Source organism: Lygodium microphyllum, chromosome 10 (genome assembly GCF_053477565.2).
Source record: "Lygodium microphyllum isolate KBCC chromosome 10, Lygodium_microphyllum_v1.1.10, whole genome shotgun sequence".
Taxonomy (NCBI): Eukaryota; Viridiplantae; Streptophyta; class Polypodiopsida; order Schizaeales; family Lygodiaceae; genus Lygodium; species Lygodium microphyllum.
The window spans coordinates 95,095,170-95,167,258 of record NC_141144.1 but is presented as its reverse complement, the minus strand read 5'-3'; the positions used below and the strand labels follow the sequence as shown (position 1 = coordinate 95,167,258).

General features: G+C 41.7%; 1 protein-coding gene across 6 annotated transcripts; it reads right to left on the bottom strand.

Annotated features, from left to right (window-relative positions):
• Positions 1–51,089: 51,089 nt before the first annotated feature.
• Positions 51,090–62,399, bottom strand: LOC148030304 (EAP30/Vps36 family protein). 6 transcript variants are annotated; one of them, XR_015692162.1, is made up of 9 exons: positions 61,457–62,399; positions 61,053–61,256; positions 53,770–53,863; positions 53,640–53,697; positions 53,445–53,514; positions 53,185–53,320; positions 52,525–53,075; positions 51,903–51,965; positions 51,098–51,787 (listed from the first exon to the last, which is right to left on the bottom strand). XR_015692162.1 is itself a non-coding variant. In XM_087686598.1 (7 exons), the coding sequence occupies exons 1-7, from the start codon at positions 62,087–62,089 to the stop codon at positions 53,002–53,004; spliced, it is 1,269 nt and encodes a 422-aa protein (XP_087542724.1). In that variant the 5' UTR covers positions 62,090–62,399; the 3' UTR covers positions 51,090–53,001. The 6 variants fall into 6 exon arrangements, 1 of the variants encoding a protein (XP_087542724.1); XR_015692163.1 differs by having other exon boundaries at positions 51,098–51,791; positions 51,909–51,965; XR_015692160.1 differs by having other exon boundaries at positions 51,091–51,787; positions 51,903–53,075.
• Between the last annotated feature and the right edge of the window lie 9,690 nt (positions 62,400–72,089).

Below are 72,089 nucleotides of genomic sequence, written 5' to 3'. Positions count from 1 at the left end.
TGTATTGGGCAGATGACATAGTCCAAGTGCTTGAGCACGGGCTGCCTAACTGACCAATAGAAAAAGCCCGACTTAGGCGATTAATCCTTAAGATCCAGCCCTATCAACTGATTGCAGGCCAACTCTATAGGCTGGGACAAGACGTATTGTTGCGCAGATGCGTATGCGAATATGAGATGCACGATGTGCTCTCAGAAGCGCACGACGGCATTGCTGGAGGGCACTTTAGCGGAGACACGATAGCGCGAAAAGTGTTGCAGTCCCAACTGTGGTGGCCCATGCTTTTCCGCAACGCAGCATGATTCGTCAAGCACTGTGACGAGTGCCAGTGGATGAAGGTCCCAATTCGCAAAGATCAAATGGAATTAACCCCAGTTATTGCGACAACCCTTCGAAAAATGGGGAATTGATTTCAAATTGGGCCCATCAGCCCTGCAGCATAGTATTCGCAGGCTAAGTACATCATTATGGCCACGGATTACCTCACTAAATGGGCAGAAGCGCGAGCCACACGAAAAAACGACGCTAGAACAACAGCTAAGTTCTTATGGGAGCAAGTGATTTCATGATTTGGTTGCTCCATCGAATTGGTCAATGACCAAGGCACGCATTTCATCAATGAAGTGATCGCGGCCACATCTCCTGTCTACCTTCCTCATCATCCATCGCAAATCCTCGCCATACTACCCTTAGGCAAATGGCCAGGCCGAATCAACGAATAAGATTCTTGTCAATGTCCTAACCAAGGTTGTCTCTGCTTCATGCAGCGACTGGGACAACAAGTTGATGGCAGCTCTGTGGGCTTACCAAACTGCTTATAAAATAGATGTTGGTCAATCCCCTTTTAGACTGACATATGGAACGGAAGCGATTCTACCATTAGAGTTCTTCGTTCCTAGCTTGAGAATAGCGCTTCAAGAGAGATGGGAAGGGAAGGAGGCATGGACACAACGACTAGTTGAGCTCTAACGCCTCTCAGAGACTCGTCTTCTTGCCACCCATGCACTGATTTGTAAGAAAGCCTGATGCAAGAGCTGGTTTGACCAGCACGTCAAGCAGCGCAAGTTCGAGCAGGGTGACCTAGTGCTCCTCTACTCAGTTAAGGGGCATAAGAAAAAAATGAAATTTAGAGGTCTTGGACCCTTCAAAGTTTGTGCTATCAGCCAAACTAGCAATGTTGAACTTGAGACCCTAAACGGTGAAGGGATAGGCTTCTTCAATGGCAGTCACGTCAAGAAGTACTACCCCCCTACGCATCCTTTGGATGAGCCACCGATGTTAGAATTGCTTGTCAAAGTACGAGTAGCCGCAATCATTGAAATCGACGACAAGGATGAGGAGGCCGTAGAACTTGCATACCTCCGAATCACGGTCATGGCAAAACAAACATGTGCTTTCAATGCCTTGATCGACGAGGGAGCAGACTTTAATGTCTTAACCCACGATCATTGGACTCAACTTGGCAAACCACAACTCCAACCCACCACTGCCAAATTAAGCCCATATGGGACCCATTCCTACGCACTACTCGGCAAGTGCAAAGCAGCCGTTTCTATCGAGACTGAGACTATTCCAATGATTTTTTACGTGTTGCCAAATGCTAAAAATGCAGGCACAGAGTCATTGCTGCTAGGATGCACCTTCAAAAATCAGACCCACTACAATGTTGACTATGCGTCGTAGCGCATCCACCTCGCAATAGGCAACGCTCGCATTGTGATAACTTTCAGCAAGGGCTGCGCAACCTCATCACGGACCACCAAGCCACTGATAGAAACACCTATAGGCAAGTCTAAGGAGGGGGTAGTGCGCAGCCGCCACTCCTCGAGCTTCATAGACCGCAACCCATAGCAGCCAAAGCTAAGGCCTCACAGCCTCGCCTTCAATGGATGCCTAAACAACCACAACAGCCACCTAGGACTCAGATGGGTCCCCAAGGCCCTCTTACGCGCACAAGGCTACTATGAGGGCAATGCTTGGCTATGGATACCTAAGGCCCATGCGGCTAGAGGCACCACTCGTATGCCAGCCTCAAGCTTGATCATCCCAAAAACCTAGAACCTCAAAACCACACATTGAAGAGCCGCAACCCGCAACCATCAAGCTCATCCGCGGCAAACCCAAGAGAGTCGCCCACGCCTATCAACCCAAGCAACACCCGCCGTCATAGGAGCCATCACCCGTCAGCGTTAATTCGACTTTCTGGATCCATTCTGGAAGCAGCAGGCCATCACTTGAGACTGCTGCTAACACAACCTTCGTCCCAGTGACCCAACCACAAGCTCAAGGACACTCATCACCGCAACTTTCTGTCGCCAAAGGCTCAAGTCCTACCAAACCCCAACCACCCGTAGGCCTTAGGCCCTCCTACGAGAGGAAATCCTTTCTCTCACTAGCAGCTGATTTAGCTGAGGAAACATGGGATAATGTGGTGGATTGCATTAAGCGATTGGACACCACTTTTGTGTCGCTAGCTCTGAGCTATGATCGCCTTGACTTAGGTGTACTGGATGAATCCTTTGCAGCCGAAGTTCAAACGATGCCTTGTTCTTGGGAAACGTTTGAATTCGCATTTGCAAAAGTTACTACCTCCACTGCTAAGTTGCTCAACAATGAGATCTCAAAAGAGCAAGCAATCAAACATCGCCTCATCACGTCGTATGATCAACGAACCACTTTTGCCATCACTGACCAAGAAGTGGCAGAGCTGTCAAAACTTGCTGAGACGAAATCCCAGTTCTTAAGGCATTGGTACGCTCTTAGGCTGCAATGGGAAGTTGAAGGATGCCGAGTAATGACCAACACTGAGGAGCGACGCGCTATCAAAATAGCAGAGTACGACCCCACATACGTCGCACCAATATCATATCGAGTGTTAACCATGCTGCGGGGCCATCCTATAGAAGAACACATCAAGGGACACCCCTACCTCGACTGCTTGTTGACCGAAGAGGAGTTACACATTGCTAGCCGAGTCAACTTGGGAGACTTCCTAAAATTGACGTTCTCACATACATCAACCAAGTGGGGATTAAACCCTCCGACTTGGACCGTGAAGCCCATTTGGAATACAACCCCGATTTCTATACTTGGCTCCTTCACAAGCAGCCCCTATACATCCATGCCGAAAGCCCTTCACCTTCTAACCCTCAATCCTAGGAAGGATTCTTCTCAAACTGGAAGGGGAGGGGGTCAGGTGAACCAGATCAGAAGTAGCAAATCAAATCAAAGTCAGTAAAGTACATAGACATACATTGTGAAAAACAGATGGGGTAGAAAAAGGGCATGAAAACGTTGAATTAAAAGGCGAAAAGTAAAGTCTGAAAAAGGGAATCTACATTAGACCTTAATGAATTCATTCAAAAGCATAGAGTTTTTTCTTTTTCAGTAATTATTATGTCGCAAGCACTAATGAAAATTATGGTTTATGATAGGAACAAAAAATGTCATAGCAGGACCGAGCCCACCGACTCCCCTTCACAGAGGAGGAGAGAATGCAGTACAGCATCAACTTGGAGAGCCGCGCCTACAATCAATTGAAATTTTGAACTATTCACAATTTGGAAGAATTAGTGGCCAAGGAAGAGGTAGCCAGGAGCGTTGTAGAAAGCTGCAACCTCAAGAAGTACATGGAAAGTTTCGCACAAGAACCCGATCACACGAGCTGTGTGGAATTTCTTAGGTCCTACAACCCCGACAACGAATGTGGCACTGTCACAGTGGGAAGAGGACATAATGCTAAGCAAGTATTGGTTCCCCCGGCCTTGGTGGAGAAGGCACTGGGACTGGGACCAAAGGTGGAAAAGAAGCAGAAGAGGGACGTCTACGCCATGCTAGGGATGAGAAAGGAGGACGTGTTAACAAATGATGGGATCAGTATTCAGGACATCCCCAATGTAGAGACCAGAATACAGGAGAAGCTCATACATGCGCTCTTTTCCAGCCAGCGCTACAATGCATTGATGCACCGGATCAACATACCAATACTAGAAAATGTAGTGGCCCGTACCCTGCACGAAGTCGACTGGAACGACTATGTGCGCAAGACTATCGATCAGGTAGCTCGAGTGCTAGCCTTAGGAAGCATGCGAGTAGGAGGAGAATCCCTGATATCGAAGGCCGCAGAAAGAAAGAGGGCCTCCTCCAAAGTCTCGTTCATCGCATAGCGGGGCATCTTAACGGCGCTTATCCAGGAGGCCGTGAAGGAAGCAGAAGAGGGGGAGAGGAAAACACCCGACAGATCACCTCCTCATCAACACCAGGAGAGGTCCAGTGATAGGACAGAGACCGAGGAAGAAGGGGAAGAACAGAAGAGCAAAAAGCAGGTCAAGGAGACTAAGAAAAAAACAGCGCAAAAGAAAAAGAAACATGATGAGGGCCGTAGAAAGGAGAGGGAAGACATGGAGAAAGCGAAACGACAATCCCTCAGGGAGGCAGAGGAGAGAGAAAGAAAGAGGAAGCATGAAGAAGAAGAAACAATGGAGCAAGTCATGCAGGCTAAAAAGGCGTCCAAGCAAGAGACTGAAAGGAGAAGAAAAGAAGAGCAAGAGGAAAAAGAAAAACTAGAGAAAGAATACAAAAAGGCCAAAGAGGAAAGGAAAAGAAGAGTTGCAGAGAAGGAAGAGGAGTTAAGAAGAAAAGAGGAGGAGGGCCTGGCCGAAGCTACATGCTGGTTCATCGAGCAGCAGTGCAGGGCGGATGACCCAGAAGCCTGGAATCAGCCAAGGGAAGAGAGGCCTAGCTCCAGCATGGAGGCACCAGAACCCGCACCCCCTGCAATTCCAGAAGGAAAAGGCAAAGCACCCCTGCATCCTATCCCCACCCTCATGGCACCCCTTATTGAACCCACTATGCTCGCCCCTAGCATCCCCACCAGCTTGGAAGTGTCCAACCTGGTGGCCTGGATGCAATACTTCATCAGCAAGGAAATGGCTCAAGGAAAAAGCACGGAAACCATGACCACGGGACCAAAAAGGCTAGCTGCAGATGCATAATCGAGGCAAGACCAAAAGCGTCCACGTATGGAGGCCTCAACCACCCCCACCGATACAACAATGATGCCACCAGTCAGTTACGATGAATACATCGTTGAGCTGCTCTCCCAACTGGAGAGAGCGAAGGAGGAAAAAAGAATGACAGTGGCTAAGTTGGTGACAGAAAAAGAGTCAGTGGCGGCTTTCCAACTGGAGAAAACCCGCATCATCGCCATGCAGCAACGCTAAATATTCGAACTCAAGCAAGAGTTGAAAGCCAAAGAGGACAGGGAAGAAAACTACAAGCAGTGGCTGGAGGACGAGAATCAAGAACTCGTGCAGATGCAGCGGGAGTACAAGCTCCTCCTGATGCAATATAAGGAACTGGACACAAAGACCGCCACCATTGAGTAGATGATGGAGGAGCTGAGCGCCAAAGAAGAGAAGAGAAGCCAAGAGAGGGAGCAACAACGAAAGGAGATCAAGTCTATGACCAATCAGCTATGCCTCGGTAAGAAAGAACAAGACAACATGAGGAAAGAGCTCAGGGCCCAGGAGCAGAAGCTCGCAACCCTAGCTCAAAAGCAGGGAAAGAGTATGGAAGGAATGAGCAAAAGAGCCGAGGAATGGGCTACGCAGAATGAGGCACAGGTGAAGGCACTGGCGCGGAGCCTCGCCTTGGTGGAGAAGGAAAAATTTTTGACAGAAAGCAAAGCAGGCGCCGCCCAAATAGCGTTCACTGCCCAGCAACAGGACTTCCTCAATACACTACTGGATACAACTCAACCAGAGGGAAAGGAGCTGTTGGAGGTGGTGAAGAAGAAATTAAGCATCGGATGCAGAGCCCTGCATGCAGGGTTGCAGATGCCACCCCAACCTGTGGAGGTTAGGCTAGGCTTAGAGGAGCAGCGAAAGTATCTACTACTGGCTGACCTAACCCCCCAGAAGGCAGATGCCCTCCGCTTTGAAGAAAGAGCGCCACAAGAAAACCAGCAGGGGGAGGAAGTCGAACTTGAAGTCGACATGAACAGATTTAGAGAAGATGTGATCCCGCAACCCCCCTCGCCACACGATCAGGATCAGCAACAACTCGACCCGCCCCTGGACAAACATGCCATCTTCAAGGAGCGACGAAAAAAGCTGGTGGAAGAAGCCAGAAAAAGGCTACAGGCCAAGCCAGTCGTGCGGCCATTTGCACCCCTCCCACCATGCCCCGAAGACCTCCCAATGCAATTCCACGCAGAACTAGTGGTTTGGGAACGGCAGGAAATCGAAAAGGACCTTTTCTCTTTCAGTTTCCTTATGCCTAACAGCCTGAGAAGGGTCCTGCTGATCAAAGTTATGGAGGAGGTGATCGCGATTGGCAGCCGATTAGGCCAAAGATGGCTGGATGAAAGGGCAAAGACCCCCACTTTGTGGGGCACGGAGGAGGCCGAATTTTGGCAAGACAAAGTATACAAAGTGCCACACACAGTAAGGGGCTACGACTGCCAACCCCTCTGGAGAAGGCGAATATGTAATACCAACATGCTTGCCTGGATGGCATTTTGTAACACCCTACCCTACGAGCGGAACGACCCCACGTTCATGGCGTATCCCCATAGGGTAGGCGTGGATTTTGTTGCCACCCTCCATGGGAGGCATGACTTCCCCATCATCTACAATTCCAATGCCACCTCCTTTGAGGACGCTCTACTTTTTGATGTAGAAAGCCTACTTGCCTCCATGACGCGCTTCCTCGCTGAGTTCTCCTCTTGTCCAGATCCCGCTTTCATAACCACCTGTAATTACCTTAGGCTCCTTAAGCTCCTACTTAAGCAAGATCCGACACCGCAAGAAAACGGCTTGCCTCCCCTCTTTTTTGATCCTAATGCTATTGATAGCTGCGCTATGACTTGCTTAATGATGAGGGCCTTCATTTTGCCTAGCTCTCCTAGAGTATATGAGTGATAGCCAATTCACTAGGTGCAATCACCCCTTCCTATCCACCACATCTCTCCACGTTTGCATGAACCTGAAAGGGTACATGCAGAGCCACTAATTTTTACGCAAATCCATCTGCCCGCCCTCCCCCCTCATTCTGATGATGAAAATTAAACTTGGCTGTTCTGCTCCTGATGTAATATTATCCCTAAATGTATCCAAAAAAAGAAGAAGAAGAAGAAGAAAAGAAAAGAAAAAAGAAAAGAAAAGAAATGAAACGAAGCAAAGAAACGCACGATCATTGCACCTAGGGGTCCTTAAGTTAGGCGTGTCCGGTGGCTTCGGTCGGCCACCTTTTTTATCCCCCATGTCACGCTTAGGGCACCTCAAGGGCAGGACACACCTAGGGAGGTAACACTCACCTATGGTTAAACCTGTCACCCTCAGCCACTGGCACCACACCCCCTTGGCACAAATGGGGTCCTCAAGTGTGGGACATCACCCGGGCTCACCAGACCCACCTCCCATTCCACTAGCACGAGCACCCTGCACCAACATGCTGAGGACAACACTCCCCTTAGGTAGAGCACCACACCTTCTTCTTCAGAGGCCCTCACCCACCCATGCAATCCAGTGAGCTACTCCGACGAACATCATTCTTGAGCTTCCACAAGCACCTGAGTCTACATGTGGCCCTCACCCTTACGCCCACACCAAAGTGCCATGGAACTGGCACCCGTCTAGGAGGGGGTAATCTTAACACCAAGTCAAGATGGTGAAAAATGGAGGAAAAAGCAAAAGGAAGATGGAAAAAGAGCAAAGACATGCAGGCGGCCTCTAAAGATGAACCGTGGCAAAAAGCGCAACCTTAAAAGAAAAGGCGCCTCAAAAAACTCAGAAAATTCTTGTAAAAGAGTGCCAGGCTCCCTCCTATGCCAATTGTAAAATATTAGATGGGTGTAGGCTAGAGGCACAAGGCTAAAAGAGGAAAATGGAAGAAGGACCTTGCCACAATGGCCGATCATGTAAAAAAGGGATGGGTGCCCATGGGATTTTAGGGTTTGTATACATAAAGCTCAAAAACTGAATAAGAGATCATTCTTTAGTGTGTGGCAAAAGGAGTCTTCTTCTTCTTCTCTCCTTCTCACCTTCTTGCTTGTGTGTGCTCTTGAGAGAGGGAGTGTGAGAGTGTGAGGGAGTCAGTGTGTGTGAGAGTGAGGGATCAAGAGGGTGAAGCTCTTCACCATCTCCTCTTCTCTTCTTCTCTTCCCTTCTCTCTTCTCGCGTGCGCGGCTATGGAGGATGGAGCTTGGAGGTGGAGGAGGCTTGAGGATGCTTGAGCTAGCATCTAGGATCGTGGAGCTATCGGTGTGTGGGAGAGAGGAGGCAACTCGTATTGGCACTAAGGTAAGCTCACTACACTCGTAGGATCGACGACGCGTTGGCTAGGTGAGAGATAGCCATTAAAGCTTGCTTGGAACGCTTGAAACAGTAAGTGGTCCATGGGTCTTGGAGGTTGAGTGAAAGCTCCCACATGGTGTGAGGTCTACTCCAAACACATCTCGTTCGTTGGATATCCTAAAAAGATATACATCTGGCAGGTTATCAATCATGCCCTATTCAACTATGTTGTTTCCCCTTTCATACTACTATAGGGAAGTCAAATTCCAAAAGGAGAAGTAACCATGAAGCAATGCATCCTATTGGCATAGGGTTTGTTCACAAGATAAAGCAATGCTTGATGATCCACAAAGAATGTAAAGGGTGTCGCTAGAAGATAATGTCTAAACTTCTTTACAACAAATACCATGGCTAACCCTTCCCTCTCTATTGTGGAGTAGTTTATTTTAGTATTATGAGTTGTTCGCTAGAAAAACTCAAGGTTATGCTCACCAGGTTGGCACAACACTGCTCCCATGGCAAACTTTGAGGCATCAACATGCACATGGAAGTTAATCGACCAATCTGGGGCTCTTAAGATAGGAGCTGAAGTTAGAGCATGTTTAAGCCTTTCATAGGCTTTCTCACATTCTTCGGTCCACTCGAATACTATCAGTAGCTTGTACAAAGGTCTTGCAATGAACGAATAGTTTCAGCACGAACTGCTAGTAGTACCCTGTGTGGCCTAAGAAGCATTGAACTCCGTTGAAGTTGATCGGAGGGGGAAGGTATACAATCACCCTGACTTTTGAGGAGTCTGTGTGGTGGCTATTCCATTCCTTGACACAACATGTTCTAAAATACAACCATGCTTTACCCAAAACTGGCACTTTTAGGGGTTCAGTGAGAGATTGTATTGCCGACTTTGTTCAAAGACTATTCATGGCTTTTCCAAGTACTCTTCCCAGTTGGTGTGGATGCATATGTCATCAACAAACACTTTCAATCATTTTCTAAGCATGCCGTTAAAGATGGCACACATGAGGCACTAGAAGGTAGCAAGGGCATTGGTCAGTCCAAATGGCATGACCATGTAGGCAAACACCCCCCATTCTGTGGCGAATGCCATCTTGTGCATGTCTTTTGGATAGACTTGCACTTGGTCATAGCCTAAGAAGGTATCCAAAAAACTCTAGGCTTCATTTCTTGCCACTCTTGCTCAGTGTATGTAATGGATAGTTGTCTCTCTTTGTGGATGTGTTGACCTTCTTTTAGTTTACACACACTTGAATCTTCCCATTCTTTTTCATAACTATCACTATGGGTGATACCCATATTGTGTGCTCTATCTCGTAAATGAATACTATATTCAATAGCTTATCAATCTCTTCCTTCATTGCATGTGTATACCTAGGATTCATCATGTATGGTCATTGCTTAACTGGTATTGTATCAGGGATCATAGGACTCTTATGAGTCATGATACTCAAATCTATTCCTTTCAGCTCATCTAAGGACCATGCAAACATGCCAAAGAATTTCCTTAAGAGATTTATGATATCATTCTCCTCCTTCTTAGTTAGGTTGTCCGCTATGTATACAAGTTGAGGCTTGTCCTCTTCCCTTACCAAGTTGACTTCCTTAACTTTGGCTAGTCCTTCAATGGGTTCACTTGCTTGCTACATTTGCTTGGCTCCTACTAACACCACTATATTCGATCACCCTTCTTGAACTCTATGAAGCATTTGGGAATGTGCTATGGTTTCTTCTATCATTCCAACATTTGAAGACCTTGATTGTTTCCTTCTCTTTTCCTTTAGCCTCCTACACCTCAGGTGGACTAGGAGGTTCCCCTTGGTGCATTTGGTTCCAAGTGATTGAGGCGTTTCAGAGTCACTATCAGAACTCACCTCTAACTCGAAGTCGTACTCACCATCCTCACTGTAAGAGGTTGACTCCCCTAATGGTCGCAACTCTAAGGTTGACTCCACTCCAAATAATGGTGTGGTGCAAGGTTGAACTAATCCTGCTTGCTCATAATCTACTACCTCTAGGCATCCTAGCTAAGCTCGATTGCCATCTACCTTGGCAAATCCTTTGTTCACTTTAAACGTATTGACCTCATGGGTTTTATTTTTCTGCTCTGATTTGCTCAATCACTCTTCCATTTGTGTCATATTCTATGGTCTCCACTTCCTCTTTTCTTTCCTCATTGATGGAACCACAGTCTTTGTACTCATCCTCCTCAAAATCCTCATACTCAAACTATGTGTCATTTTCAGGATTCCTATTCTCAAGTTTTTTATCACTTATCATGAGAGTCCAATTATATGATAGGTTTAAGTCATGCAGCTTAGTTCATTGCCACTCCTTGCTTTTCCATGAGATCCTTGAGGGGCTTTAAGTTTGTGGTTGGGTTGCTAGCTAGCTCACTAGATAGGCAATCGAGAATTTTATGGAGTTCCAATTTGGTAGTTGGGACACAAAAGGTGATTGGTGTTGGTCAGTTGATGGAACTCCTAGCCATCATGCACAGGGGCATTGTGGGTAGGTTAGAAGTTATGGCATTGTTGGGTTTGCTAGCTGAGTCTAAAGATTTCCTATATTTATCCTCATTCTCTGAGAATGGTGGATCAATGGTTACCAATACATGCATCTAGTCACGCTCATCCTCATGGGAAGGAATGCACGTCGTTCTAGGTTCATAATTGCTTCTAGCCCTTAAGTCACCCTTTAGCATGGTAGAGATGGCATCTAGGTCCACTGATGAGGTTTTCCATGTGTTCAGGGACTGCTTTTGATATATTACCTAAGAATATCAGGCCATTATCCTAGTTCTTTATTACTCTAGCATTCCTGATTCAAGGTCTGCCTAGTAGGATATCATAATCCACTCCCCTTCATGACTATGAACTTCACGGAGAATCACATTCTTGCTATCTTTAAAGGCCAATCCTTCAAGACTCCAAAAGGTCTAATCTTCATTCCATTTGTTAGAGTGATATTGAACCGTGCAATTTCTATAGGAGGTGGGTTTTCCCAAGCTTGCAGGACTACATGGCTAAGTACACTAACTCCTACTCTAGTGTCTACTATCCCCTTCCTGTAGTATCTCCTAGGGAAACGATAGATAAGATTGCATACATATTAGTGCCTTCCCAAAAGGCATTCACTTGTGGGGACTTACATATTGGATTCAGCATTAGGCTTGGTATGTGTGCCATGGCATCGTGATCAAGCAAGTCTTGTAGTTCATGTTTATTAATTTATTCTACCCATCGCTTCAGTTCTTACCATAGTGTGGGGTTTTGCCTAAAGCAATTCTCCCAATGACAATGTCATAGGAGTTGATATTAGTGTGGTTAGTGAATTTCCAACCATCCTTCCCTTCTCTACTTCATTGGTTTTCTACCAATTCCCTTGGGTAGCATGCCCATTCATGCCATCCATGTCATGCCCATGGGGCTGTGTATGTGGTGGTGTTGCTTCTCCTTCCCTCAAGTATGTGGGAGAGACTAGTGGGCTCATGGTTGAGAGTTCATTGATCTCATCCTCAATGATAGGTTCAACATCTCGAAGGTGAGCTATGCTTATTTAATCCATTCGTTGACCTTATCCACAACCTTTAGTTGTTGTTTGGGGTCAGGGTACTTTCCCACCTTAGCGCTTCCCTTCTCTCTCATCTTAGGAGCATATGTTTTTGCTTCTGCATTACTGACTTGCTTTCCTTTTGTTAACATGGTCTCACTCTTTGTTTTGAGTATTATTTTCATCTCCAACCTCCTTTTCCTCCTTGGTAGGCTCTTCTTCCCTATAGAGGCTGTATCTAAGTTGCTAGGTCCGGGTAATGAGATGCTGGCCTGCTTTGTTTGGGCTTGTGTCATAACATTTATGGGGATATGAGTGGCATCATTGATAGATAAATCAACACAAAAGAGTTTGAGTGGCATAGATGGTATAAGCTCCAAGCTAGTGGAAGGTTTTTGCCTAGGGCAATTGACGAATAAGTGTGTGACTCTCCTCATTCAGGACACTTCAAGTTGGTCTTCTCCTTATTTGCTTGCTCCTTTTTAGGGTAGCGGAATGAAATATGTCCTAGATGACCACATGTCCAACATGCTATGGGCTCATGAATCTAACCTCCTCTTAGGCCTCTATCTCTTCCTCCACTTAAATCCATGATCAGCACAGGCCTAAAATCCATCAATATGGGATTGCCCTTCTCATCATAAGAGACCTAAGGATTTACATATGATATAGGTTTGGACATGATGCGTTGCACTGCTGGTTGCCAAGAAGGCTTCCATATCCACAACCCTATACTCAACCCTACTATTGAGTGAATAGGTAGCCCAACTTTGGAAGAGGAGCTTCATTAGCACTACCAGCATCCAATGACTTGAAGCCATGCTGCCCCTAGGATGGACATCAACCCCATGGGAATTCCAAGGCCACGTGGACCCATGATGACCCATCAATCGAGCGATGCTACGATACACTTTGTAAAGGAGCCAATGGAGGACAAAATGCATGTGAATCCCTATGTCTCCTATAATGAGGAGGGTAATCCTATACTAATGGACTTTAGACCATTGCCGGTTATGACTTTAGGTAGGGGAAGAGGTAGAGGCTTAAGAGGGGGTTTGACCAAGGGCCTCTAGCATGTTGGACTCATGGACATCCCGAGCACATTTTGTCTCTTTCCCTGAAATCGAGCAAGCGAAGAAGGAGAAGGTCAACTTGAGATGTCTAGAGTGTGGAATTACACATTTGTATGCATATTGCCCTAGATGAAAACCCTCCACTAGTGTGGTAATTGTGCCATTAGTACCATTTGCACTCTTTAGCGTCAAGGCAGCCAATAAAGCAACACCAATCCCACTCAACATCATGATTCGAGCCCAAACGAAGCAAGCTAGTATCTCATTACCTAGACTTAGCAACTTAGATGCAACATCTTAGGGAAAAAAGAGCCGAAGAAGGAGAAGGAAGAGGGAGAATGCCAAGATAACACTTAAAACTGATAGTGCCACCACATTGAATGAAGGAAAACTAGTTACGGATGTAGAGGCAAAGACATCTGCTCCTATGACTATGGCAAAGGGAAGTTCCAAGGTTGGAGAATACCCCAATCTAAAACACCAATTAGAATTTGTAGACAAAGTCAAAGAGTGGGTGAGAAAAGCTCAAGTGCACTTCTAGGACGTAGAGCCAATCATGGAGGATGAGATTAATGAGCTCTCTAGCGTGACTCTACCAGTCTCCCCTACGCACTTAAGATCAAGAGGCACATCAATACCCCATGTAGCACCACCAAGTAGAATCTATATGCTATGGATAGACCGATTCCCCAAGAGCATTGGTAGAAAAGCCTTGAGTTAGAGGAAAAGGAAAAGGTGGGCAATTCACTCACAACTCAACTTTTGTAATCTTTCCATTAGGAGAATTGCTTAGGCAAAAACCCATGCTATGGCAAGTGTTGAAGCAGTGGGTAGAAAGACCTGATGGTGGACAATACGGAGCGACTGACATGCCAGACCATGATGCAGAAATGCATATACCAAGCTTAACCTTGAACCAATTATCTAGATCCCTACAAGTGAATGCCTTTTTAAAGAGCACAAAAATGCATGTAGTCTTACATGTTGTTGCATTAGGTGATGCCACACGAAAGGAATTATGGACAAAGGAGTAGGAGGTAGTGTGCTTAGCCATGTAGTTCTACAAGCTTGGGAAAACCCACCAGTGGAAATTTCACGGGTTAATATTACACTAGTGAACAGAATGAAAGTCAGACCATTCAGAGTGCTAAAAGATCGGCCTCTAAAGATAGCAAGATTTCAATTCTCGGTTAACTTCATAGTCATGAAGGGTGTGAACTACAATATTATGTTAGACAAGCCATGGGTGAGAAATGCTTGAGTGATAGAGGATTGGTGTAATGGCCTGATATTCATGGGCAACAAAACAGAAGCTATTCAAGTAGAGATGGACACTTGGAAACCTCACCAGTTGACCTTGATACTATCTCTACAATGCTAAAGGGTGACTCACAAGAAAAGTGCAAATGTAGACCCTTAACTAAGTGTATTCCTTGCCCTAAGGATGAGCATGATTGGATGCATGTATTAACAACCATCAACTTGCCATTCTCAGATGATGAGGATGACTAGCTATAGAAGCAACTAGTAAACCCAACAAAGTCATGGCTTTTGAGTTACCCAAGAACAATGCTAGATCATCGGTATACCTCTCTACATGATGTCCAAGAGTTCAACCAGTCGACCAACGCATATCACCTATCATGTAACAACTAATAAACTTAAACTCCATGGAACTCTTGAGTACCTAATGAGAAAGCTAGTTGGTAACCCATTTGCAAACTTTAAATTTTTTAAGGATCTCATGGAGAATCTGAAGTGGGAATGGACTAAGGTGTATGACCTAAATCTATTGTACAATTGGGCCCTCATCATGGATAAGAAAAGTCCTACGAACGAGAGCCATGGGAACGATGAATAGTCTGAGTATGAGAATTCAGATGATGAGTATGAAGACTACTGCTCTAATGGTGAGGAAAGTGAGGAATAAGTCAAAACCATTAAATACAACACAGAGGGATGAATGATTAGGAAAATAAGAGTAGACTCTAAACCCCGAGAGGAGGTGAGTGTTTTTAGAGTGGAAAGAGGGGCCATCAAGGTAAATTTGTGATCATACCTGGTTAGATCACATGGATCTAGTGGACTATGAGCAAGCTGGACCAGTGCAATTAGGCGCTATACCACTGCTTAGAGTGGAATTAGTCTCTGAGGAGCTACGACCACTAGGGGAAACTCCTTCCAGTGAAGGCTGTGAGTTCAACTCTAAGTCGAAGGTCAACTCTGAACATGATCCAGAAATCACATGACCACCTAAGACCAAACACACCAAAGAGGACCTCTAGATCCATTTGAGATGCAAGAGGCTCAAAGAAGAAAGAAGGAAAGATTCCAACTAGGAGCCAAATGAGTAGGATAGGTTAGTGAACCCATTGAAAGACCTGCTAAAGTTAAGGAAGTCGACTAGGAAAGGGAAGGGGAAGCCTCAACCCATGTGTACATAGCCGACAACTTAATTGAGCAAGAGGAGCACTGTCTCATTAAACTCTTACGAGAGTATATGGATGTATTCGCTTGGTCCTTAGAAGAGCTCGGTCTGATTATTATGACTCACAACATTCCTATGATTCCCAATGCAACACCAGTCAAACAAAGACCATACACAATGAATTCAAAGCATGCTTAAGGTGTAAAGGAGGAAATAGACAAGCTATTGAATGCTAGATTCATTTATGAGATTAAGCATAGGGACTGGGTATCACCCATAGTAATTGTCCTAAAGAAGAATGGAAAGATTTGAGTGTGCATGAATTACAAAAAGGTCAATGTAGCAACAAAGAGAGAGTGGCAGGGAAGGAAGCCTATAGTTTCCTGGATGGCTTCTCCATCTACAACCAAGTGCAAGTGTATCCAGATGACAAGCATAAAACAACGTTCATAATAGAATGGGGTGTGTTTGTCTACACAGTTATGCCATTTGGACTGACTAATGCGCATGCTACCTTTTAGCATCTCATGTTTGCTATTTTCAAGGACATGCTTAGAAAGTGGTTGGAAGTATTTGTTGTTTATCTGTGTGTTCATTCTAGTTGGGAGGAGCACCTAGACAAACTTTGCCTAGTCTTTGAATGGTGTAGGTAACCTAGTCTGTCTCACTAAACCCCTTAAAATGCCAGTTCTAAATAAAGCATGGATGTAACCTAGGGCACGTGGTCTAAAAAATGGCATTGCTACTGAATTTTCCAAAGTTAGAGTGATTGTTGATTAGCCACTACCAACCAACTACAAGGGAGTTTATTGCTTCCTTAGCCCACAAGGGGTACTATTGATGGTTTGTGTTGAATTAGGCACTCATTACACAAGCACTTTACAAGCTATTGATTGTATTTGAGTGGACTAAGGAGTGCCAATGTGCTTACAAAGAATTGAAAAAGGCTATGACAACTGCACCTATTCTATGAGCACCAGATTGGTCCATTACCTTCGATGTGCACATTGATATATAAAAGTTTGCCATGGGAGAAATTTTGTGCAAACCTAGAGAGCATAACTTGGATTACCTAATGAGCTTTGCAAGCAGACAACTCACTAATGCGAAAATGAACTATTCCACAATAAAAAGGGAAGAGCTAGCTACGGTGTTTCCTATTAAGAAATTTCGACATTACCTTCTAGCTACACCCTTTAATTTCTTTGTTGATCATCAAGCATTGCTTCATTTTGTGAGCAAACCTACATGACATGATGCATTACTTGATGGTTTCTTCTACTATTCGATTTCTTTGTGATGGTATGCAAGGGCAAACTACATTACATGGTAGACCATATATCTCGCATAACCACAGAAGTGGCGGACAAGGCATTGTAGATGACCTACTCAATACACATCTCTTTAGAATGTCCAATGAAATGAGATTTTTTTAAAGTAGATCTTACACCTTATTGGGTAGACGACATAGTCCACATCCTAGAACATGGATTACCTAAACATCCAATTAAGAAGGTTAGGCTAAAACCTCTCATTCTAAGGATTCAACCCTATCAATTGATTAATGGGGCCAACTCTACTGATTAGGACAGGATAGACTATTGACGAGATGCATCTGTGAGCTGAGATGCATGGTGTGCTTGTGGAAGCTCATGGTGGAATTGTTGGAGGATACTTCAATGGAGACATTACAACATGTAATTTGCTCTAGTCTCAATTGTGGTGGCCTACACTATTCCACGATGCAACTAGGTTTATGAAGCATTGTGATGAGTGCCAATGAGCCAAGGTTCCTATTTGTAAGGATAATATGGAGTTGACCCCAGTGATAGCACGCCAACCATTTGAAAAATGGGGGATTGATTTCATTGGTCTAAGTAGCCATGTAGCACAATACTCATAAGCGGGTACATAGTTGTAACCATATACTTTCTCACCAAGTGGGCTGAAGCTTGACCAACTCAAAAAAATGACGCTAGGACCATTGCCAAATTTCTTCAAGAGGAATTGATCTCACTGTTCAAATTCCCCATAGAATCAGTCAATGATCAAGGCACACACTTCATCCAATGAAGTGATTGCCCACTTGTTCTCCATCTTCTTGATAATCCATCAAAAATCCTCATCATATTGCCCTCAAGCCAATGGTCAAAAGCTAAAGCCACAAAGAAAATCCTAGTGGTTGTCCTAACCAAGGTGGTCTCTGCATCCCACATCGACTAGGATAATATGCTAATGGCAACATCATGGGCTTTACAGGGTAGCCTATAAAATGGCCATAGGATAGACACCATTCAAGTTGACCTATGGAATCGAAGTAGTCTTACTAATAGATTTCTTAGTTCCAAGCTTGAGAAAAGAAATCCAAGAGAGATGGGATGGCAAGGAAGCATGCACAACTCACTCGATAGAACTAGAACAACTATCTAAAACTAGGCTCATTGCAACCCATGCCCTAATATGTGAGAAGGCACAATGCAAGAATTGGTTTGACAAGCATGTCAAATGATGCAACTTTGGACGAGGAGACTTAGTGTTGTACTTTATGAAAGGTCACAAAAAAATACGAAGTTTAGGGATTAGGACCTTTCAAAGTCCATGACATTAGTTGAACTAGAAATATGGAGCTTGAAACCCTAGAAGGAGAGGGTATAGGCTTTTTTAATGGTAGTGGCACCAAGAAGTACTACCCTCCATCACACCCACTACATGAGCCTCCAATGATAACACCACCCATGAATGTGAGAGTGGTAACTATCACAAGCATAGAGGATGAGGACGAAAAAATAGTAGCACCAATCTACTTGTGCATAATGGTAAATGCCCAAAAGGTAAATTTTACCTTTGATGTATTAATCGATGAGGGAGCTGATAACAACATTCTCACATATGATCATTGGACCGGTCCCAAGTGCAACCCAACTAATGCCAAGCTTAGCCCATTTGGGGGCCAATCCTATCCATTACCAAGCAAGTGTAAAGTAATGGTTTCTATCAAGAGTGAGAGCCTCTCGATCATCTTTTATGTACTCCCTAAGAAAAAAGGTGCTATGGCAAGGAATCACTTTTGGGTTGCTTTCAAGAAATGGACTCACTACGATGTTGACTATGACTCTTAGCACATCCACCTTGCCATATTCAATGTTATGAAGATAGTCACGGCTTTCAGCAAGGGTATTATGGCTTTGCCAAAGCCCACAGTGCCTCAGATAGTTAAACCCAGTGCCATCCCTAAGGAGGGGGGTAATGAACCCACACAAACATCTTATGGGAAATACTTGCAATACTAAGAATACCTAACCAAAGTTGCAATTCATATAACCAAGTGGGTTCCCTAACGTAAATCACAACCTACCAAGGGCACATTCGTAAGATTTCATGTCTCTCATGTCCCATACACTAGACATCAAAGAAAAAGCTAGTGATACACGAATAGGTAAAGGACCAAACACCACAATGGGTGCCAAAATCCCTATTGTGTGCCCCAAGACTTTTATGATGGCAACACCTTGGTGTGGTTGCCTAAATCCACAAATGACACACTTTCCCATCAACTGCAACCTTCCAATCAACATACATGTACCTATGAGCCAACAGGAGGTAAAAACTAGAGCAAGTAAAAAGATGCTCAAACCATGAATACTCAATGGGTCTATCGCCCAAAAGTTAGATCCAATATATTGATAGATCTTGCCCTAATACCTCCAGTGCACCACTCACTACACAGAGAACCACACATCTCTTAAACCACAAGCTCGACTATAGGTGACAAATAACAAACACTCCAATGACCACCTCATAGCGAAGGCAACTATAGCTAAGCAGTCCAATTGAGTCAAACCCCAACCACCCATAGGCCTTAAATATTCTTATCAACACTAATCAATTCTCAAATCGGCATCCAATATGGCCATGAACATGGGGAGATGACTTAATGACTTTATTAGACAATTGGACTCAACTTTAACACTATTTGCTAGAAGCTATGAACGCCTTGACCTAGGCATGCTTGACAAACAAATAGCAAATAATGTATGCTCTTTGCCTTGTTCTTGGGAGGAATCTGAATTCATATTCACAAAAACTCCCACGATTGCAGAAGAGTTGATTGCCACTAAAAATTCTCAAGAAAAGACCTTAAACCAATGAATAATCATGTCCTTCAAGAAAATTAGAGTTCCAATGTTACCTGATGAACTTAATGAGCTAAAAAAGCTAGCTGAATCCAAATCCAAATTTCTACGGAAATGGTACTCTCTTCATATACAATGGGAACAATAGGGTTGTCAAATCATGACCAATGCAAAGTAAACGTGCACCATCAAGACTTTTGAATATGACCCCACTTATGTGGCCCCAACTTCGTTTAGAGTACTAGCCATGACACAAAATAGACCATTAGAAGACAATGTCATGTTGAATCCATACTTAGATAGGATCCTAAGATAGAAGAAGAACCTTGTGTTGCTAGTAGAATGCACTCAAGTGATCTCTTGACTGATGTTTTGGCCTATATCACACATGTGGGCATTCGTCCATAAGAAATGGACCGCCATGCTGCGTTGGAATATAACACAAACTTCTACGATTGGCTCTTAAAACATTATCGCACACCAAGAGTGTACCAAATGCCCTTACCCTCCATTCTACAATCCTAAGAAGGATTCTCATCGTTCCAAGAGGGAAGGCAGTAAGGTGAAAGGTGAATATGAACCAAAATGTGATTGAACTCCAAAGAGAAAGATGAATTGAATTTTCATTTAGTGAACAATTCTTCACAAAGTTCTTGCATGGAATATATGGATTGAGTGATATGCAAAATTTTCATTCCTTGGCTTATATGTTTCACTATTTGATAATGTTTCCTTCAAACTACTTCATTTTTTAAGCATAAATTATCCTTCAAAGAGAACTCATTGTGAGCTGTTGTGTTATGATAAGAATCCAAATGGTAGGGCTACCATTTTTCAAGGAAGAATAGAACAAATATCACCTAACCACAGAGATATAGGTGTTCAATCAGTTACAATATCGAAGCATACATAACTTGGAAGAACTTGTGGCAAAACTAAGGACATGGCCAAGCATTGTCAACCAATTTAATCTAGCCAAGTACCTCTAGAAGACCAGTCATCAAATAGATCACAATAGGTGCACAGAATTTCTCAGATCCTTCGATGCCAAGAAGAACACTAGTTTAGTGAACGATCAAACAAGGAGATCTAACCAGGAGTGTGGATGTTGTACTTAGCCTGGAGTTGGTTGAGAAACCCCTAAGGTTGGTGGACAAGCCAAAAAAGATGCCAAAGAGAGATGTGTATGGCATGTTGGGGATGAATAAGCAACAAGTGTATACAAATGATGAAATTAACATAGCAAACATCCCCAAGCCTACTGTTAGATTGCAAGCCAAGATGGTGCATGCTCTATTTTCGAGTCAGAGATACAATGCACTCAAGAACATAATAGGGGTACCACTACTTGAGAGCATTGCAGCAAGGCATTGGACAAAGTAAACCTGAACTCCTATGTCCGAACAACAATTTAGGCATTAGCTAAGGTATTGGTGTCAACTCTAAGAGCCACGAGTGGAGAATTCTCAATGAGACGAGGGTTGAGTCAGAAAGGAAAAAACACGTGTCTAAGACATCAGACATAGGTTGCTATTTGTCATTGGAGAGCAAGATTTAATCATTGCCAAGTAGGAAAGAGCAGGAGAAGACCAACAAGCCACTAGCACAATTGGTGGGTAGCAGCAGGGAGCTCATTGTTGCTTGCAACACTCAATAATGGTGCCTAAAATGCTTGGGATCAACCAAGCAAGGTGCATACAAGGTCATAGATCCATCGATTGGCAAACAAGATGGTAGTATGGATTAGTGAAAAGCTAGACTTGTGGCAAAGGGTTATGCTTAGTAGGAGGGCATTGATTTTGATGAGACCTTTTCTCCACTTGCCATACAACAACTTTTCATAGCATCTTTCCATTACTAGCTCATGATGGTTGGAATGTACATATGTTGGACATCAAAAATACATTTTTGAATGGTGATTTACATGAGGAAGTGTATATTTTTTTGTGTTGTGGCTTTGTGGTGCAAAAGGGGCAAGGAAACAAAGTGTGTAGATTGAAATGGACATTGTATGGTCTAAAACAAGCACCTTGGGCTTGGTATGAGAAAATATATGCATACTTGATTGCACTTGGTTTTTAGAATAGTCCAATTGAGACTTATAGTGCTTTTTTAAAGGTTGAGTTGAATTCAACTTTTGACATGCTAAATTTGGGACTATTGCATCATCATTTGAATATTTAGTTCAAGTTGTGCAATGTAAGTATTTCTTTCTATCAAATGAAGTATGTTGAGACATTATTGCAGAGATTTGGTTTTGAAGACTTCAAGCTTGTTGCTACTTCTATGGAGACAAGTTTAAAGTCGAGTCTTCATGATGCTGGAAATAGTTTTGATATCTTCCTCTATCAATAGGCTATTGGGTGCTTGATTTATGTATGCATTATGAGGCCTAACATTTAGTTTGCAATCTCGAAGATAAGTAGGTTTATGCATAACCCAAGCACTAAGCATTGGTAGGAAGTGAAGTAGGTCTTTCGGTACACTTGAGTGGTACTAGACACCTTAGGATATTTTATCCCAAGGGGAGATCATTGCCATCAGATTTACATACCAATTTGGATTCTAACTAGGTCATTGTTATGATAGTTTTCTATCCACAAGTGGTTTTTGCTTCATGCTTAGTAGCTCATGCATATCATGGTTGAGTAAGAAGTATCCCATTATGACCATTTCTAGTTGTGAAGCTAAGAACATTGCAGCTTTCATAGTTGTGTTTGAGTGTGTTTGGGTCAAATGCCTTTTGGTTGATTTAGATGTTGGATAGTCATCTTCCACCACCATCTTCCTTGACAGTCAAGGCACATTGATAGTTGCAAGAAATCCAATGTTTCATACATGTACTAAGCACATTGAGGTGCACTATCATTATGTCAAGGGGACTGTCTACAAGAGAGATCAACTTAACCTATGTGCCAATATGGGACAACCTTGTAGATCTTTACACAAAGGTTTTGCCTCATGAGAAGTTTGAAGCTTTCTACAAAGCTTTGAGATTTTTCCCCTTTGTTGATTAATCTAATCTACTAGGCTTCGCATATCCCTATACATGAGTGCCTTATTCACCGCATCACTCCCAAGTGGGATTTATTACCATACTTTAGTAGTCATGTATGTGAACACACTTAGGATTGCCATGGCACCTTTTTTCCCTCAATAGGAAATTCTTTCCCCCCCTTATATATCTATTCACTTAAGGGCATATGTTGTCACACATTTTTGTGAAAGTTTGATGCACCTTAAATAAGCTAGAAAATTTCTTCTATAGTGTGCTGCAGAGCCTTAGTGAGCATGATGTTGAATTTCAAAATATGGTGGGGGGACTACATGGACAATACTCATTGTTGGATATTATGACAGATCCCCACAAGGACATACTTGGATATCTCAAAGAATATTGGGCACACAAATGTACATTGTGCTTGAGGATGGGATACGAAATAGTGTAGATGACAGATGTGAATTTTAAAGAAAATAGTATCCTTTAAAAATTAAGAATGAAAATCTTAACATGCTGAATAATGTAAATGATAAAGAAAAGCTTTCAAAAAGCTTAAAACACGTAAGCAAGAGTGAAAAGCATTGTATGGCTTTTTAGAGAAAGCTTTTTTGAAAAGCCTTAAGAATGCAAATTGCGTTTATTTGGAGGGGGTTTTGTATTTCATGTGATTAAGGAGGTGGCTACCATGCAAATCTCATGTTGCAGCTATATCTATTGGGAGGAGTTCCAATCAATTACCCTTTGGTTACTCTTTTGTAGCACATGTCTGAAGAGGCTCATTGTCCATGATTATTTGAGGCTACGATTGAGGCAACATTTCATGTTCATCACACTTGGTGGCTTGATACTCAACATGTACATGGGTCATGTTATTATTGTTGTTGTTGAGTTTGATGAGGAGGACAGTTTGTCGGCTTTAGCATATAGCTACATTATATTCAAGTTTCCCTAGTCATGATCATTTGAGGTGGACAAAGGTTGTGGTGCAAGTTCTAGCTAGTGGCATGGAAGGCTTTCATATGTTCAAGGTATGTCGTCATGAAGACATAGGGCTACAATCAATGTGTAGGAAAGGAGAATATGTTCCAAAAGAAAATTATGGTACTATTGTGGAAGTTGGGATAGTCAATTATGTTTCTTGCTACGTTGGGGGGGGGGGGGGGGGGGGGATGATATAATTTGGAGCTATATGAAAGGGTTTGCTGACATGTCTAGATTTGCGTGTTTTGCACATTGAGAGCTTGGTATTCTAAGTGTGTTGCCATCTTTGCAAGAACAAATAAACGTGCTTGTAAACAAGCAGAGAACTAAATATTGGATCTAGAACCAATAGTTATCGCAAGAGGAGTTGAAGGCATGCATACTACATTAAGAAGAGGAAATGAATTTTTTCATGATCGAGGAGACTAGTATGATATTTGCTATGGTATTTTTGCTGTGACAAACACAACAGTTTTATCTATGGTGTTGAAGGTTAATGAAACTTATAGACATAGGTAGCTGCATGGAAAAGGGCCAAACAAGATGATAATGAGCCAAAAGTTTTTTTTTTGCATCTTTGAGAGAGATAGCATTAGTATTTAATACTTCATGATCATAGGATTTTCTTCTTGAGATTTGAAATTTGTAAGGAAGCCATATGTTTTTGAGGGACCACTTTTGAGAATGACTCTTTTGAAGATTTATCATATGTGGAGGATTTTGTTGGTCTATGATATTGTTGTTTGGGTGGCTAGGTAATGGTTAAGTGATGGATTCTATTGGTTAATTTATCTTTTAGATGGTTCAAGGGCTAGAGGGCAAGCACTAAGGCACTTACCTATGGTGGTGTTGTGTTTCTCTCATGTCTTCAAGTTATGTGAGAGGATTATCCTTGATCATTACTCGTGAAACAATTTAGCCTTGTAAATCTTCTTCTTCCACACCTCTCAATACACTTTGAGTTGTGCTCTCTCAAGCTCCTCTTCTCCTAGCTATGTATGTGCATTCTTGTAACCTCAAATCCAATAGATTTCTACAAAACTAAAGGAGGTAAACCTCACAAAACAAGGAGAGATAGTAAGACCAACATACACTGTATATGAACTTACAAAGAAAGGTGGGAATACGCTCATCATCTTGCTCAAGTGGTTTTAAATAGGTTTTATTGGAACTATTGCAATCTCAAGGAAAATTTAGGTGAGATGTTCACATATAACCCCAACATACACCTTGATGCCAAGCTACTCAAACAAGGAGAGATAGTAAGACCAACATACACTGTATATGAACTTACAAAGAAAGGTGGGAATAAGCTCATCATCTTGCTCAAGTGGTTTTAAATAGGTTTGTTGGAACTATTGCAATCTCAAGGAAAATTTAGCTGAGATGTTCACATATAACCCCAACACACACCTTGATGCCAAGCTACTCAAACAATGAGTCATGACCTTGTTTAAAAGATACAAGATATGCGCATCATATTTGAGAATAACTAAACAAGCTCCTCAAGGTAGGATTCATCTATGAAATTAAGCATACAAAGTGGGTATCACCCACTATCATGGCATTTGAAAAGGATAATAAAATTTGAATATTTGTAAATTACAAGAAGGTAAATCTAGCTTCTAAGAGATACCATTATCCACTACCTACTACTAATGAGCATATGATTGAGTTCATGGTAGGCAAGGATGCATATAGCTTCCTTAATAGCTTCTCAGGTTATATCAAGTACAACTCTATTAGGACAACCAATGCAAAATAGCCTTTGCCTTAGAATGCGATATATTTGAATATATAGAAATTTCTTTTAGCTTGATTAATGCATTAGCAACATCCCAGCACTCAATGTGCACGACCTTTAAAAATGTTTTAAAAATGGCTCAAAGTACTCATGAAAGACTCTATGTCAACCTTAGTTAGAGTGAGAACTTAAAAAAATTAAGATTAATCTTTGAATGATGTAGGTAGTATAACTCTCTCTCTCAACCCCTTGAAGTGCTAGCTCTCAGTAAAACATGGACTCATCATGGGCCATGTTGTATCCAATATGGAATTGGACAAAGATTTAGGTAATAGTGGGCATATCATTGCCAACTAATCTAAAAGGAATCCAATGCTTCCTAACAAATACTGGGTATAATAGGCACTTTGTGTTGAATTACACCTTGATAGCTTGGCCCCTCTATAAACTCGTTATTTGGGAGTGGACCATGGAACAACAAGGTACATATGCACTAAACCAGGTTCTCACAACTGCACCTGCCCACTATGAGCCCTAGATTGGACAATCATGTTCTATGTATATATGGATGTGTCCAAAGTTGCTTATGGATCACTAATGTGCCAACATAGTGAACACAACATGGACTTTCTAGTAAGCTTTACCAATAGACAACTCACTAATACAAAATTGATTTATTTGATTGTTAAATGAGAGGGATTGGGAATCATATATGCATTTAATAAATTTTGTCACAAATTTTTTGGCCAACCTATTCTCTTTCTTTGTGGAGCATCAAGCATTGTGGAATCTAGTCAACAAACCACATTTCATAGGCTACATTGCTCAAATGGCTCCCACTTCTTCTAATGGAATTTGACTTCACTATGATAGTGTGTAAAAGGACAAAACACTACATTGCCAACCACATGTCTAGAGTGACAAGTGGTGAAAAGAAGATAGAAATTATAATATTTTTTATGCCCACTTGTTTAGGATCCAATAAGAGGCTTAGTGGGTCACATATCTAGAGTGATAAGTGGTAAAAAGTAGATAGAAACTATAATCTTTTCGATGGCCACTTGTTTAGGATCCAATAAGAGGCTTGCCTCTTTCAAGCTCATTGAATATCTTATTGGGTCAAAAATTGTGTGATAATATTTGAAAAAGGTTTACTTCAAAGCCTAATAGAAAAGGCAAGACTCACCCACCTTTTGATTAAGGCCAACCATACAAACTAATCATTGGACAACTATATGAGTTAGAATAGGATCATCTATTGAGATGATGGATGTGTGAAAATGAAATAGAGAATGTGTGATTCTTTTAAGACTCAACCCTACCAAATGATCATAAGACAATTGTATCAGTTAAGATAGCGTGGTCTATTAATGCATGTGTGAGAATGAGATAGAGGGTGTGTTGTAAGAAGCACATGGATGGATGGTAGGAGGCCATTTTGATGCTAGCACCATAGCTAGAAAAGTGTTACACTCACAAATATGGTGGTCTACAAAGTTTAAGATGTGACACATTTTGTTAAACACTAAGAAGCTAATCTAAGATAAGAAGATGGAACTCGCTCTAATGATTGCCCATCAAAGCTACAAGAAATGAAGTATATGGGACTTGTTAGCCCTATGACTCCATATTGAAAACATGATATATTATTGTTGCTATGGATAATATAACAAACTGGGCAAAGGCTAGGGCCACTCCAAAGAACGATGCTAGAATGTCAATTAATTCTTATGGAGACAAGTCAAATCAAGATTTGGTTGCCCCATCAAAATTATGAGGGGCAAAAGAAAGTTTGTTAATGAAGTCATTGAGTACCTGCTCTTAACATCCCTACTCATTCACAAGAAGCCAACCCCATGCTACCCTCAACCAATGACCAAGTAGAATCAACAAAATGGCACAAACATCTCCTTCACTAGTGGCAACACCCTTATTTTAGCCCCTCATATGGTGGTCCACAACTTTCATATCTATGAGGTGTATCACATTCATCACCTCACATGGTTCTCTTTAGTGGCTCTAAAAATCAACCAAATTCTAGTCTCAATGGGTTGCTACTTATTCTTACCCTCAATAGTACAAAGAGGTTTATCACCTCCACTACATATGAGATAGCATGGTTAGTTAACGACCTTGTCTCATCCTCTAAACCATCATGTCTCTCAAAGAAGAGGTCTACAACCTTGGAGCAAGCTTATTTAGCATATCTTGTGACCGTATACCTATTGCAACAAAAGACATCTTGGAGATACTCTATTGGCATTGATGTCTCATTCGAAAGGTTCCTTACTCTAATGGAGATGCCAAGGTTTCCACAACCCATCTCAACATCGAGTAGCATGATGCGCTTGATCACCTTGGTAGGTTACTTCCATGATTATGTAATAGGCCATAGGAACGCTCCCCTAAAATATTAAAAGAAAATGATTTTTTTTTCATTAAGCTCAAAATTTTTTACTCCCCCCTCTCTCCCCGCCGACAGCAGTCGGGGGAGGGGGAGAGAGAGTGGGAGTGGTGGATGATGGGGGGGAGGCATGCAACCTCCAGGTGGAGGCTGGCCATGGCACCTATCTCCTCGGGGTTCTCCCCTCCCCTGGAGGAAGACAGGAGGCTACGCCATCCATACTTCGCCATCTTTATTTCCCTAGCTATTGCGCAAGCCACCAACCCGAGCCACCTTTCCCCCCTAGCCGTTAGTCGGCCCTATCTTCTTCCCCCCCCCCCCCCGCCCCCCTCACTGGCAACACCGCATATATTCTCCCCTGGGCCTCCCGGCTAGAGCGTTCCTCCTCCCCCACCGTTCTGTTGAGACGGGCCCCTCGGGCCTTCGACTATCATCAAACCCCGTTACCAGACATTGCGGGACCCTCTCGGCCCTCCTAACAAACCCCTCCTTTCCTAGTTGTCACTCCCGAGGCCCTCCAGACTAGCTGCCTCCCTCCCTGGTTCCCACCCTGACCGGCCATGAGGAGAAAGGAAGAAGGAGAGGATAAGAAGGAAGGAGGGGGAAGAGAAGGGAAGAAGAGGGGGAAGAAGGAGAAGGAGGGAATAGAAAGAAGGAGGGAGGGAAGAGAAGGGAAGAAGAGGAGAAGAAGGAGAAGGAGGGAAGAGAAAGAAGGAGGGAGAGAGAGAAGAGGAGGAGGAGGGAGAGAGAAGTGGAAGGAGAAGAAGAAGGAGCGGTAGAAAAAAGGGAAGTAGTGGGAGAAAAGAAAGAAGGAGGGAGAGAGAGAAGAGGAGGAAGAGAGGGAGAGAAAGAGAAGGAGAGAAGAGAAAGAAGTAAGAGAGAGAAGAGGAGGAAGAGGGAGAGAGAAGGAGGAGAGAAGAAGAATGAGTGGTAGAGAAAAGGGAAGTAGTGGGAGAGAAGGAGTGAGGAGATAGAAAAAGGAGTGAGAAAGAGAAGAGAAGAAGGGGAGAGAAGTAGCAGGAGAAGAAGAGAAGGAGAGAGGTAGAAGAAGAAGAAGAAGAGTTAGAGGGAGAGAGGAGTGAGGTAGTAGAAGAAAAGAAGAAGAGAAAGAGAGGGAAGGAGGAGAAAAGAGGTGGGAGAGGGAGAAGGAGAGAGAGAGAGTAGAGAAATAAGAGAGAAGGAAAAAGAAGAGAAGGAGAGAGAGAGAGTAGAGAAATAGGAGGGAGAGAAAAGGAGAGAGAGAGAGTAGAGGAATAAGAGAAAAGGAGAAGAAGAGAAGGAGAGGGAGAGAGAGCAGGAGAGTAAGAGAAAAGAACAAGAAGAGAGAGAAAGAGAGTAACCGCCACAAGTCACCCAAACCACTCTCTCGGCAACGAACCCCATCCAGCGGTTTTTTTTTCTTCCAAACCTGTCAACCCGAAACCCATCAAGGTCCGGACTGCCCAATCTCCACGAGGTGAATGGCTCCCAAGAAGAAAGTCGCGGGAAGCGTAGGTGCTCAAGCCACCGGTAATGCGGGAGGGGTGAGCGGAACGACCAACGCAGCACACACAAATCAAGCCCAAGTTCTAAGCCTTAAAATTAATTAAGTAATATTACTCGTGGAAGACATGAAATGGTTTGTGCATGGAACAAGAACGAGTCTTAGGGTTTTGTTTACTCTAAGAACTACGTTGCATGCGCGAACGGAAGAGTTTGGAATTCACATAAAATGACAAGGTTTTCACATAAACAAAACCTTGTCATTTTATGTGAGTTCCAAACCTTATCATTTTATCACCTTACTTCACATAAAATGATAGGGTTATCACCTTACTTCACATAAAATGATAGCTTTTTAACCAGTTCAGTGCACAAATAGTCATTTAGAATTCACGTTTCGCAATCATGGTTAAAAGAAACACCTGAAATGTTAATTCATGTTCATGAGATGCACTTGCATCGCTAGACAAAACCCTAGACTTTCACAGATGCAAGTCACATGTGTTCCGGTGCATTAGAAATAAGTATTCATTGCCAGGAATAAAGAGAGATGAAAGTCATTTAGGAGGTACAACTATACTAAACGCAGAATGTGTACGATGGTTAAGGTTGATTGGGAAATCCTGCATAGAACCGCACTAAGAAAATTGGAAGGATCGCATGCATCTAGATTGCATCTTGAAAGTCTAAATGAAAAATCATATGTTGCCATGTGTGTTAACTAAGCTTGGTTGGAGTTAGAGATTAAAAGACCCTTGGTTGGGTTGCAAAGAAGGCATGCACGTTGTCTTGACTGACCAGCTAATGCTTGAGTTATGGACTAAGATACCCTAAGGTAAAACCCAAGGGAAAAGGGCAAGTATAAGTCAACTTACCAAGACCATTTGCTTGCGTATCTTGTTCGAAATTATTGGGACTCGCCAAGTCATGGAAAGACCCAAGATCGGGTGCTGGGAGCATCTGGGGCAAAAAAGAGTCACACCTTAGCAGTCGGTCGCATAAGCGACCTCCGAAATGTTCGTGCTTATACTTAGGTGCATTATTTAATCTCTTTGCTCAAGGAACTAATTCAATGAAAACACTTAATGCTTCAGGTTGAAAGCATGCAGGGAGAGGCAGGAATAGTTACCTCTGACTGTCTACCTGGCCCTATCTAAGGGGGTTGTTAGCTACGCCAGGTATATGGACCTAACCCACCGCGAGAGGTCTCTCCATGGGTACTACTTGGAGCAGGAGGACGCTTAGGTGCCAACGGAGGCTCTGGATGTAAATCCCTTGCCTCCGGATCCCGTACAAGAGGCCGATGTGACTTGAGATGGGATTTCGAGGCCCATGTACTAGTCTACGGGCGAAACTTGGAGTAACAATCCTGTAGATTGCTGGGATGGCCTTCGGGCATGATGTTGGATGTAATTCAAAATTATGATAAATAAAGAACAGATGCTTGAGAAAAAGGAACTTGCTTGACATTGTTTTTGAGTTAGTGCCTAAGTTACATGAAGGAACCCGTGATTGTTTAATTAAGGAAGCTGATTTTGCATGTCAAAACGTAATGTGTTAGGTAATTAGATAACTAAAGCAAACTGAGGAAAGTGCAATGGACGTGACTTAGGTTCGTCCTAAGAAAGGGTGGTTCCGGTTAGTTGGGAACTTTTCTCAAATGATAAGATAATAAGACAATGAAGACCTACTATTAGTAGATGTAGAATTTCCAGTTTATTCTGTTTTAGGGAAAAGGAATGGGACTATGTCGTTCAGCAGAGAGGTTGAGCTTCGCATCCCATTCTCCATGAACCAAGTGCAGCATGAATCCGCATTGACTCTGTTGTTCCTACACAAAGTGGTACAACTAGAGCTCGACGCTAGCTCCTTCCTAGAGACTTTGTTGTGATAGGAAAGGAACCATAACCTCAGGTCGATCCCAAGTGGGAACGGATGGACACTTCTGCTCTCGGGGCAGACTCCGGAAGACCTAGATCGCAAACCCTGTGTCATTCCCTGCGAGTGCCACGCGGAGCCTTCTAGACCCTCCTCCTGATTGGCTGCTAAGACATGTCCCGCAAGCAGACAAACGGGCACATTACAGTTGGTATCAGAGCGAACCAACGGAATCTAAGATTTACAAAGGAACTTAATGGAGGAAAGTAAAGGGAATAAGGGGACAGCTAGGCGAAGGTGAGTGGAATAGAGCAGTGTTTTCTGTTGAAAACATTTCCTTACTCACTTATGGATGATGGGTTGAAGAGTCATGAAGCATGGAACAAATTCTTGGTGTTCCAGGTTATGTTTATGACTGCAATGCGTGTTTTGGATTATTGACAAAGGCTAGGCATGATGAATATTCTGGACCGCATTTATAATCCTTCACCCCTGTATGCGGAACGGAGATGGACGGGAGAATCAGAAATATACTACATAGCAGCCCACCGACTTGTGTACCTTCAGACCAACTTGAAGAGAATCAAGTGGATGGAGAATTTAAAGATCGTGAAGCTATTCATCTTTGTCGAAGCTCACACAAACGCTACCCTGCATGTTGGCGGATGGCAAGTCAAGCAGAACAAGTATGTGTATGAAGAAGTGACTCAGGTGATCTCTGCCGACAAAGTCAAACTGCTAGGGCATTATGAGAAGAACGGGTATCAAAGGAAGGGATACCCCAAGCTTCCTATGACTTATTGTTTCCTGAAAATCCATGACGCCACTCCATATTATTACTCAGTCCTTGTAAGCTGATTGTAACACAATCCTATTTTCCATAAACTGATGTACCAATCAACTTGTTCTACTTTCCCAAAATAAATGTACTCAAAGGGGTATGCCCTCATGAATGAACAAGATTTTTACTACTGTCTATCCTGACTGTAAATGTTGGCAAAGGAGTTAAGTGATTAGGTCACTTGGCTAAAAGCTGTGCTGGTCATGTTAACGTAATATAAGAAACGTTGGATAAGTTTTTAACATAAAGAATCTTATTGTCCAGGCGCAACCCCAAGTGCAGGTTCCAAGTCCGGCCCCTGCACTAAGTACAGCTGTGACTCAAGAGAAGAAGTTCCTTCTCAAACAAATCAAGCCACCTGAATTCAATGGCAAGGGAAGCACTGTTCAAACTGATGCCGAGATCTGGATCGAGTCCATGGAGGACTATTTTAAGGCAGTAAGAACTGCACCTGCTAACCAAGCTATGCTCGCCAAACTTAAGCTTACAGGCGAAGCAAGACTTTGGTGAAAACAGTGGTGTAGAGACCAAGGGATCTCGGAAGGAACGGTCACTTGGGAGAAGTTTAAGGAAGCTGTGCAAGGGAAGTATCTGCCATCTGCCTACCACACACAAAAGATGAACGAATTCTATGAATTGAAGCAGCTTGGACTATCCCTTGATGCATATTATTCAAAGTTTGTCTCTCTCTTAAAGTACGCACCACAAATGGATATGACACAACAGATGTCAAAGTTTTGTGCTGGGTTAAATCCACCCATAAACACCCGCTTGGAATCAATGCATCCAACGGACCTACAAGATGCACTCATTCAAGCTGCACCAATAATATAGGAGGTGCAGAACAAGCCAAGGAACAATAGGACTTGTCCTTACAGGGATCAAAACAAGGGAATGTATAGGGCTCAGTCTAAGAGAGCGCAAGGTCAAAATCAGGGACAAAGGAAGAAATCTAGGACCAATCTGTCAACAACTTTGTTCCTACACGAGGTAACGACCGCAATCTACGTTGCTTACATTGCAAAGAGCCCGGTCACTTCAAGAGGCAGTGTCTCAAGCTTAGCAGAGGACATCGCCAAGGGCCATTCCAAGGAGCCGCCCATGGCCAAGGAACCACCGTCATGGCCAGAGGGAGAACCTCCAATGTTGCCAACAAGGAGCTGGGTGATGAAGAAGATCCATCCATGGATGCTGACATTGAGAGGGAAACGGTTCGCGCCGCTCTTCATAAGAAGGGTCCGAATCGCCAATTCTCGGTGATCCAATCTCCATCAGATTATGAAGGTAAAAGCTTCAAAACCCTAATCGATTGTGACAGTACACATTCCTTCATTTCACTGGTCTGTGCAAAAAGGCTAGGGATAGCCACAATAGACACACCTACTTTACTTGTGGAATTGGCAAATGGTCGTGAGGTCTCTTGTACTAGGCAAATTGCTAAGGTGAAATTCCTATTGGGTGGGAAGTTGACTTCGATGAGATTCAGGGTAATGACCCTAGGCGTCCACGAATGTTTGCTCGAAATGGATTGGCTGATACCTAATGATGCCCACATCCACTGTGGAAAGGGCCAAGTCTCCTTTCGAAATTTTGAAGGGAACTAGTTACAACTCAAGGAGAGGCTGGCAAGCCAAAAATACAGCTAGCAAAAGCAACATGGATTATAAAAGGAGTTAGAAAGGGCCTACCTATCTATCTGATTAAACTGAATAAGCTAGATCAAAATTAGGAATCTGGGGAAAAACCATCATGGTTAAAGGAGTACGCAAACTTATTTCCTGAGGAGCTGACAGAACTTCCTCCTCAAAGGGAAGTCGACCATGAAATCAAGCTGGTGCCAGGAGTTGCACCAGTCGCAAAGAAACCATATAGGATGTCCATCCCAGAATCAATTGAACTGAAAGAGCAACTCAAGAAATTGTTAGACCAAGGCTACATCCGTCCTAGCAATTCACTATAGGGAGCTCCAGTACTATTCCAAAGGAAGAAATATGGAACGCTTCGGCTATGCATTGACTACAGAGGGTTGAATCAATCAACCATTAAAAACAAATACCCCATTCCAAGAATAGATGAACTACTTGACCGTCTTCAAGGTCCGAAGATCTTCTCTAAGATAGATCTCAGATCTGGATATTATCAGATAAGGATCAAGGAAGAAGATATCCCGAAGACTACATTCAATACAAGGTATGGACACTTTGAATTCCTAGTGATGTCATTCGGGTTGACAAATGCTCCTTCTACCTTCAATAGGTTAATGCAGGATATCTTTAGGCCCTATCTTGATGACTTCGTACTCGTCTTCTTTGACGATACCCTAGTTTAAATAGGAAAAAGATCATGAACCCCAGCTTCGCATTGTTCTTGAAACAATGAGAGCACACAAGCTTTATGCCAAGAAGAAGAAGTGTGCATTTTTCAAGCGATAGATTGAATATGTGGGATTCATTGTATCAGCGTAAGGAATTTCAATAGATCCGGCCAAGGTCAGAGATGTTCTAAAATGGCCAAACACCAACTTCTGTTAAAGAAATACGTAGCTTTCTTGGATTGACAGGATGGTACAGGGTCTTTATCAAAAACTATGCTTTGATTGCAGTGCCTCTGACTGATCTACTAAAGAAGCAAGTAGCAATTGTATGGTCACTTGCTGAACAGACTGGCTTTGACAAGCTAAAGCAAAGCTTAGTATCAGCACCCATCCTAAAACTTCCTGATCTTAGTAAGGAGTTTGAAGTGGTAACTCATGCTAGTGCACTTGCCTTAGGATGTGTGCTTATGCAAGAAGGTCATCCTGTAGCATATTCTTCAAGGAAATTGAAGAGCCATGAAAGGAATTATGCTACCCACGATCTGGAGTTGTTGGTTGTCATTCATGCTCTCAAACTTTGGAGACATTACTTACTAGGTAACAAATTTTCCTTAGTGACGGACCACAAGAGTCTTAAATGGATCTTCACCCAGAATGAGCTTAATATGAGGCAATGTCGATGGATCGAAGTGCTGGAAGAATATGACTTTGAAATCAAGTACAGGTCTGGAAAAGAGAATGTAGTTGTCGATGCACTCAGTCGCAAGGCATTCCTAAATTCTCTTATTTTGCAGGATCCATCAACAGCAAGATCTCTAGCCACAAAGGTATCAATGCCAAACAACCCAATCCTTGAGCTAGCTAGAGAAGAGGCATGCCATAACCCAATCTACTAGAAATTGCTAAGGGAGATCCCCATCAAGGATCAAGACCCGAAACTTAAGACAAAGTATCAAGAATTCTCTATCAGTAGTGGACTTGTCTACTTTAGGACAAGATTATGTATCCCTGCAAGCCAATCTCTCAAGCAGAAGATACTTTGGGAAGCCCATGACTCCCCTTTCTCAGGACATCCTGGCTATGCCAAGAGCCTTAATGTGGTCAGGAAGAGCTATTATTGGGTTAGGCTCAAAGGTGATGTTCTCAAATATGTCATGGAATGTTTGTCTTGTCAACGCATTAAGGCGGAACATGTCAAAATGCTTGGGAAATTGCAACCACTTGACATTTCCCAAATGAAATGGGAATTCATTAGTATGGACTTTGTTGTTGGCCTACCCCAAGTTCAGGGAGGATACAACTCTATTATGGTTGTAGTAAATATGCTCACCAAGGTTGCACATCTCATCCCTGTCAAGACAAACTATAAAGCCTCAGACATCGCTAGAATATTCATTAAGGAAATATTCAAACTGCATGGGTTACCCAGAGGAATCATTAGTGATCGTGACTCTCTCTTCACATCACACTTCTGGAGGGCTATCTTCGAGGCCATTGGGACTCGACTCCATTTCAGTACAGCTTACCATCCCCAAACTGATGGTCAAACGGAACGAGTCAACCAAGTCATTGAAGATATCCTTAGGGCATACTGCTGTCGCGAACCCAAAAGGTGGATTCAATATTTGCCACTCATTGAATTTGCCTACAATGCTTCCTACCAACAAAGTATTCAGATGACCCCTTTTCAAGCATTGTATGGGCATGATTGTCGTACTCCTTTGAGCTTCTTGGATCCAACCTTGAGGGTAGAAGCTTCAAGGCAGATGTTGAAAGACATGGATGATCAAATCAAGTCAATAAGACAAGACATCCAAGCTGCCAAGGATAGACAGAAGGCTTACGCGGACTTGAAATGGCAAGATAGATCCTTCGTTGAAGGTGATATGGTCTTCATCCACGTACGCCCTAAAAAGAGTTCATTGTCCTTGGGAGAATACAAGAAGCTAAGTCCAAGGTATTGTGGACCTTATAAGATCACTAAGTGCCTAGGACCTAATGCTTACAGACTACAGCTGCCCGCAACCCTAAAGGTTCATAATGTATTCCATGTTATTCTATTGAAAAAGTATCTACCTAACCCAAATCATGTACTTGATGATCAGAAAATTGTAATGCCTAGCCAAGGAGTCCTTGAGCTACGGCCTGATAGAGTCCTAGATGTCAGGGAGAGGCATTTGAGGTCAAGGACCTTGAGAGAATATCTTGTCCACTGGAAAGATTATCCCGAAGAGGATGCCACCTGGATGGACGAAGATACTCTCAACCAACAATACCCCAGGTCCTCTCGAGATGAGGACATCTTGATTCCTCTAAGGGGGAGAGAATGTAATGGGCCATAGGAACCCTCCCCTAAAATATTAAAAGAAAAGGGAAAAATTTTTTCATTAAGCTTAAATTTTTTTACTCCCCCCTCTCTCCCCGCTGACAGCAGTCGGGGGAGGGGGAGAGAGAGTGGGAGTGGTGGATGATGGAGGGGGAGGCATGCAACCACCAGGTGGAGGGTGGCCATGCCACCTATCTCCTCCCCTCCCCTTACTTCCCCCCTCCCCTGGAGGAAGTCAGGAGGCTACGCTGTCCATACGTCACCACCTTTTTTTCCTCAACTACTGCACAGGCCTACAACCCGAGCCACCTTCCCCCCCTGGCCGTTAGTCGGCCCTATCTTCTCCCCCACCCCTCTTGCTGGCAACGCCACATATATTCTCCCTTGGGCCTCTCGGCTGGAGCGTTCCTCCTCCCCCGTCGTTCTGCTGAGACGGGCCCCTGGGTCCTTTGACTATCATCAAACCCCGTTACCAAACACTGCGGGACCCTCCCGGCCCCTCCTAACAAACCCATCCCTTCCTGGTTGCCACTCCCGGGGCCCTCTAGACTAGCCGCCTCCCTCCCTGGTTGCCACCCTGACCGGCCGTGAGGAGAAAGGGAGAAGGAGAGGATAAGAAGGAAGGAGGGAGAAGAGAAGGGAAGAAGGAGAAGGAGGGAATAGAAATAAGGAGGGAGAGAAGAGAAGGGAAGAAGAGGGGAAGAAGGAGAAGGAGGGAAGAGAAAGAAGGATGGAGAGAGAGAAGAGGAGGAGGAGGGAGAGGGAAGTAGAAGGAGAAGAAGAAGGAGTGGTAGAAAAAAGAGAAGTAGGGGGAGAAAAGAAAGGAGGGAGAGAGAGAAGAGGAGGGAGAGAGGGAGAGAAGAGAAAGAAGAGAGAGAAGAGGAGGAAGAGGGAGAGAGAAGGAGAAGGAGAGAAGAAGAAGGAGTGGTAGAGAAAAGGGAAGCAGTGGGAGAGGAGTGAGGAAATAGAAAAAGAAGGAGTGAGAAAGAGAAGAGAAGAAGGGGAGAGAAGTAGAAGGAGAAGAAGAGAAGGAGAGAGGTAGAAGAAGAAGAAGAAGAAGAGTTAGAGGGAGAGAGGAGTGAGGTAGTAGAAGAAGAGAAGAAGAAGAGAAAGAGAGGGAAGGAGGAGAAAAGAGGTGGGAGAGGGAGAAGGAGAAGGAGAGAGAGAGAGTAGAGAAATAAGAGGGAAAGAAAAGAAGAGAAGGAGAGAGAGAGAGAGTAGAGGAGTAAGAGAAAAGGAGAAGAAGAGAAGGAGAGGGAGAGAGAGCAGGAGAGTAAGAGAAAAGAACAAGAAGAGAGAGAAAGAGAGTAACCGCCACAAGTCACCCAAACCACTCTCTCGGCAACGAACCCCACCCAGCGGTTTTTTTTCCTTCCGAACCTGTCAAACCGAAATCCATCAAGGTCCGGACTGCCCAATCTCCGCGAGGCGAATGGCTCCCAAGAAGAAAGTCACGAGAAGCGTAGGTGCCCAAGCCACCGGTAATGTGGGAGGGGCGAGAGGAACGACCAACGCAACACACATGAATCAAGCCCAAGTTCTAAGCCTTAAAATTAATTAAGTAATATTACTTGTGGAAGAGATGAAATGGTTTGTGCATGGAACAAGAACAAGTCTTAGGGTTTTGTTTACTCTAAGAACTAAGTTGCATGCGCAAACGGAAGAGTTTGGAATTCACATAAAATGATAAGGTTATCACCTTATCTCACATGAAATGATAGCTTTTACTCACATAAAATGATAGGGTTATCACCTTACTTCACATAAAATGATAGCTTTTTAACCAATTCAGTGCATGAATAGTCATTTAGAATTCACATTTCGCAATTATGGTTAAAAGAAACACCTGAAATGTTAATTCCTGTTCATGAGATGCACTTGCATCGTTAGACAAAACCCTAGACTTTCACAGACGCAAGTCACATGTGTTCCGATGCATTAGAAATAAGTATTCGTTGCCAGGAATAAAGAGAGATAAAAGTCATTTAGGAGGTACAACTATACTAAACACACAATGTGTACGATGGTTAAGGTTGATTGGGAAATCCTACATAGAACCGCACTAAGAAAATTGGAAGGATCGCATGCATCTAGATTGCATCTTGAAAGTCTAAATGAAAAATCATGTGTTGCCATGTGTGTTAACTGAGCTTGGTTGGAGTTAGAGATTAAAAGACCCTTGGTTGGGTTGCGAATAAGGCATGTCCATTGCCTTGACTGACCAGCTAATGCTTGAGTTAGAGACTAAGATACCCTAAGGTAAAACCCAAGGGAAAAGGGCAAGTATAAGTCAACTTACAAAGACCATTTGCTTGCGTATCTTGTTCGAAATTATTAGGATCTCGCCAAGTCGTGGAAAGACCCAAGATCGGGTGCTAGGAGTATCTAGGGAAAAAAAGAGTCACACCTTAGCAGTCGGTCACATAAGCGACCTCCGAAATGTTCGTGTTTGTACTTAGGTGCATTATTTAATCTCTTTGCTCAAGGAACTAATTTAATGAAAACACTTAATGCTTCAGGTTGAAATCTTGGAGGGAGAGGCAGGAACAGTTTCCTCTGACTGTCTGCCTGGCCCTATCCAAGGGGGTTGTTAGCCGCACCAGGTATATAGACCTAACCCGCCGCGAGAGGTCTCTCGGTGGGTACTACTTGGAGTAGGAGGACGCTTGGGTGTCAAGGGAGGCTCTGGCTGTAAATCCCTTGCCTCTGGATCCCGTACAAGAGGCTGACATGACTCAAGATGGGATTTCGAGGCCCATGTACTCGTCTACGGGCAAAACTTGGAGCAACAATCCTGTAGATTGCTGGGATGGCCTTCGGGCATGATGTTGGATGTAATCCAAAATTATGATAAATAAAGAACAAATGCTTGAGAAAAAGGAACTTGCTTGACATTGTTTTTGTGTTAGTGCCTAAGTTACATGAAGTAACCCGTGATTGTTTAATTAAGGAAGCTGATTTTGCATGTCAAAACGTAATGTGTTAGGTAATTAGATACGTAAAGAAAACTGAGGAAAGTGCGGTGGACGTGACTTAGGTCCGTCCTATAGAAGGGTGGTTCCGATTAGCTGGGAACTTTTCTCAAATGATGAGATACTAAGACAATGAAGACCTACTATTAGTAGATGTAGAATTTTCGGTTTATTCTATTTTAGGGGAAAGGAATGGGACTATGCTGTTCGGCAGAGAGGTTGAGCTTCGCATCCCATTCTCCATGAACCAAGTGCAGCATGAATCCGCATCAACTCTGTTGTTCCTACACAAAGTGGTACAATTAGAGCTCGATGCTAGCTCCTTCCTAGAGACTTTGCTGATAGGAAAGGAACCCTGACCTCAGGTCAATCCCAAGTGGGAACGGCTGGACACTTCCGATTGGGGTAGACTCGGAAAGACCTAGATCGCAAACCCTGTGTCATTCCCTATGAGTGCCAGGTGGAGCCTTCTAGACTCTCCTCCCGATGGGCTGCTAAGACGTGTCCCGCAAGCGGACAAATGGGCACGTTACAGATTACTCTACATGTACCATATTTGGATTACTCCTTTTACTAGTTTATTTTCATATGTTTATCATTACTTGGATGTTATAATCTCATTTCTCTACTTCATGGATACTCATCACTTATCCATCCACTTATCTATCCATCCAAGCTTATGCATATCACTTACTCTATCCTTCCTTCTCTCTCACTTTCATAAAAGCTCCATTGGTTACCAACCCAATTTTCCCTTGGGTCACATCTCATCACACATCCTCCCTAAGCTCATCACATTTGAGTCACACATGTATCTCTTATTATGGATGACCTTCCAAAGCTCCAAATCACTTTGTATCTCCTCTCAATCTTTCAGAAATTCAATCCTACTTGGAGATTCTCCTTTACTACATGTACATCAAGAATTCCCACGAAACTTTGATTGATGAACATTCCAATTCACATTTTCTTTCATCAATGAGCATATACTTGGACTTGTAAATATCTCCAAAATACCTCATCATCGGCATTATATCATTGGTAATCTTCAAAGAGTTATCTACTTTGCCAATGTGAAAGAGTGGACTTTTCCTTGGTCATGGATTTAGACCCTCCCTTCAAACAAAGAAGACACGTATACTCATCTACAACATGAGCTATTGAACTTGATCATCAAGTATACTAGCGTCCAAAGGATGTTTAATCACTTTATCATCACTGAGCTTCTTTTCTATGGGGACTTCTACAACACTTCCCTAAGATCAAGAAACAAACATTCACATGGATTTATGGCAACATCAATATCTGACCTTGTTACTATCATGATGGTCACTTGCATACGGACTTAATCCTCAAGAACATTGGTAGAAAGGCTGTCTTCCATAGTTAAGGTGAATCCTACTATTTTCCTAAGGGGGGATGTATTATTAGAAAAATAGTCAGTAACCCTTAAAGATTTTGTATGTTAGTCTCACCTCTCTTTAGCTGAAGGGGGGATGTTGCATGGTAGTTCACCTATAATAAAGGTAAACTTTGATAGGCTCAACTACTTCCTTAAGGATAAGGTGGTCAGCTCTACCACATGTAATAACTCTCACTTACCACCCACTAATTATGGATCTCACCTACTACTCTCTTGTACTTGTATATAACCCACTCAATGGTATTTAAAGTAGTAGTTCTCTCGTAGTAGGAGTAGATAAGAGCACGTTACATTGTTGTGTGCATTGTATATTGAAGCATTATTTTCCAACATCGTATTAGACCAATTCTCCAACATGGTATCACTTTCACTTCTCTATTTTTATTCAACACTCCATTTTCCAACGTGATATGGATCTGACTAATCATGATATGGTCAAGGTTATGTTGCATTGACATACCATGTGGAAGGACCATGAATAATTTGAAAAAGGGATCTCAATCCAAGATGAAATTTTAAAGACGCGAACAAAGAAGGACGTGAAAGTGATTTGCCTATTCCATATAATGCATTGATTTCTATAATTAATAGGAATCTAGAATTAATGGGCTCAAATAGAAAGTAAATATGTAAGGTTCCTCCAGAGAGAATGATATTCACACATGATTGAGCTCATTTTTTATGGTAGCAAACTCATGTCAAATGATGAATAGTGATGCATAATCAAGACACTACAATATGACCCCACATTCTATGAAACCATTCCTCTAAGATCAATCATCCTCATGAAGAACCTCCATTCTCTAGCACAGCTTTAGTATTGCCTCTATTGGACACAGTTCTACACGAAGAGGAACTACATGTAGCTATTGATTTGGGTTACCAAATCAACAATCTAATATCAACACCTAGCTTTGTGTTTTAGAGTGTTTACCATTTGACTCCCATTTGATTTGGGTCCCCTCGTAAAACTTCAATGTAACCCCAAATTTTACAACTGGTGGATGAATAAATCCTAAGCACATCACTACCTTGCACATAAATAAACACCTCTACCTCATTGTGTATATATAATAATTCATTGCTTGAGGAACCATGCATGCACTAAAAATAAGCCATTATCAACTTGCATGAACTTGCAATGCGAGAAATCATTGCAACTCTTCTTGTTTTATTGAGACAATGGTGTCCAAAGTAGAGATTTCAGCTTTATATATTCTTAATGCATCAACCCCACTTCCTTAATACTAGAAAATTCTCATATGGAGACATTGTGTTGATGTGCACATGGCAAGGTAACAAGAAATAGCTCTCATCAAGGATATCAAGAATGAAGACAAGATTTCCTTCACCACCATGGCAACAAAAAAGAGTACGATCTCAAGCCAAAGTTATTCTAACAACTGGGAAACCTAGACAAAATCATTGAAATCAATGACTTGACAAAGAGATTGGTGGAGCATTGTCATCTCAAGTGGTGCATAAAAGTGATATATGGACAAGCCCTGAATATTGCATGAACAAAATTGATTAAAAATTACAATCCAATTTTCAAGATTGGATTTTTAATGCTTAAATGGGTAATGGATGAAAAATCTACCATGTCACACTCACAATTAAGCTTCTGGAAGGTGCCTTTAAGAATCAAGAAAAGAGTTACTCGTGTGAGGTGGTGAGGGAAAATGGAGGTCATGGAAAAAAGAAACCAAGACGAGATGAGAGGAGGGAAGTCATGTGGTAGGGTGTCATGTGATGGGATATTATGCATGAGAGGGAGGATCGTGTGAATGAGAGGGGAGTCATATAGAGGAACGAGGGTGATATATTGAGTATAGGTGAATAGGAGTAGGGCTAACTAGGATGGAGGTGGAAGATGAGAATGGGAGCGTATTGATAGGGGATGAGTATAAGGTATAACCCAAGGCAAATCGAGCAAGGTGGAAGAGCTTCTTTCCCAATGCTTGCTTGCTTACTTTCATGCTCCAATGTCTTTACCTCAGCCTTCAATTGAGCTCCACACAATCATGGGATGGCTCTGATTCCATAAACACAGACAACAAGAGAGAGAGATAAAGAACCCAAGAGCACGCACACAAAAGTAATGGACACTTGAGAACATAGAGACATAGGGCTGAAATCTTCTTCTTTTTCTCTCTTCTTCTTCCTCATAAAATAATTAAGTCTATAACATGATAAAAGACTAATATCAAAGTATCACAACATATGTACATGCAGTCATTAAGTGCGAACATGATAAAAGACTAATATAAAAGTACCACAACGTATGTACATGTGATCACTAAGTGTGAACCCGCTAAGGAAAAAAGAGGTGGCACAATGAATGTGCCATAACCAAGGATGGACTACGTGGGTGTAGTCTAGCAATAGAATCACTAACATGAGGCCATTCATTGTCGACTGTCTAGTAGACTACCATATCCTCAACCCTACCCTCAACCATTCTATCCAATAAATGGATAGCACAACTATAGAAGGGGAGCTCTACTAGCATTACCACCATCGAATGAATACAGATCCATAGCCCCCAAAGTGGGGATCAATTTGAAAGGAGTACCCAAACTACCTGGACTCATTGTCATGCATCGAGCTACTAATGCTCCTATGCACTTTGTGGAAGAACCATTGTAAGAAGAAACATACGAGAATCCTTACATCACTTATGATAAAGAGAGATACTCAATCCTAATGAACTAAATGCTAGTTTCAGCTCTAGCATTAGGCAGGGGACAAGGTCAAGGCATGGGACGAAGTCAACCATAAGAACCTACCACCTATTGGACTTGTGGCCACCCACCAGGGCACATTTCATCAAGATGTCCTAAAAAGAAACAATCTAATTAAGGATTAAGCAAAATTAAGAAGAAATAACCTATTTGGGCTATGGCCAACCCCATCACCTTACCTCAAAACCCTAAAAACTAGGAGACACAAAAAGACACCAAGGCAAATCAAAGATGCTTAAATGTGAAATGATCTATATGTATCTTGACTACCCTAGAAATAAAGTGTCAAGTAGTAAGGCCATAATATGTTCTTCTCAAGTCAAACTCTTTGAATTCAAAATGATAATTGAGGAATCTATATTTGTTCTCATATGTGATCACTAGATCCCAAAGTAAGATGAAAGGAGAAGAAGTGTATTTGGTCCATCCTTGTGACCTACTAAATTATATGTAACAACATGATTCATAACAAGCAAGGGATTCATAAAAATCTCAATAATTTCTTAAAGTACTCTCAAGAACTGCTAACTTTTTGGCCCAATTCACACAAAAATGGCAACTTCAATTCTTAAAATTCTAAGTAACAAAGATAAGTGTGCTTCAAGTCCTTAGGCTAGTGAATAATATCCAAACACATTGGGAAAGATAATATAAAGCACTCCAACTTTTCATATTGTTTCATTTTGTATTAAAGATAGTATTTAGACTTCATGAGACTAATAACTTAGTGCCTTCATGTGCGGCTAGGAATGATTGATATGCTGAGTCACAAAAGACTATTGTAGAAGTAAAAATTTAATCTCAACCTATGATTTGATCATTTTCATGCAATCAAACTAATTTGATTAATTTCATTTCATAGAACAAAATACGTCAATAATGGGGGTTTAGAATATGTATATTTGTGAATATTTATTTTCCTTCTATGATACCCAAGGAGAGGGCAAGTAGGAAAGCTTCCAACAAGGTCAAGCTAAAGATTGAAAGTGATATACTTGGTTCACAATACTAAGAGTAGCACTAAGCCTTTTCCATGAATATCAAGGAAACCTACAATGTGGTAAAAGATGAATGGAACAAGTTTGAACCATTAGTTGAGGAGTTGAGGTGATGTAAAGAAATGTTTCTAGGCTTGCATGCTCTAACTCACATGAGCACTAATGGAGCGGAAAATGTAGAAGAACCTAACATCTTCTATCAAGAGTTAGAAGAGCCTTATACTAGACTTAGACCATGTCCTTAGTTCCACATGTAACCATGTTCTTAATTCCATAGGTAGCCCAAGTATAATAGATCCAATGAAATAGATGCAAATTTGCTTTTATCTTAGGTTGCCCACCTATTTGTGGCACCCCCACCTCAACATTTCCTAACTATTCAAGCCCTACATCATATGGGATAGGTCATGCATGTTGCTCATATGGTGGTTTTCCATCCTTCTAAAAAAATACTTTGCATATCCCATTTATTATGATGGATTGTTTATGCATCTTATCCTCATCGTAGATAATGTTATGGTTGTGTAGCACTATCTTCTTAGCTTTAGGATCCACAAGATAGTAACCCTTCTCACTTAAATTTCCATGTCCAAGAAAAGTGCACTTCTTGGATTTAAGATCAAGCTTTTCAACTTATCCTTAGAGATATGCAAGTAAATCTCATAGCCAAACACCCACAAGAAATCATAAGAGGGTTTCTTTCTAGGACACACCTCTTCTAGAATTTTATGATCCAATGGCTTGCTAGGTGGCCTATTAATTAAATAAACAACTGTCTTAATAGCTTCAGCTGAAAAACCATAACTGAGACTAGTATTTGATAGCATACTCTGAACCCATTCTTGGATGGTCCCATTTATATTTCCAACCACCCCATTTTCAGTCAAATTCTCTAGAGTAGTCAACTCTCTTTTGATGCCACACATATTACAAAAGTTCTAAAATGCATTAGATGTATACTCTCCATAATTGCTAATTGTTGAACATTTGATCTTCCTTCCTAATTGATTTTATATATAAGCCAAGAACTTTTAGAATGCATCAAAGATATCATTTTTCTTACGAATAGGAAATTTCAATCCTTTCCTAGTGGCATGATCAATGAAAGTTATGAAGCAAGATGACCCACCCGAAGACATCGTAGGCATAGGCCCACATACATTTGCAAATTCCAAAGATCTGGATCCTCTAGTATCAACATCCTTTTTATTTGACACTTTTAGTCTGTTTGCCATACATGCGATGCTCTGAGAAAATTTGAAAGATAAAACACACTATAATCATGAAAGAAATTTCAGTCTAGTGATATATATATGGCCCAAATGGTGATGCCAAAGTGAGATGCATGGTTGTTCAATGATAGCTACAATAAGGGCTTTTACACTATATACAAGTACAAAGTATAAGTTGCCAAATTTTGGTCCTTTACCAAATACAAGGGACCATTTGCATATCTTTCAAACATGATCACACCCATAGATCATGAAGCAAGCACAATCAATCCAGCTATCTAGTACTTATCAAGTTTTTCTTCAAAATTGGTACACAATGTACATTCTTAAATACAAAAGAGGAACCATTAGCTAGTGACAAGTGCACATCTCGCACTCCAACAATATTAGAGATAAATTCATTCCCTAAGTAGACACATCTTTTCTTCTAGCATCATATAAAGCAAACCACTCCTTATGACAAATCACAAGAAATGATGCTCCTAAATCATAAATTCTTGAAGATTTCTTCACACACCCTATCATCCATAACAACCAAGAATGCATCTCAAAGTGTAGAGACATATAGCGCATCACCAATATCACTACTTATGGTTTTGACCTCCTTTATCTTTGCCTTCTACTTCTTCTCCTTCTTGCCATCATCACACTCTTTTGTTGTCCTTTATTCTTGCTTTTCCACTTGAAACAACCCTTCTTGAGCTTTTGTTGTAGTAATAGAATTTTTGAGACTTACTCCTTAAGCTTCCCCTATCACAGGATTTCCCATTGCATTGAACCTTCCTCTAACTGTAAATGCACTAGAGCTCTTGGAATCTACATCATTCTTCTTAATCATGTAAGTCTATAAGCAAGCTACTTTACACATTAGCATCTATCAATCCACTAGCAAGTTTCAAGTTATGGATTGAAGTTTTGAAAATATCTGAACTTTCAAGCAAAATGACAAGCAAAAACATACCAATTGTACTCTAAAAGTATCCCAATTTTCAAGAAAATTGAAAAGTAAAAATGTAGATATCACTTGGTTCTCAAATACAATCTTTTGTGCTGTGTAACTCTTAGAGGATAAAAAACATGAGAAAGATGGCGTGAGTAGCACAACCTCTGAAGTCTATCACAATAGGTCATTTTCATCAAGAACAACATAGGTATCAAGTCTTAAAATAACAAGCATGACCCCTACTTTTCCACTTAAGCTAATCATGTGTTTTCGGAATAACAAGTTTTCCCTATGCTTAAGCAACCCCAAATATAGAACCCAAGTCTCTTCCCTAATAATCCAAAACCAAGCTGAACAGCCTTGAATCTAAGCACTAATGACTATCAAAACACTTTCAAATTGGAAAAATTGGGATGTGATAACCTCCAAATTGAGCAAAGAATGATCATATCTGCATTGTGCACTAAATACCCACTCTCTATCGTACACAAGATTTGCACATTTTGATATGAAAAAGGGATATCTAAAATAGCCATATTAGCCTCTTTCATAGCCACTTTAGTATAGTCCTTGATTATATGTTATTTTGCAACCCTTGCAATAGATCTTGACTAATAGAAAATGTAGATTTTCCTTTACTTTTATGCTTGAAGCTTGATTTGTGACATGCATAATGGTCTTGTTTTGTTGAGATTGTTCTTCTTAAAACAAAACCAAAAATAGCTCATCAAATGACAAAGCATTCAAGTTACTTTTCATCATTAAACAAGGAGTGAATGCAAAACTCTAACAAGAATTAGAAAAACCATTAAGAATAGTCTCTACACAATTAAACTCTTTGGAAAAATCTCATATGCAATAATCAAGTGCTCCTTACGATCTTTTATCTTTGTCAAAAAAAAATTCCATGGAGTTGCCTTCATTCATATGTTTAGTCTCTAATTGCATAAGCAACAGTGGCCTCATTTCTTCCGTGATACAAACATGCAAGTATATCCCAAGCATATTTAGTTATCTTACATAAGCAAATGTGTGGGACCATGGTACATTGAATAGACAATGAAATCAAGGCATAAGCCTTTACATCTTTGCCATCCCAATAAATTTGCTCTAGAGTAGGTGGTGGTGGTGTTGTAGCATTAATTGGAATAGAACTCAAACCTATAGCATCCTCGATAATACCTATTTCTATTACATTTGCAACTTCCAAAACACCAAAAGAATGCATTTTAATTCCATGGACAATGTTCCAAATCCCCTTTGCAACCAATCAATGATGCATTATGTAAGTCGACAATGGATACTTGGTTTCATCCAACTTGCCCGCACAATAGCGAACATATGGAATACATCATTGTTTCCAACCATGGGCATTGATTACATTTAGTGTAGAAGTTACTTGTATAGAGGGAGATATGCACAAAACTAACATGTGTTATGTAGCACAACACAAAGTAGACTTTTGGGGCTCTTACTTATAGAATTGACCAATGTTGAAAATTTTGCACAAAATGATGAAATACACAAATTGGTAAGTGTAAATGGAGGCCAAAATGAACCCGAATCAGACATTTGATCATACCAAACTTAATGAGCTTTCCCACAATATTTGTCTACTTACAAATGCTTATCAAATCCCAATCGAAGGAAATCAAGTGGAGGGTATTGATTAGTCAAATCCCATTCTAATACTAATGTGTGTTGGATTGAGGGTTGCAAGAATGCACACATACATCTTGGAGAAGAATAAGCTTCCAGAGTACAACACCAAGTGCATTGAGTAGTATTAATAGAGATTATTTACAACACTAAGAATGACCTAGGCATGTATATAAGGCCACAAGGGAAAAACCTCCAAGAGAGGCAAAAAAGTGCCCTAATAGTCCTAAGTATGTTCACACATCACTTTTGAAATATGGAAACAAAAACATCAATAAACTAGTAATGCATAGATTTACTCTATCCCTCTCTACTTGTGTATGAAAGAACCCTAAAATCTAGGTTTGCTGTAGCATGACCTACTCAATTCTTGCATGAGTTCTAAAATACACATTTGTTCTAACATGACATACTCAATTCCTACATGTAAGTCCTAAAAGCTAGGTCTTTACTTGAGAACTATCTTTGTCTTTATCCATTTAGTTGCACAACTACTTATGAGGAAATATGGTGAGAACAAAAGCAATGAGTGAAAAGGAATCTAGTCATCATATTGTGTTCTTCCAATTGTAGGATTGAACATCTTAAACCACGAATCTTATCCACACTTAACAACAACTCTTCCTCCTAGCCTGGACAATGAACGATCCTCTCCTCATTCCAACACACTATCCTCAACTACCCATCTTTGTTAATAAGGTCTTGCTCAAGACAAGAAACACAAATGGAAGCTCAACACAACTAGCTTGAGCAAAATTAGAAAGTAGAAGTGCTCCTTTGAACTCATCATTTCCATGGCAAGTTATTTTAGAGTTGTCCAAGAGATGCAAGACAATATCGCACAAACCTCAAGAGGTTTTCCATGGCTTCAAGAAGACCAAGTTGCTTTACCATGGAATTTTTTCATGACTAGAACAAATTTCCCAAGGCATTTTGTAGATTAATAAGTGATGGTCAATACTCTATAGCATATGCAAAAATGCATCACTATAATCATGAAGGATTTTCATCTTATTAGAAACATTAAACTTAAGGATGTGTTTAATACGTGAGCAATGGATTGTACTCTCTTGATGTTTGTACCTACACTTCCCTATGAACTTGGTTGTAAACCTACCACACGAAAACCCCCCACATTTTCACTTATTTGTTATATTACTTGCTTATTACATTTTGCATGTTCTCTTAAAATGTAGCTTCAAGCCAAGAAGGTTGGGATAGCACTACAACCTTAAGTATGGTAGGGCAAAGCCATCTCGCGTCTGCAAGATGCTCTATGGGCTTAGAGGTCACAACAAGAAAACAAGACAACCTAGCATTGTGGTAGTATTGAAGACATAGCACAACCAAAGGTCAAGTAAGCTTATTTCCAAAGTTGGCTTGCAAAGGGTTGTAAAGGAGGTGGTGCAAGCAAGACCTATGCTACACTACCTTAGCAAGGTTTTATCCAGTCATAAATGTCCTTCTCCCATGGTGATGGGTGATGTGAAATGGAAACTCTTCAACCATTACCAAAGGGGTAATAGCATAGATCCCATCGATGACACCTAGGTAACTGCTATACATGCATAAGGTAATCATCATGGAAAAGGGCTGAGATTCTACTCTTCCCCTCACTTGAGGAAATAGTGGAATCAAGAGACCTACAAAATTGGGAAGGGAACAATGATTGTTAGTCAATGTGTTTCAAAGGGTTTACTAACCCCTCCTAGGACACTAAAAATCTATTAACATCAACATGATTCAACCATCAATAGGTTTCTCAATGAGCTACCAAATCTTGCTTTGTTCTAGTCCCATTTGCTTTCTATGAGTGATATTTTTTATTATGTAATAATGTTATGCATGAATTTTGGTAGCATGTAATCTCATGTTGCATTCAAGCCTATTGACACTTTGAAATAGGATTTTAATATTATGAAATGGATTATAATAATACTATACAGCTTTCAAATCAATAATGATAACATATACATTGTATCACACATGAACCATGCCATTTATAAATTATGTATATAAATGGTGTCACATGTGTATCACACATAATGTCATATATAAATGACGTTACATGTGTATTGGCACACCATACAAGACTCCATGTTTATACTTGTTTGAATAAAACCTCGATGCCACCTCACATAATACAAGTTGGTGTCTCGTCTTAATAAAACTAACAAATGATTATGCATCTTTACATATTACCACATGCCAAAAATGTCTCATAACCACCCCCCCCCCCCCCCCCCCCCGGCACGGCGCACACACAAACAAACCATTGGCCAAACTTTACAAACAAGACAATAATGATAACATATACATAGTGTCACACATGAACCATGCCATTTGTAAATTATGTATATAAATGATGTCACGTGTATCTCACACAATGTCATACATAAATGACGTTACATGTGCATTAGCACACTAAACAGGACTGCATGTTTACACTTGAATAAAACCTCGATGTCAACTCGCATAATGCAAGTAGGTGTCTGGTATTAATGATTATGCAATTGGCCAAATTTTACAAAAAAGACAATGGTGCCCAGACTGAGTTTTGGTTATTTATTTAGCCTACAATTTTCACCAATAAGCTAAGTTCAAACCTGGCAAACCATCATTATGCCTTAACGTGAAGGTGACATACACATGAATCATGATTCCCAAGTTAAGTTCATACTTAACATAATATGAACATGACATTATCATGGAGTACAAATTTAGACTTGTATATTTTGAATAACTGAACCAAATAATGAATATGTCAAAGGACAAACCATATCAAAATCAACTCGTCTGCCTTTACCCACTTGAGCCAGCCATAGTCCAATGTCTACATTTGCAGAGCTTGACACTAGTCTGGAATCCAACTGATTAACCTCTGAAAGTTCCAAGTCATATCAACTTTGCTATCCATCTGCATATGGGATACTGCTTTCACACTCATGTCAAAGTGCAACATTCTGTTGCTAATGTTGAGACTTCTAACATGTAAACACATCCCTGTATGGATTCGCCATGTGCCAATATTCAATATTCAAGCCAACAGCAGGCTCATCTACATCTCACATTATGAAAAACTTGTTGCAGTTGGGTGAAGAAATCATCATTCCCCATTTCTGAACCAAATTCCACTACACATTGGCACAGTCACCCAGCAAATCCACCATTTCCACCACATTTTGGTGTTTTGTTTGATCAGTGCTCAGCAATCCTCAATGGGAGTCCAAGTAGATGCATCAACATAAAAAGGTAAGAATTTCTCATATGTTGCTTGGGTACCAAAGATCACTTGCACAGAGAGCTTGCTTTTAATCAATGGTTTAGGTTCATCCCAGACATGTCGACTACCTTGAAAAGATGGTTCAGCACAAGTACAAGAGTGAGTACCAGGATCATTACCCTCTCCCCTGGCAATTTCATTTCTTTCATCCTCTTAACTTATGACTCTTAAAGACTTACACGTACTGTTCTGAAGCGCACAGCTGGTTCTTTCCTTCTATAGCTTTCCTCTTTTGTAATATGCTGCAGGAATGACAGTTATAGCATAAACAGCAGCAACTAGAGACCCAGCACTTAGTTAACCTGGGAAGGCACCATAGTACAGGAAGATGCAGCACTTTACAAATCTGAGGAGGCAATGCAGTCCAGTCCAGTACTTACATTTACAATAAATCTAGATGCTCTTCCAATTCTATACTTACATTTACAGTAAGTCTAGATTCTCTGATGGTGCAAGATCTGGTAACGACGACCACAAATTTGGTGGACCACTAAAATTTGGCATGTCACACAGGTGTCACAGGGAGACAGTCAGATAGTGCAGGATAGCTTTAAGAATTCTTCACATCCACGTCTACAAATTTAGAGCACGTGACACTAACAGTCAGCATCCAGGCTGCTTTCCGTACACCAAATCTGGTCGTCAATGATAACAGGGAGGGGAGCACATTATGCAGCCAATATGAAACAGATGACAGAAAGAACATGGAACAATGTGTAACAGGAAAGAGCCAAGGAACAGGCTCACTGTAGCATACAGACATGGAGGGAGGGAGTGAGGGAGGGAGGGAGCGATTGCTACCTGGTTCTTGAACTCACAGCATGTACCCACCTGTTAACTGTTCAACAAAGAGAAAATTCATGTCGTGTAAATAGTTCAGAATCCCAAGGTAAGAGACTTGGGAATTTTTTTTACAATTAGAAATTGACTGCAACAGTAATCACAAGTATTCGATTTTCTTACTATAGCAAGCTCCCTTCAGGCAGCATAGATTCTTACTACAAACAAATTCATCGGGCTCCTATCCTCGATGTTAGTAAAGAGTAAAGAGTACATGAAGTCTCCAATAATGATGCAGCATGCATATAAAAAGGTTTGGTAGGTTGAACCCAGCCTTTCAGCAAAGCACAAGAAACAGGCTGTTGTCCAAAAGGAACTTTTCATGTGCTGAACCAAGTTTCCACACCACTGTACTTCTTGGCCTGATTAGGACAGAAGATTGTAGATTCCACTGCTGATTTTGAAGCAGAAATGTCCACTTTGTAAAGGCTTGAAGCTTTACACTTCCACCTCTTTGAAGAAATTTAGGAAAAACCTAAGCCCATCTGGGCCATCATCACGACACAGAAAACCTGCATATCCAAACAGAAGCTAATCACTTCTCACATATCTTCCGCAGCAAGACCAGTGTCAAAGCAACTGAACATCAAGCCTCAATAAAGCCATCAAAGCAAAACCAACCTTTGAACTCAGCAGCAAGAAGCTGTTCCTTGGCAAGAGCTGGTGCCACGCCTAGTGCCCTGGCAGCATCACTTGCACTCACCCCAAACCTTGCAGAATCAGGCTTCATCAAAAGAGACCTAATCCTAGAATGGACCTGCACCGTTGAACGAATTTAGGTGACAATTTTTCCGGACTTTCTAATGCAGCAGTTCAATAAGCATTTCAGTAAATACCGCAACTGGCAAAAACATATAATGATGCTATCAGATGAATCTAACCTCCTCGTCACTCTGATATTTTGATTGAATGACCATAACACCACTGTCAAACCGTCGTAGAATCACTGGCCTGCAGACCTCACCGTTCCAGTGAAATATTGAGAACTAAAACATCAGCAACACAGCTTTGGACAAGCAGACACTCAAGCTTGTCCTAATTAAACAAATAAATTCAAACTCATAATTACAACTTACATATTGAACTTTTCCCAAATTGTGCAGGCTTGCAGCAAATCCTCTGGAGAGATTAGCTCTGTAAAAGCCCCCAAAACAATTTCAATCCCAACTGCCAGTCATCAGACCAAAAGTTCCAGAGTGGGCTTACCTGTTCCTCGAGCTCGGTTAAACAAACAGTACACATCTACCAATGCCATTGTACCTCCAGCTTTCTCCAAAGGAATTTTCACAAAATCTGCAAGCTGAAGTTTCAAACTTCAAAATCTCTCTCTCTCTCTCTCTCTCTCTCTCTCTCTCTCTCTCTCTCTCTCTTTGTGGATGTGTGCGCGCGCATGTGTGCGTGCATGCATTGAGCCACTAGTATTAGGGCCTGCACGCAAACATAATTATGGTGCATTAACTACTAATTTAGTCTCCTTAAAACAGCCCCAAGAAGTACATAATGCTACATTACTAAAAATGCACCCCAATCCTCTATAAATAGGAGTCTTGTGTTTGTGCATCCTCGCTCCATTCCAGCCAACCACACCTCCAGCCCTCTCATCATCCATTGTTGCCCACACCCCTTCTAGAGGACATCAATTCATGGAGCCTATTTGAGTGCTGCCCCTGCTGATCACAGCCCCTACTCAGGAGTCAGCTGGGGGGACATGATTTCCAGCCTTGGACTATTGCATCTCAGTCTTCAGCCTGCTGTCAGAAGTGGGTGCAGGCTGCAGCGATGGATGTAAAACTGTTGTAATAGACTGCACAACATGAGAGAGACCAGACAAACTGTAAAGATAAGAAGAAAACTGCAAAGAGAACTCAAAGGAAGAATGCTTGGGAAATGGAATCCATACATTGAGATGAGACAGTACAAGACAATAGTGAGTCACTGGCTGAGTGGGCATTGGCATTGGCTCCCTCTCTCCAACAGGACCTATAAGTAACTAAGTATGCTGAAGTGAATGACTAAGGAGGAGGGAGCCTAGCAATAAATAGCCAATAATAATGATCACATCAGTCAGCATCTTGTCAGCCACAAATATGCAATCAACCACCCACAAAATGCCCAGTCAGTCACAATTTAGCCCCAATAAATTAGGCGTTAACAAATAAAGATTGATAAATAATGTGCCTAGCAATGGATGCACAGCCTCACGTGAATTGACTAATATGCTGATACCCTATCTCTAATCATGGGCGATCTGATACAATACAATATATGATGTTAATGACTCATCATAGTACATACAACAATGACCATCAAAATGGACCATGGATACCCAAGCAATGGGTGATCAAGCCACCACCAAGGTGCCTCAAAAAGAACTTGATTTTGATGTCAATCGTACCAACTTCTGAAAACAAAAGCTAACCATAACAGCTTGCTCTATCTATCAACAATGCCTTTGGACATACGCAACCATCCTACTAGCAATGCCTCTGAGCAAACATGACCATGGACTCCCCACCTTTGGCCAAACCACCAAAGCATCCCTTCATGCGACCTCAGACTAGGAGAAAATCTCGCTCTATGTCAAATAAAACAACTCATAAACCTAGATGTCGATCCCAACTTCAACATTTCAAAACCTGCCAAACTTCGATCAATGCATAAGGAAAGTTCCTCTCTGGGTTCTTTGCACCTATATACCTGTATAAATGAGGCCCAACTGCCCCACCTCACCACCCTCTCACAATCCCTCTCTAGAGTCTCAAGGGTCGCCAACACTATAAAGCAACAAAGGAAGGGGCAGCTATGCCCTTCCCCTTCTCTACAAAAGATGTGCCCTTCCGTGCCTTGGCCTTCACCTTTGCCAAAGGGTTTGAATTAGAGTCAGAGTTGAAGTCAAAGGATGACAACTCATGGAAAGATTTTGTATATTGTTGTTGCTCCTTCCGTGATATTGCTAAATCCTTGCAATGCTTGAGTAGGTGTCCCTTCTTACCACAAGAATAACACTAGACTTTCATCTTCTTTTTCCTATCACCCCTCTCTAAAATTGCGAAGGCTTCATCATGGTCACCATCATGAGTTGAAAGCCTCCCCTGTAAGTTTAACTTCAAGGATGTCTCATGCTCAAGTAGCATGGAAGACATGTAAAGCTAACTAGTGTCAATGACATCTAGGCCCGTATAGCATTGGCTGCTCCATCAAACTCTAGAAGAAGCTTATGAAGCAAAGTCTCCACAAGATAAGCCTTTGGGAGAGTCGACTGCATGTACTAAAGCTAATCTTGTACCTATGTAACATAAAGTAGAAAAGACTCAATAGTATCCTTCGGCTCAAACTTCATTTGCTAGAGATGGCCATAGAGGTGTCAAAAGATGACGTACCAACAAGACAATAGGGTTTGTGGAGAGGAATATGGAGTGAACTCGGCAAACATGGAGAAGAGAAGAGAAGAGAGAAGAAACTCTGATAAGTGGAATAATGAAGATCTGAATCATGGAGTGAATGTGATACAAGGAAACAAGGGTGCCGTAGCACAAGGAAGACGATGAAGACAGCCACGAGCCACAAACCACGAACCGCAATGTCCTCTTGAAGGGGTGTGAGGGTAGTGGAGAGACTAGAGAGAGGAGGTGACGGACTAAATTAATCAGCCGTGTAGAATGAGTGACAAAAGCAGCCTATAAATAGGCAAGAGACTGTCTAGGGTGGCACCCAGAGGGAGAGCACCGACTGTCTAGGGTGGTGCCCCACTGTGGGCACCCAACCCCTTTTTGGGACTGTCCACTGTGAAACCCTAAACACAAAACACAAAACTACGGGTAAAGGGTTTCTCAACACCCCCTCTCAGGCCCAAAAAGGGGAACAAGAGAAGAGTGAGGTGGAGATGGAATGCTACATGCTGAAGAACGCTCATGCAGCAAGTGCCACTTGGACTGTGTACCTCGTGGGAAAATTGTTCACTTGCCCAAGCGCCCTAGTACAAAGATGATGAAAACATGCAATGCATAGAAGGAACGTCGGACTTTGTGTGGTGCCGAGAACCATAAGAATATGCTTGTACTCGATCTCGAGAGTAGACTCCATGTTGACCAAGGGACAAAGAAGATCCACCCTAGAAGCTAAGAGTACCATTTGAAAGGAGACCTTTGAAGATAGTCAGGAGACTAGACGAGCTGTAGAACCCGAAACTCAACCTTGGGAGAGAAGCCACTAGCTCCATGACGCCATGCTGGAAGGAATATGAAGGCCTAGCCACCAAGTTGTTGCTGAAGACCCAAGGGGCTCAATCAAGGTAGATCGTCTAGATCCTGGGTATGAGTAGAGGAAATGATTGTTCAAAGGAGAGCCACTCCTCGAAAGTGAAAGGTGGCGATGTGTGAAGAACTTCATGGCACATAGGGTCCCTCTCTGAATCGGAAGGAGTAGAAGTAGCAGCCCCCTCTAAAGTTGAAGAACTGGAAACCCCCTCTGAGGGCAAAGTAAGAAAATCCCCCTCTGAATCCCAATCTGAGAGAAAGGAAATTCAATCACTCATGGCTCACGGATTACGAAGCATCTGATGACGAAGAAAGTGCTGCCAGTCATGCTGCCGAAGAAGGTATCTAGGGCTTAGAAGAAGCCGGAAAGCACCCAAAAGTGGCCTCTCGAACTGAAGTGGAAAAGGGTGGGAAAGGAGGCTCAAGATGAGCCAAGGGTGGGAAACAATCGCAAGCTCGAGAGAGAGTGGACTATGGAGGGGATATGGACCGCGGAAGCCACTGTACCCAATAGTGGGCGACGGAAATCTCTGCGCAGTGGGGTGGTCTCTGAGAGGGCTTATTGCCTCATAAGGTCTTAGAGCCTCCGTGTGCTCGAAAGGACTTAGTGCGCGTCGGTTGCGGCTTATTACCTTGAGCATAATACTCTGGTAGCCGATGCAGAATGATCTCTATGGCCTAGAAAGGAGAGGTAGCACAAGGAGTGTCTGATGGAAGATGCATATACTCCGGAGGGGTGGGAAGCAAAGGTCGAAGTCAACAGTCATCAATGGAATGACCGTTCTTGTCGTAGTAGGAACACCCAGTAGACTGGTCATCTGTTCAGGAAGAAGCCATGGGTACCAGTGTGCCTTGCACAATGTGTGCCAAAAGGGATATTAGGGCAATAGAAGGACTAATAGTGAGTTGCCAGCTGCAGTAGGAGAATGCTACCAGCAGTAAGAGGTTGCAACCAATAGAAAAACACAAGGTACAACAGTATGGTGGAGCTATCAGGTTGTAGAGAAAAGCCGCCAACAAACTAGCTGAGTTGCCAGGTTGCAGAGAACAGCCGCCAACAATAGGGAGGAGCCGCCAACAGCAGAGAATAGCCACCAGCAATCTGGCTGAGCCGCCAACAGCAAGGAGGAGTTGCCAGCAATCTGGCTGAGCTGCCAACAGCAGAGAACAACTGCCAACAGTCTGGCTAAGCCGCCAGCAGATTGGGAGGTGGAGGTGGCAGTAGCAGCCCTGAATGAAGGCTAGAAAACAGCGAACACAAGAGGGAGAAGACACCAATTAGGATGTTGATGCATCGGAAGAAGAAGAGAAGTGGATGTTGAACCCACCACCGGTCTTTGCCTTCACTAGAGTGGAGGATCTTTGCCACTGTTTGAGAAGATCCAGCTCTAATACCATGTCAAAAGACAGCATACCAACACAACAGTAGGTTTTGCGAGCACGAACACACAGTGAACTCGGCAAACATGGAGAAGAGAAAATAAGAGAGAAGAAACTCTCATAAGTGGGATGATGAAGATCTGAATCATGGAGTGAATGTGATACAAGGGAACAAGGGTACCGTAGCACAAGGAAGATGATGAAGACAACCATGAACCACGAACTTCAATGTCCTCTTGAAGGAGTGTGAGGGTAGTGGAGAGGCTGGAGAGAAGAGGTGACGGATCGAATGAATCAACCGTGTAGAATGAGTGACAGAGGCAGCCTATAAATAGGCAAGAGACTGCCTAGGGTGGTACCCGGAGAGAGAGGGAGCCAATTGTCTAGGGTGGTGCCCCACTGTGGGCGCCCAGCCCCTTTTTGGGGCTATCCATTGTGAAACCCTAAACGCAAAACGCGAAACCCTAAACGCAAAACGTAGAACGCAAAACTAGGTGTGAAGGGTTTCTCAACAAGAGGGTCACAGCTTGTATAATTGATGGAGTCTTATACAACATTTGTAACTTCTCCCGCACTTTTAAAGCTATTCTACGCAAGGTAACTACTAGAAGGACCTCTTTAGAAATGCACTTGAACAAAGCAAAATAAGCATGGGTCTCATCTACATCCCAAGTAAGACTTGCTTCCTCATAGTTGTCACAATCCCAATCATTTGAAAGGGGAGGAATTTGGTGCCCCACAAGGGCTCTTCAAACCACCTACCATAGGCAATCTGCACAAACCAAGGTTTCAGTGCTCCGTGTTATAGAGGTGCAAGACCAGCTTCGGCACATGGACTAGAGACACCTCTAGTGTTAACGATACTCTACAAGCTTCCCCCCGAAGTTTGATGGAGTGGCGAATGCATTGAGGGTGAATACATTCTCTACACCTATGAGCTTTACTCATATGTCCTTGATGTTGCTTGAGCATGGGGCATCTTTGCGTTTACAGGGGAGACTTCTGTCTCGTTATGGAGATTGGGACACTTGCAAAATAATTGGAAGGAGTTAGTAGCCTCATGGAAGAAGAAGGAGAAGCAGATGAAGTAAGATGCAGACTCCTACGTCGTGTCATCCTCTTCCTCAAACTCCGACTCCGATCCTTCAATCAAGAGGAGGTCTAAGGCATGGCACGGCTCGGCTCTACTTCTTCAAACTAAGGGAAGGGCTTGACTGCCCCTTCCTCTGATGCTTTATAGTGCAGGTGATGTGATCATCCCTCACGACTCCAGTGCCAAAGAGGAAGTGTGAGAGGGTGGTGAGATGGGACAGTTGCATCTCATCTATACAGATATACAGGTGCATGTATTCCAAAAAGGAACATTCTTGACGCAATCGATCGAAGTTTGGCAGATTCAAATCTTGAAGTTAGGATTGATATCCAAGTTCATGATGTTTCTTTGATAGAGAGTAGGATTGGCTCCTAGTCCGGCTCCTAGTCCGAGCTCACATGAAGGGACACTTAGGTGGTCTTGGCCAAAGGTGGGGAATCCATGGTCACATATGTTCACATGCATTTTTTATAGGATGGTCTTATATGCTACTATGAGACATTGTTAACAGACACAGAGATCTATTATGACTCTTCTCTATTTTTAGGAACTAGTACAATCAACATTTGACCTCAGGTTCTCTCCGAGCAACTTAATGGTGGCTTGATCACCCACTGCTTGGGTATCCATGGTTCATGTGTGAGTCTGTGCATGCCAGTTGGGCTAGGCACACTAGTCATTATTTAGGAATTATTTTAGTGATTTTTATGTGGCATTTTATGCCAATCGGCAAGCATTAAATGCTGGCCAACCAGCTGCCATATTTGGCATATTTTGGGCCTATTTATTCAGGGGCTCCCCCTCCTCCACATTCGGTCATCATCATTCTTCAGGTGGTCTTCCTGTTGGAGAGAGGAGCTGATGCAAGAGCACCCACACAACCAATGACTCACTGTTGTATGCATAATTCTCATGTTTGGTATATGGATTCCATTTCCTGAGCACATCTGTGAGTTCTCTTCTTTTGCAGTGTTCTTTTGTATTCTTTCTCTTCTATCTTGTGTTCAGCAGTTTATTTCAGCACTTGTCTATGCTTCCATTGCTGCACCACTTCTCACACATTTGACAAAAGCCCAACCTCACAAAGGCATAATGTTTGCAAACTGAGCAAGTGGTATATGCTGCCCATATTCTCTCCAGCCTAGACCACTAGCATTTAGCTACAAGTTATAGTCCATGTAGCTTTTCACAATAGAATTGCAAAATGCAAGAATTCATTCTACTAAGGACTTCTTATAAGAACTGAATCAGATGTTAGCTTTTGCTGATGCTAGGAAAGTGTGAGATTAATCTAAAGAGTTACGCAAACTCTTAAGGGACATGAGTTTAAGTTCACGAGTCTCTCAAGACTGGCAAAACTGCAAAGTCGTTTCCAAAATATTATGGTCTAGTCACAACACTTTAAAAAGGTTGAATTTGTTGCTTGCAATTGCTAGCACATAGCAAAATACACACAGTTTTCCAATGAATAAGAATAGGCCCAAATTATGAGAGCATACTGAACTGGTCAATGATGAAGACCTATTCGAGGACATATCATTTTCACATGAGCCTCTTTGCAACATTTCTTTCAACATGATTTTAATCCAGAATAGTTTAGAATAAATTGAGCATTATCTATCATTATTGCAACACTTTTAGCTTGTTTCAGATACAAGAAGAGAAACGTAAGCCGTTTTCAATGAGAAAAATGAAGCATCTTGTATTTTCCCAGGTAAGAAAGCATTGAAGTGGACACTAGTATGACAGTTCGAAAGCACCTGACGTGACAGCTGCTGATGATAGAGAGCACCAGCAGTCTCCTTTGTCACAGGTGAAGTTATACCAACACTCAACAGCCAGTCTTGCATTTCTTGTTTGGAAGCAAGCCCTTCTTCATCTGCAGAGCCTGCCTGCCCACTGGGTGCTGCAATCAATTTTGATCTCATCTTTTCAGCTAAAACAACCATCTCCTTTGCCTTCCCCTATGTAGGTAACATAAGTTTCCAAGCAATGAGCTATATTATAAATATGTGGATCCAAATTTAACATGTCCACACAACTACTTCAAAAAAACTCAAATATTGGAGTTTTTGATCATTTTTCGGATAAAAAGCCTTCACATGATTGTGAATGAGCTTAATGATCCTGCTGCATCTGATAGGATAATCTTTTGGCCACTTACCATCAATGCATTCAAATCTTGAAAGGCATCATGTAGATCCTTCTCTGTCCTTTCCCGATCCAGCTGGTCTCTCATCAAGAGTCCTGATACTCCAGCCATCTCTGGGTTTAGTCGGCTTGGACCTGGAGCATCCTGTCTTAATGCTGCACTGTTGGCACCTGCATTTTCACGGTGAGTTGCCTCCCAGCCCTTTGATTGCCATTCTTCGACCAATTTTTCAACAAATGAATCTACACTGGGCTGGCCTCTCAGAATGAGCACAACAGTGACAGTGGACCGTGCTGATATATGCCCTTGAGATGAAAGGCTTCCTTCCGATGTGGCCCAAACATGCAATTTGATGCGCGGTGATGAAAACATGGTTTTGATGTTCTTCTTGGGCGGGACAATACGTGAAATGGCAGCCAGGGAAATTGCTCCAGCCTTCTGTCTGTGCTCACTGATCCAAAGGATGCGATGTGAAGTGAGATGAACAATCCCATCTTTGAGAGGCGGCACGGCGGCAGGGGTAGAATCCAGTGCGAGCTCAACATTGCTTAGGACATGGGATTCAACTTCCCCATCCAAAAAATGGGGCCTCCCACTGCTTGTGAGCTTGAGGGGGTGAAGCAGCTTGCCCCATTCCCCCTCCATGGAAGTGATGTACCTCAGATATGATCCTGTGTATGCTGCCGATGCGTGTGTCAGGTCCCAGGCAACAATCGTCTGCCTTCTTCAGACGTCCGCGCAGACGATCCCTGTGGGGACTGATGGAGGAACTATGGCCTGCCCCGGGCCAGAGCCTTACAAAGCCGAATAGCCGATAAGGAAATGGACCTGCAGACCTGTGATATGCGTCCGTTCTCTCTCTCTCTCTCTCTCTCTCTCTCTCTCTCTCTCTGGGTCCTGCAATGACAACATGAATGCTCATTAATTTTGACATAATGAAGGTTCATTTTTGAAGGTTGCAGAGCCCTTGCGATCCATTATTGACTTGCTAGAGAAACCCAAATATTTTCAACCCTTTCTATTGAAGTACAACGAGAAAAATTTGCCCTTCGATATCAGCATTGCATTCGAATGGTATTTTTTTATTTAAAAACAATATATTTTATTATAAATATAATTATTTATCTAAATATTTATCATTTTATGACAGTTTGGATTCCGAAACTTCGAAGATTGAGGTTGATAGTTAAAACCCTTGACTCCTTGAGCGGCGACTCGCGAGCCTTGAGGCTTGAGGGCCGAGGCTTAGGAAGTTGGGCGGCTGGGTCTTTAGGCTTTCAACTTTCAAGTTTCCAGAATCAGGGTTTAGAATCCCTAGAGGCTAGCCCTATCTTTTTGAAAGTGACGTTCAACTTGAGACCTTACTCCCGCCATTTCCTAACCTCATATTCTCTTGGGAATCATAGTATAGTGTGTGGTAAGTTGAGTACAGTGTGCATATTGCACAGTGCACACTGTGCAGTGTGGCCACTGGAGCCTGGCAGTGTGCCCAATGCCCAATGACCTGAGAGTCAAGACGAACTGCCTAGTGCAACGTGCCCATGATTGCCACCGCCCGCGGCCACCACTGGTCGGCCAAATCCCAAGGGGTAGGGGCCAACTGCCAACGGCGGCATGCCACCGTCCACAATCCCCATTGGCCATTGCCACCTCAAGGCTCAAACCTGCACTAGACACCATCGAGACTCGAGACTCTAGAAATCCGTGCAGCATGGGCTTGGAGGTTGGGACTCGAGACTCACTCGAGAGTCAAGAGCTGTCGAGTCTCGACGTTGCGTCGTCACCGAAGTTGCCACTGGCTCCCGTCCTGTCACCTGACTCCCAGGCTCTAGCTGGTTGCAAACTTGCACGTGGTGGCATGAACGATGCCACCCACGCAGGCAGCAGCAGTGACCAGTGACCACCCTATAACTAGGTAGCCCATGACTCACGAGTCACGAGTCACACCCCGTGACCAATCACCCAGGGGCCAGGCTCCAAACTTCAAAGTCCAGAGTCCAAGTTCCAACCAACCAGCCCACGATTGACAAAGAAGTCCGGACTGCCAAATTGCCAATTGGTCACTGCTTGCAGCGGCGTAGCCCTAGTGCCCAGGGGGGTGTCATGCGTACCATTACTAGGCTCCATCGTTACCAGTGCGGTCACCACTACCGACATCACGACTCACGTGTACCATTACCAACGTCACCAGCATTGCGACTCGCCATTCTTGAGTATCTACTATCAACTCTCAACCTCTTAGCGTATTCTTTCAAACATATACTCTAAATTTTTGGTATATTTTGATTGATGTAAATAGTTTACTACCAATTATATAAGACTAGTATTTGCATTTCAAAAGAACACATCAATAAAAATGTGTACTATTGAATAAATGCTTATTCATATATTGTATTTGTTCATGCTAGTCTGATTTATCATCTATGTCCCCATCATGGTTGATCAAGTCCTCTACAAAGTAGAACCATGATCAGTACATTACAACTAGTTGCACATCATTACATTATAATTAGTACCATTGTAACTACAATATACTAATGTTCAACCATTTAGAGTATCTTCAGTGTAACGAGAGTGTAATATACTTTTGCTTTTTGCATATAGATATGGGCCGTCCTAAGAGAGATTTAAGTCAATTGACTCTATCTTTGGCACTTGCGAGAAAGAAGCGTGTGACTCAAGGGGATTCCACTCTTGTTGGTGACACGTTGAATGCACCTCTATCGCGTCCAATACACCTAGTGCATCTATTCATGCAAATGTGAGTTTGGATCTTAACATGCCTATGGAAGATGTAAGTGAAACTGTGGATTCTTTTGATGATGCTATACGAAGCCTTGATGAGGTTCGAGAACAATATGTTGCTCATGCAGATGCTACCCTAGATTATGAGGGTAGTGTGCCTCAAAAGGTTAAAGGGCAACGCTCTTACAAAGAGCATTGGAAAACATATCACCCATGGAGTTACGCATTGCATGATGCTAATGGTAAGGAAAGGATATTTTGTAGCTATTGCATACAATTTCGGATGAGTAATGCTTTTGCCACAGTTGGGAGCACAGTATTGCAAAGGCCATTGTTACAAATACATGAGAAGTCTAAAGAGGATGAGAAGGCTGCATTTTTATGGGTTGAAAAAGAAAGGAAGTCTATGAAGCCTATGAACTTGCATCTTGAAAAGATGGACTCAACTACAGTAGACAAAAAGGTTTCTCGTGTGAAAGTTCTTTTGAAAGTTCTGTATTTCATTGCCATTAGGGATAAGCTTTTGTGTGACTTTCAAAAGGATATAGAGGAATTGGCATTCCTTGAAACCCCAAATGTTCCTATTGATCATAGCTATGCATCCTACCTTTCATACACATCTTCTTTGCTTTTCTTGGAGGCATGTTATGCACATTTTTATGAGATGGTCAGATGTGAAATTATTGAGAGTCCCTTCTTCTCCTTGATGGTAGATGAAAGTATGGATATCTCCAATGACCATCATATGATTGTGTGTTTAACATATTTGACAAAGAATGGTGATATATATAATCATTTCATAAGATTGCTCCATACAAGCAATGGAACTGCAGTGCTTTATATGATGCACTTTCAGAGTTCTTATGCACTTATGGTTTATCAAAATCAAAATTAGTGGGTTTTGCTACTGATGGATGTAGTATTATGATGGGCAATGAGAATGGATTGGCTGCACGTTTTGCTAGAGACGTGCCTCATTTGGTTGGGGTGCATTGCGTTGCACATAGAGATGCTTTGGTAGTAAAAGATGCATTGTGTGCATTTCCTATTTTTGATATTGTGGAGAAGGCAATAAAGAACGCTTACAAATGGGTAAATAGCTCCTATAAGAGACATGAAGAGGCAAAGGATCTTGCTTCAGAGTTTCATCTTTCAGCACACTAGGTTCTAAGAATTCATGACATTTGTTGGTTGTCACGTGGGCAAGTGACAAAGAGAATGGTAACTTTGATGCCAGTTCTCTTGTGTATTTGGATGTGAGAGAAAGGTGACGTATATGTCTCCTTTACCTCTTTCAAAGTTCAATTTTTTCTTCATTTGTTGGCAGATGTGCTTCATCATCTAAATGTATTGAATAAGAAATTCCATGTTGATCATGTGGATATTACCATAATAGGCACGGAGCTTGTGACACTATGGATCTTCTTCAAGCTCGTTTTCTTGTAGGTGAGTTTGGTAGAGGTGCTAAGCATGTCACTCAATTTTTTGGACTAGTGAAAGATGGTTGCATGGTGTTTCAAAATGGTAGAGGAGGTTTGGATAAGCATGCTTTGCATATTGATGTGCTGGGAAATAAAGATACAACCAAGGATCTTATCACATGGGATGCTTGTTTTGATGTAGGAAGACAATTTATCCATGGAGTTATTACTTCATTGCATGCTCGATTTCATGACTTGGAGCTTTTTGAGGCTACCAAAATATTTAGTCCTAGAGACTACCCAAAGGATGTACGTGGTATTTTCAGCATGGGTGCTATATGGATTAGGCCATTGTTGAAAAAGTTTGGTGATGTAGTGAATGTGAATATGTGTAAATTGCAGTATGAAGAGTTCATGACAAAATTGAAGAGAGCATGTCTTGGAAAGAGTATGCATATGGCATCGCAGTTTTGTGCACATGATATTGAATGGGACCAATCCTTTAATGAGATGAAGAAACTTTGGCGTGCTTGCTTGGTCATTGTTGCAAGCACTGTCAATTGTGAAAGGGGATTCTCCAAGATGAATCACATTAAGTCCAATGATCATAATCGATTGAGCTTAGAGAATGTTAACAAGCTCATGTTTCTTTCTTACAATGGTATACAAGACCCAAGAGAGGTAGATTGGGATGCAATCTACTCTACTTGGGATAACTTGAAGCCTCATCGAGATGTTGATATCCATACCACAAGTTAGATAGCTATGCTCTCACTATGCTATCACTTGTATGGACTATTCTAATTTCTTTTCTTTGTTGACTTGAGATTTGAAAGTTGTTATTTTAGCATACAATTCAAATAAAAAGATATTAGCATTGTTGTTAAAGCTTGTAAGAATAGGGAGGTTTATGTCTCATATATTACTTTGAAGTTTGAAGTTTCATGCCAAAGGCACTTTGAATAAATAGTTAATATAGGCTAGAGAACAAATCTACCATCCTTAACAAGTCCTACACCTAGTTATGCCTCTCTCTTTCACAGCAATAATCATGAAGATTTTAAGTATAAATCTATGCCAAAAATATTATAACAAAGTTCATAAATTCCAATAGGTGTAGTAAACATTGAAAGTAAAAATTGTCTCGCACATGAATTAGAAGTCTATAGTTGTTAAGTGGATTTTATTGAAAAGCTTGCTCGCATGAAGTTTGGATATTGAAAGGTAATATTTATTCTAATCATTTGAAGGCCATACTTCAAAAAGTGAACCTTCAAGTCAAAGGGCAAGATGGTAGATAGACCTTCCAAAGAAAATATAGACTAGCCCTTCAAAAATGAACACTACATGATATGCACAATCCGCATTTTGCAACAATTATGCATTGTTTAATTGCTTCACGTGACTTCAATGAGGGATTCCTTTGACCTTAAGCACAATCTTCAGTATTTCGCAAATTAGCCTAAAGCTTTAAAGAGGGCTTGTTTTAAGCTTCCATCACTATAGCCTATGACTTCAAAGAGTGCTTGATTTGAGCTTCCATCACTAATCATTAGCAATTCTCAACCTAGCCTAGCAACATAGTCAATTATCACAATTATCGCTATGGTTAATGTACAACGATCATAAGTCTCCTACATACATTCAAGAAGTGAGAAATCAACATAATAATTTCTCAATTTTCAATCTTGAAGCCCACCAGGGCAATATCCACAATGAAGCAACAACTAATACCTTAAACTAACATATTAACTCATTTACACTTTGCTCCATTAAGGTATATCGATAGTAGTTAGTCTATTGATTAAAAAGATGGAAAGAGAACATGGCAAAATGGAAGATAATAGAGAACACAAGTGCAATAGAGAATAGGAGAGAATAAAAATTTCATTTGATACTTGACCAATACAATCAATGGCTAAAGGCTCTATGCACCCTTGCATTGCTATGAGCTTCAATGGTGATGCAACCAAATGTTAGATGCATGGAGGACAACGAGTATCAAAGTTACAAGTGCTCAATCATTGTAATTTATTGAAGGTAAGCATTGTTTGTCTACATATAGTATTGAAGGCTGGTCAATCATATATGCATGTAGATGATTCACCTCAACTAACCAATAGAATGGACCCATTGACCACTACCCACATATGTGACATATAGTAACTTGGGAAAGATTCCTTGACTCTTGCCAAGGGGGCTATTGGCCCCCAAAAAAGCTCAATGAGGGGCGACCCTAAATCACATGGATGAGGTGCATCTGATAATTCATAATACAATGCAAACTACTACCTTTGATAATTATTTTCCACTTGATCCAATAATCGAGTCTTGATAAAGTATCTCGTAAGCATCCAATCTACAAGGCTAGACCCCTTTCAATGTCTAGCCAAGTAACTAAGACATTGGCATTTGAGTGACCTCCAACACCACCCTTATCAAAGATGAATTTCCCATTCAACCCTACATAGAGTTTATCAAGGTAGTACAATACTCCAACTCCACAACTCCATATCCAATGAGCTCTCACACGTAATGCTATCGAATCTTTATATGTTTTGTGTTGACATGAAACAGATTCTTTGCAATCACCATGCAAATCCAACTGTTATATTTCATGACTATCATCTCTTTGATTAAGACTCAAATCTTCCTTAGTCAATTTGCTTCACAAACAGCAAAGCATGGTGCCTTTTACTCACCCTATATAAAAAGTAATGCCATTGTGGGTGGCTTCTTATTGATCCAAGAGAAAATTCCCAATCCAAGTGATAAGTAATATTCAATAATTGATTTGGCCCATCTAAATCATTGTGTTTAACTAAGGTCACGCCCCATCTATAGGTGATGCCATAGTCCATTATACCCTTCAAGTACTTTAGCACCCACATTCCTACTATCCAAGAGTTCTTTTGAGGCTTATTTGGGAAATGCTTTAGGACTCTAAGATATGATATGTTCTTGCATAGAAAGATAAGACTTCCCATGAGCTTTCCATATTTGCTCATATTCACAAATACTAATGCATCTTCTTTATGACAAGTTTGCATTTGCTTCCATTAGTAAGAGCACTACCTTACACTCAATCATCTCAAATGCCTTTAGAATCTCCCTAGCATAACTTCATTACAATATGTTATTGAGACACCTCAATGCCTAGTCTTAGATTGAGAGTCTATGACACTTTTACTTGTATATGTATATACCTCGAATTAATAGGATTTACTATCTATAACTAATATTAGAATTGTGACCTCAAAGCTATAATGGACAATGCAATCGTAGAGAATTTGATTGTATTGGTAATGCAGTTGACAAGGGAGTGAAGTGGGGCAACCTACATGTACTCACAATTCTATTAATTGCCATTGGGAAAAGAGAAGAAACTTATACAAATTTGGTAGCCTTGCTCCACTAGTTTTACAAAATCCTTAAGTAAATCAAACACTAATTTTTGGAGCCTTGAGTACCACTTTTTAAGGTTTTGGTCCAACTAAACATGCGAGAAGTCCAAAATTTGGACGGTGGTTGTTAAGCATCACAATGTTGATCTATAAAACCACCACTAAAAATCCTTCCTAAAAATTCTATGTTTAGATTGTTATTACGAGGACACATTGTACCATTGAAGTTACTCATAAAGTTATAAGGCTAATATTGTCGCATGCAATTGCCCCCTTGTGCTACTCCTTATTTTGACTTACTATGCAAGAGGATATTCATCACTAAATTAGTTGTGATATTCTCACCCAAAATTGATCCATTCTCACATAGCACATAAGGGCACATAATGAGGACTAAGTCTCGTTATCTCTATTTGTAGAAAAACACATGAACTTGTAGTGCTATCCTTAACTTGCTACAAATTTTTTCACAAAGATGGGTGTGATGCTTACTTATTCTACTTACCTACATACAATATTCCTACATGTTGCACTTTTTCATTTGGTTGAGAATAAATTTTTGAGCAATTAACTACAATAGCAGATTTGAACTATGGCATGTATATACATCTTTTGGGGGCTATGCAAGCTTCCACTTTTTTTTACCATACAAGCAAAGATCTTTCTCCTAATTTGCCACAAGATGTCCAAGATAATAAAAAACTTAGCATTCATAAAGTCTTCATTTCAAATAGAATATATGCCTCAACAATACATATGTGGATGCTTACTTCTCTATCATATGAAGAAACTCAAAAATGCTTACTTTCTATGCAATATATTAAGCATATAAGCCCTTGATAGAACCTTCCCTTCTTTGTATACAAATAGTTAGCCAAAATAGTGCCTTATAGCATTGAAAGGAGGCATCTACTATAGAGGCATGGGTGAATATATATATCTCATCCATCTTGCTTGAGCTCCAAGTTTGAATTTCCCCAAATAGTTGCTTGCTTTGTGAAGGAGAATGCTAGTCCAATTCACCCCATGAAAGGGTTGCTTCTTCATGATGCTTAGTAAAAGAACAATGCTTGAACTTAGGTTGGGTCAAATCTTGAGCTAACACATCAAGTTGGGATGGTCACTTCACCCTCTTTAATAGTCAACAGGACACCCAGGTTTTATTGCTAGACCCCACCAAGGTCAAGAAAGTGTCATTATTAGCCTTGTTCTGTCACTAGCCCCTTACCTTAGTAGAAAATACGAATGAAGATATATCTAGAAACAACTAAAACGTGGGAAAAAAGAAAAGTATGGAGTGATATTGCAACTTGCGGAGGGAATAAGCATATTGATGTCATGTTGCTCATGGATTTATCTATCATAAATTTGACCAAATAGCATGCCACTATCACCTATATCTTGAAAGAATCTAGGAAAGAATATTTAGAGAAGGAAATCTAGATCATCCAATTTGATTGTTTTATTAATGGACTTTCATTATTTTCAAAGCATCAAGTTCCATCAATAAACACTGGAGCTTTGTGCATTTTTCTAGGGCTAGCCTTTCTAGGGCCAAAAAGGGGGATTATGAGCTTTAGATACAAGCTAATCTTTTAGAGCAATCATTCATGCAAAGGCTTTATCTCCATTTTTACGTGATGTTACATAATGCATTGGTACAAATAATTTTTACTCAGTATTGGTAGTAGCTACCATGGCATATCCTAGCACCTCCTTGGTTGCAAGCTTGTGCCAAAACATTAACATATTTTGGGATGAGTAAAACTAGTTCACAGTTGCACATATTACAACACCCTTGAATCATGTTGTCCAAACCCTCCCTTCAAGGAACAATATTGAAAATTATCAAACTAGACTCAACCTTCTATTCTTGTATAGATTGAATTGGTGCTTTGGTACATGAAGCAAGAAATGTTCAAAGTTGCCAAACATTTGAGCAAGAGAGATACTTGTATGTACTATTTATATGAAACCATTCCCATGTATTCATACTAATGTACTTCCTCGTGACATATTTAGTTTCAAGATAGCCCTTTGACTACTCAATTGATATGGCTTGAGATGCAAGCTAATATCATATGGTGCACAGATCGGATGGTGTATGCGCACGTAGTGAGTGCCGGAAGGTCCCCAAGAACAAAAGAACTCTACTTTTGCATAAAAAACAAGAGAGAAATCTTGCACGACATGAAGCAAAAGACCAATTGGGTACAATCTCCCCCCCATGCCTTGTGTGAGCACTCCACAAAGCGTGTATTTGATATATTATTCCTCTCCAAGCTAAAAAAATAGCCCAATTTACAATTAGCACGCTTTAGCTTTTGTGTTTGCTTTTGTCCCACTGGTGCCCAAATACAAAGTCCAATAACAAATATTTAAATCGTGCGCCCATGCGCATACAAAATAATAAATAAATGTCAAGTGCTTCAATAAATAAGCGCGTCAAAATAAATATTAGTGCCACACCTAAGATGCGCGCCCATTAAAAATGATAATTTTTTCTAAATAACTTGAATACATGCTATCGCCCAGTGCTTCCGAACGCCACCGATACTTGCTCTACACATCAACTGAAGCATTCACAATTGTTAGAAAATAATAAAATTAAACCGACAAAAGTGAATACCTAGCATTCTTCAGCTACAAAATAAATAAATTGGTTAGAACTCAATCCTAACCTTAATTTATTATGAGTGCTCACTCTAAACTCATAAACGTCTATTAATTTAAATATGTATTTTGCAAAATCACCCACTTGCACATTAAATTAACAAGGCGCCCGAAAAGGACAAGCGTCCCCCCATCGACTTTTTGCACAAGGAATCCACCTTGTGTATGAGCCTCGGCAATAAAGAAAATTTTACGAAATCCACCGCAAAACCTCACAGAATACACCATGGAATATGCCTCCTGGCATCATACCCCCAGGGTGGAATAGCAATTGTCCTCAATTGCTATTAGCTCAATGTGGAGCCAGCAGTGAGGAGTAAGCACTTAGGTCTCGAGCGTGCATCCATTGGGCCTCTTCAACAGGATGCTTTTTAAACTTAACCAGATATCTAGAATATCTAT

What these genes read in the sequence shown, in the direction of transcription:
- LOC148030304 (XM_087686598.1), bottom strand. Translation starts at nt 62,089, where the DNA reads ATGGAGGGGGAATGGGGCAAGCTGCTTCACCCCCTCAAGCTCACAAGC. An exon ending in AAGATTTGAATGCATTGATG is followed by an intron (nt 61,257 to 61,456) that starts GTAAGTGGCCAA and finishes TTACCTACATAG; the next exon opens with GGGAAGGCAAAGGAGATGGT. An exon ending in TAACCGAGCTCGAGGAACAG is followed by an intron (nt 53,698 to 53,769) that starts GTAAGCCCACTC and finishes GGGCTTTTACAG; the next exon opens with AGCTAATCTCTCCAGAGGAT.